Genomic DNA, 72089 nt, shown 5'->3' on the forward strand with positions numbered 1-72089 from the left:
ACATGAACTGTATACCGTTGCTCTGGACATGTCTCCAAGACAAGCAGCCTCGTGCTGTAGGGCAGCCACTGCATATCAGGGAGAATCCCTGCCAGTATCCTGGAGCCAAATGTACTCTGGCATGTGCTGGGAACTATAAATGGCAACGCCCCTGATCGAGATCAACACACCATGGGCACACACCTCCTGGCTGGCTCGCTATAATTGGTAACCAAAGGCCAGGATGTGTGCGCGACGCACAGTGAGGCCAAACAACAGCAAAACATTGGACTTTGGAGCCGAGAAATATTTGTTGTTGAGACATTCAAGGAAATGGGTGGCTTATGCTGGGTAATCCCCAACCTTGAAAGCTTTTAGCAAAGCCCTCTTAGAGGTAAGGTGATGGAGGGGTGTGGCTTTTCATTGAAAACTTCTCCCTGTCCGATCCATTGTTCCTGAGGACAGGTCATAGTCAGGTCTCAATGTTCCTATCAATCTCCAGCAAACAAATGTCACTCTCTGGGTGACAAGAAAGGGCAAGGTCCCAAGGCACAAGACTCACCCTCTGAGGTCCAGACCCACCTAAGAGAAAGGGGTCCCTGGGAGGGGTGGTGGTCCTCCTGCCATGGAGGGTTTGTCCAGGAGCTGGTCTGGGTCCTCCCACCAGTGCCCACGCCTCACAGAGAAGGCAGCTGTGCCTTGGTGGCTCCCTCAGGGCCAGGTCCCAGACCCTTGCTAGCTCTCATCACTGAGGGAGCCGGGTGCACATGACCCAACAGGTCTTAATGCTCCTCAGGCCACCCAAACAGTGGCGGTCAGGTACCCCGGACTGTGAGCCATACCCTAAGGGTCACAGTGGCAGTGTGTGGTAGAGGTTCAACACTGCCTCAAGGCCTGGTCTGGGCCAATGGTCATTCATGGCCTTGGCTCTGGAGCCCTGCAGGACACACCCCCAGCCTGTTCTCTGGGCCCCCCATCACACCAGCTGGCCCAAGGCCGTGTGAGCAGAAGAATGCTGGGGAGAAGGCTGGCACTTGCCTCTTACCTCATGCTCCAGGTCTGAAGGGGCAGCACTCCACTGACTGCTGCCTAACAAAGGGCCCCCACTAAAGATGGCTGACAGACAGTGGCTTGCTTGGGGCAGGGGCCCACTACACTGCCCACCAATGGCTGAGCAGGGTGGTCACAGTGGCATTAGTGGTCTCCTGGTAACCATTGCCTGGTAACGGGGCAGTGGGTCACAGTGCACAGCAAGGGCTGCCTGGGAAGGGCTGCATTCAGCTGGCTATGGTACAATTCCCCCTTTTCTTTGGTCCTCTGCAACCCTGAGGAGAATATGTGGGTATGATTTGGATAGAGTGGTTAATCATAAACTCAGCAGCGGATCTCTGTTTTAGGGGACTTGCTTTCCACCTCGATTCCTGGTTCATCTTTTCCCACGTCTTTCAGGGAATGGGGTGACGACCACTCTAGCTACGTGCTGCTGGAGGAAAGCAAAGCCCTACAGTGCATTCTGAGTTGGAAGCAATGCCACGTTGCAAGTCTTGATCCAAGTCTTATATAAACTTGTATAAGGAATCCAGGAGAATAAGCCTGAAAAGCAGCGTGAGGGTGGCACTCTGGGGCAGACGTTCTGGCAGGCAATCCAGACACGCAGAAGCAGAAGGGAAGAAATTGTTGTAAGTTGTTAGGAAGTTGAGGGGAAGAGCTTCCCGTAACGGGAGAACACAGATCAAAATCAGCATTATTGCGAAGCAAATCCACAAACGTTAGTAGCATATGCATCTGTTTACTCAGTTTGTCAAAACTGCATTGGTAAGAGTCTTCTTGAAGTTGAAGCACTTTGGGAAAGCCTCAGCCTAACTATCTGTTAGACACTTAAAGAGGCAAGGTTAAAGATCGCATGACAAGGGGTTGAGAAGGAAGCTTAATCAAGTGGCTCTCATGTAACCGTCAGCATGGCTGACCGATTATCCCAAGGCATACCTGCATTTCAGAAACTTTGTACCCTTTCTAGAATATCGACAGGTGTGCCATGTATCCATCCTGTGTAATTGGAGAAGCTTCTCCCCCATTTCACAATGTTTTCTCTGTAATTTCCATACCAGATATACGACTGAAATAGTCCTCCTTGAGTTGCCTTAAGGGCCCCGCAACTAATCCAAAGTTAACAAACTATTTCAAAACACCTGGTCCAATAAGCTCATCAGTCCTTTGAAGAGAATTCTTCTTTCTTCTCCAAAGTGAGAAGAGATCTTAAAAGCAAATCGAGATCCCTTAAAGGCAGGACAGTTCACATACCATGTTATTGAAAGCAGCATTCCAAGTAAACGTGTTCTCTTGGCAGAGGGGAACCCAATCCAGCCTTGAAAAAAACGTATTTTTAATAACAGTATCCATTTCCCGAAGTGGAGTTTCATTTCAGCCCAATGATGCATCAAATGTTGGTTTTTGGCTCAACACATTTATCCCACCTTCCTACTCTATCCTGAAATGTGTTCCTTTCATGAGTTTCTTAGCTTTAATTACATATTTTGATTACAATCCTCAAGTCCTTAACACCTTCACTTAGTGAAAACCAAGAAGCAAGCAATTGTCAGCTGGATGCCATACCAGCATTTCTGATTGCAAACGGATGCTTTTGAGACCTTCTGCTAAGTAGGCAAAGGTAGGGAATCTTAGATGTGCCCAGCATCCAATGTCCCAATCCTCTATCCTCTTTGAAATGACCCGGAGAGTTAAGGAATGCTTGTCACTTACCTTGGTGAAGTTTGATGCTACCCAAATCTAGAGAGGCCATTTAGAAAGACTTCAAGTGTCATCATTTCAACTTATGGTCCTTGCTGTCAAATTGGCAACAGATATAAGGTCTTTTTGGATCTCTAAGAAACCTAGGGACCACAGAAGGTTTATACTTCAGAATGCAAGAAGCTTAAGGCAGCTTCCATACCAGATATCAGTTCAGTACTAGCTATTTGCCAGATCATCAGGACCTGAAATCCATGGAGGCCAATTCTCTCCAGAGGAGGAAGTATTGAATTGGTAAGCACTTCCCTTTTAGTGAAATAGAGCTCATTTACACATCAACTCGGCAGTTGATGTCAATTGCCTTATCCCAAAAAGTGGCCCAAATCTGGAGAATGCACCTGAAAGGGGTGCGTTGGGGAAGCACATTTGAGTTTCCCAGAGCCACAACACTTTCACACAAAACAAACGCAAAAGTACATGCAAAAAAGAAACTCTCAGTCCTGAGGACCAAAGCAAAGGGTGAGGATGAACAATATCCTCAGTGTTTTTGAAGTACGTTCCCTCATTTTAACAAGAAAACGACAAACAACATGCAAATTGAAAGATAGGGAATCAGGACCACAGTTGTCATGCCTACTGACCTGGGAAGCAGAAAGAGCCAAAAAGGAAAAAGCAAAGAAATTAGGAAAAGTTCAATTTGCTTCATGAACTTCCACATGTCTCCTGGAAATATGCTCGTTTTCTCAGGGTCACAATGATGAAAACCAAAAGGATTTCACTGAGCAAACTTTCTCTAACTGAATATTTTACATAGACTGGTTTTGGAGATATGAAAATGATTCATTTGATGCCATGTTTCACCAGAATCTGTAGAATATGCTGGCCATGCAATGTAAAAAAAAAAAAAAAAAATACTTGCTTGTCCCTTAGCGGACTACAAGATGGACTAGAGCTCTGCTGATCACAGCAGGTGTTATCCAATAGCAGAGAGACAAATGCAATGCCAAAAGGTCTCTCAGGATCGCAGTTCCCAGGCACCAAAGGGCAGATTCCTACCCATTGGAAAGGGAATATGTCAACCAATGTTCCACCACAGCTGAAACACAACGCAGGAGGGAATGATACCTAGTGTGATCATATGCAAGCTCCGTTACTGTCCAAAGACGTCTCAAGTACTCAATGCAAGTGCTGTTTCACACACCTACAATGTACGAATCACAAACAGGATCCCACAAAGCACAGCACAGACTGCCGTGATTAACACCACATTGACACACACAAACACATGAAGAACAAATAAACACTCCAATCACAAAGACAGAAAGCCAGAGAAGGCATTTTGTCAACTTCCACTTCCACTCCCACATGGAGGCCCCCAGTTCTCAAGAGGGAATGGACTCTGAGGGGCTCACATCCGCTAAGGGGAGCAGCCCAGTTGGAGTAGACCTATTTCCCAGCCTGTGCAAGCTGGAGCGACTTACGCCCAAATGACATGAACTGTATACCGTTGCTCTGGACATGTCTCCAAGACAAGCAGCCTCGTGCTGTAGGGCAGCCACTGCATATCAGGGAGAATCCCTGCCAGTATCCTGGAGCCAAATGTACTCTGGCATGTGCTGGGAACTATAAATGTCAACGCCCCTGATCGAGATCAACACACCATGGGCACACACCTCCTGGCTGGCTCACTATAATTGGTAACCAAAGGCCAGGATGTGTGCGCGACGCACAGTGAGGCCAAACAACAGCAAAACATTGGACTTTGGAGCCGAGAAATATTTGTTGTTGAGACATTCAAGGAAATGGGTGGCTTATGCTGGGTAATCCCCAACCTTGAAAGCTTTTAGCAAAGCCCTCTTAGAGGTAAGGTGATGGAGGGGTGTGGCTTTTCATTGAAAACTTCTCCCTGTCCGATCCATTGTTCCTGAGGACAGGTCATAGTCAGGTCTCAATGTTCCTATCAATCTCCAGCAAACAAATGTCACTCTCTGGGTGACAAGAAAGGGCAAGGTCCCAAGGCACAAGACTCACCCTCTGAGGTCCAGACCCACCTAAGAGAAAGGGGTCCCTGGGAGGGGTGGTGGTCCTCCTGCCATGGAGGGTTTGTCCAGGAGCTGGTCTGGGTCCTCCCACCAGTGACCATGCCTCACAGAGAAGGCAGCTGTGCCTTGGTGGCTCCCTCAGGGCCAGGTCCCAGACCCTTGCTAGCTCTCATCACTGAGGGAGCCGGGTGCACATGACCCAACAGGTCTTAATGCTCCTCAGGCCACCCAAACAGTGGCGGTCAGGTACCCCGGACTGTGAGCCATACCCTAAGGGTCACAGTGGCAGTGTGTGGTAGAGGTTCAACACTGCCTCAAGGCCTGGTCTGGGCCAATGGTCATTCATGGCCTTGGCTCTGGAGCCCTGCAGGACACACCCCCAGCCTGTTCTCTGGGCCCCCCATCACACCAGCTGGCCCAAGGCCGTGTGAGCAGAAGAATGCTGGGGAGAAGGCTGGCACTTGCCTCTTACCTCATGCTCCAGGTCTGAAGGGGCAGCACTCCACTGACTGCTGCCTAACAAAGGGCCCCCACTAAAGATGGCTGACAGACAGTGGCTTGCTTGGGGCAGGGGCCCACTACACTGCCCACCAATGGCTGAGCAGGGTGGTCACAGTGGCATTAGTGGTCTCCTGGTAACCATTGCCTGGTAACGGGGCAGTGGGTCACAGTGCACAGCAAGGGCTGCCTGGGAAGGGCTGCATTCAGCTGGCTATGGTACAATTCCCGCTTTTCTTTGGTCCTCTGCAACCCTGAGGAGAATATGTGGGTATGATTTGGATAGAGTGGTTAATCATAAACTCCGCAGCGGATCTCTGTTTTAGGGGACTTGCTTTCCACCTCGATTCCTGGTTCATCTTTTCCCAAGTCTTTCAGGGAATGGGGTGACGACCACTCTAGCTACGTCCTGCTGGAGGAAAGCAAAGCCCTACAGTGCATTCTGAGTTGGAAGGAATGCCACGTTGCAAGTCGTGATCCAAGTCTTATATAAACTTGTATAAGGAATCCAGGAGAATAAGCCTGAAAAGCAGCGTGAGGGTGGCACTCTGGGGGAGACGCTCTGGCAGGTAATCCAGACACGCAGAAGCAGAAGGGAAGAAATTGTTGTAAGTTGTTAGGAAGTTGAGGGGAAGAGCGTCCCTTAACGGGAGAACACAGTTCAAAATCAGCATTATTGCGAAGCAAATCCACAAACGTTAGTAGCATATGCATCTGTTTACTCAGTTTGTCAAAACTGCATTGGTAAGAGTCTTCTTGAAGTTGAAGCACTTTGGGAAAGCCTCAGCCTAACTATCTGTTAGACACTTAAAGAGGCATGGTTAAAGATCGGATGACAAGGGGTTGAGAAGGAAGCTTAATCAAGTGGCTCTCATGTAACCGTCAGCATAGCTGACCGATTATCCCAAGGCATACCTGCATTTCAGAAACTTTGTACCCTTTCTAGAATATCGACAGGTGTGCCATGTATCCATCCTGTGTAATTGGAGAAGCTTCTCCCCCATTTCACAATGTTTTCTCTGTAATTTCCATACCAGATATACGACTGAAATAGTCCTCCTTGAGTTGCCTTAAGGGCCCCGCAACTAATCCAAAGTTCAAAAAATATTTCAAAACACCTGGTCCAATAAGCTCATCAGTCCTTTGAAGAGAATTCTTCTTTCTTCTCCAAAGTGAGAAGAGATCTTAAAAGCAAATCGAGATCCCTTAAAGGCAGGACAGTTCACATACCATGTTATTGAAAGCAGCATTCCAAGTAAACGTGTTCTCTTGGCAGAGGGGAACCCAATCCAGCCTTGAAAAAAACGTATTTTTAATAACAGTATCCATTTCCCGAAGTGGAGTTTCGTTTCAGCCCAATGATGCATCAAATGTTGGTTTTTGGCTCAACACATTTATCCCACCTTCCTACTCTATCCTGAAATGTGTTCCTTTTCATGAGTTTCTTAGCTTTAATTACATATTTCGATTACAATCCTCAAGTCCTTAACACCTTCACTTAGTGAAAACCAAGAAGCAAGCAATTGTCAGCTGGATGCCATACCAGCATTTCTGATTGCAAACGGATGCTTTTGAGACCTTCTGCTAAGTAGGCAAAGGTAGGGAATCTTAGATGTGCCCAGCATCCAATGTCCCAATCCTCTATCCTCTTTGAAATGACCCGGAGAGTCAAGGAATGCTTGCCACTTACCTTGGTGAAGTTTCATGCTACCCAAATCTAGAGAGGCCATTTAGAAAGACTTCAAGTGTCATCATTTCAACTTATGGTCCTTGCTGTCAAATTGGCAACAGATATAAGGTCTTTTTGGATCTCTAAGAAACCTAGGGACCGCAGAAGGTTTATACCTCAGAATGCAAGAAGCTTAAGGCAGCTTCCATACCAGATATCAGTTCAGTACTAGCTATTTGCCAGATCATCAGGACCTGAAATCCATGGAGGCCAATTCTCTCAAGAGGAGGAAGTATTGAATTGGTAAGTGCTTCCCTTTCAGTGAAATAGAGCTCATTTACACATCAACTCGGCAGTTGATGTCAATTGCCTTATCCCTAAAAGTGGCCCAAATCTGGAGAATGCACCTGAAAGGGGTGCGTTGGGGAAGCACATTTGAGTTTCCCAGAGCCACAACACTTTCACACAAAACAAACGCAAAAGTACATGCAAAAAAGAAACTCTCAGTCCTGAGGACCAAAGCAAAGGGTGAGGATGAACAACATCCTCAGTGTTTTTGAAGTACGTTCCCTCATTTTAACAACAAAATGACAAACAACATGCAAATTGAAAGATAGGGAATCAGGACCACAGTTGTCATGCCTACTGACCTGGGAAGCAGAAAGAGCCAAAAAGGAAAAAGCAAAGAAATTAGGAAAAGTTCAATTTGCTTCATGAACTTCCACATGTCTCCTGGAAATATGCTCGTTTTCTCAGGGTCACAATGGTGAAAACCAAAAGGATTTCACTGAGCAAACTTTCTCTAACTGAATATTTTACATAGACTGGTTTTGGAGATATGAAAATGATTCATTTGATGCCATGTTTCACCAGAATCTGTAGAATATGCTGGCCATGCAATGTAAAAAAAAAAAAAAAAATACTTGCTTGTCCCTTAGCGGACTACAAGATGGACTAGAGCTCTGCTGATCACAGCAGGTGTTATCCAATAGCAGAGAGACAAATGCAATGCCAAAAGGTCTCTCAGGATCGCAGTTCCCAGGCACCAAAGGGGAGATTCCTACCCATTGGAAAGGGAATATGTCAACCAATGTTCCACCACAGCTGAAACACAACGCAGGAGGGAACGATACCTAGTGTGATCATATGCAAGCTCCGTTACTGTCCAAAGACGTCTCAAGTACTCAATGCAAGTGCTGTTTCACACACCTACAATGTACGAATCACAAACAGGATCCCACAAACCACAGCACAGACTGCCGTGATTAACACCACATTGACACACACAAACACATGAAGAACAAATAAACACTCCAATCACAAAGACAGAAAGCCAGAGAAGGCATTTTGTCAACTTCCACTTCCACTCCCACATGGAGGCCCCCAGTTCTCAAGAGGGAATGGACTCAGAGGGGCTCACATCCGCTAAGGGGAGCAGCCCAGTTGGAGTAGACCTATTTCCCAGCCTGTGCAAGCTGGAGCGACTTACCCCCAAATGACATGAACTGTATACCACTGCTCTGGACATGTCTCCAAGACAAGCAGCCTCGTGCTGTAGGGCAGCCACTGCATATCAGGGAGAATCCCTGCCAGTATCCTGGAGCCAAATGTACTCTGGCATGTGCTGGGAACTATAAATGGCGACGCCCCTGATTGAGATCAACACACTATGGGCACAGACCTCCTGGCTGGCTCGCTATAATTGGTAACCAAAGGCCAGGATGTGTGCGCGACGCACAGTGAGGCCAAACAACAGCAAAACATTGGACTTTGGAGCCGAGAAATATTTGTTGTTGAGACATTCAAGGAAATGGGTGGCTTATGCTGGGTAATCCCCAACCTTGAAAGCTTTTAGCAAAGCCCTCTTAGAGGTAAGGTGATGGAGGGGTGTGGCTTTTCGTTGAAAACTTCTCCCTGTCCGATCCATTGTTCTTGAGGACAGGTCATAGTCAGGTCTCAATGTTCCTATCAATCTCCAGCAAACAAATGTCACTCTCTGGGTGACAAGAAAGGGCAAGGTCCCAAGGCACAAGACTCACCCTCTGAGGTCCAGACGCACCTAAGAGAAAGGGGTCCCTGGGAGGGGTGGTGGTCCTCCTGCCATGGAGGGTTTGTCCAGGAGCTGGTCTGGGTCCTCCCACCAGTGCCCATGCCTCACAGAGGAGGCAGCTCTGCCTTGGTGGCTCCCTCAGGGCCAGGTCCCAGACCCTTGCTAGCTCTCATCACTGAGGGAGACGGGTGCACATGACCCAACAGGTCTTAATGCTCCTCAGGCCACCCAAACAGTGGCGGTCGGGTACCCCGGACTGTGAGCCATACCCTTAGGGTCACAGTGGCGTTGTGTGGTAGAGGTTCAACACTGCCTCAAGGCCTGGTCTGGGCCAATGGTCATTCATGGCCTTGGCTCTGGAGCCCTGCAGGACACACCCCCAGCCTGTTCTCTGGGCCCCCCATCACACCAGCTGGCCCAAGGCCGTGTGAGCAGAAGAATGCTGGGGAGAAGGCTGGCACTTGCCTCTTACCTCATGCTCCAGGTCTGAAGGGGCAGCACTCCACTGACTGCTGCCTAACAAAGGGCCCCCACTAAAGATGGCTGACAGACAGTGGCTTGCTTGGGGCAGGGGCCCACTACACTGCCCACCAATGGCTGAGCAGGGTGGTCACAGTGGCATTAGTGGTCTCCTGGTAACCATTGCCTGGTAACGGGGCAGTGGGTCACAGTGCACAGCAAGGGCTGCCTGAGAAGGGCTGCATTCAGCTGGCTATGGTACAATTCCCCCTTTTCTTTGGTCCTCTGCAACCCTGAGGAGAATATGTGGGTATGATTTGGATAGAGTGGTTAATCATAAACTCAGCAGCGAATCTCTGTTTTAGGGGACTTGCTTTCCACCTCGATTCCTGGTTCATCTTTTCCCAAGTCTTTCAGGGAATGGGGTGACGACCACTCTAGCTACGTCCTGCTGGAGGAAAGCAAAGCCCTACAGTGCATTCTGAGTTGGAAGGAATGCCACGTTGCAAGTCTTGATCCAAGTCTTATATAAACTTGTATAAGGAATCCAGGAGAATAAGCCTGAAAAGCAGCGTGAGGGTGGCACTCTGGTAGAGACGCTCTGGCAGGTAATCCAGACACGCAGAAGCAGAAGGGAAGAAATTGTTGTAAGTTGTTAGGAAGTTGAGGGGAAGAGCTTCCCTTAACGGGAGAACACAGATCAAAATCAGCATTATTGCGAAGCAAATCCACAAACGTTAGTAGCATATGCATCTGTTTACTCAGTTTGTCAAAACTGCATTGGTAAGAGTCTTCTTGAAGTTGAAGCACTTTGGGAAAGCCTCAGCCTAACTATCTGTTAGACACTTAGAGAGGCATGGTTAAAGATCGGATGACAAGGGGTTGAGAAGGAAGCTTAATCAAGTGGCTCTCATGTAACCGTCAGCATAGCTGACCGATTATCCCAAGGCATACCTGCATTTCAGAAACTTTGTACCCTTTCTAGAATATCGACAGGTGTGCCATGTATCCATCCTGTGTAATTGGAGAAGCTTCTCCCCCATTTTACAATGTTTTCTCTGTAATTTCCATACCAGATATACGACTGAAATAGTCCTCCTTGAGTTGCCTTAAGGGCCCCGCAACTAATCCAAAGTTCAAAAAATATTTCAAAACACCTGGTCCAATAAGCTCATCAGTCCTTTGAAGAGAATTCTTCTTTCTTCTCCAAAGTGAGAAGAGATCTTAAAAGCAAATCGAGATCCCTTAAAGGCAGGACAGTTCACATACCATGTTATTGAAAGCAGCATTCCAAGTAAACGTGTTCTCTTGGCAGAGGGGAACCCAATCCAGCCTTGAAAAAAACGTATTTGTAATAACAGTATCCATTTCCCGAAGTGGAGTTTCGTTTCAGCCCAATGATGCATCAAATGTTGGTTTTTGGCTCAACACATTTATCCCACCTTCCTACTCTATCCTGAAATGTGTTCCTTTTCATGAGTTTCTTAGCTTTAATTACATATTTCGATTACAATCCTCAAGTCCTTAACACCTTCACTTAGTGAAAACCAAGAAGCAAGCAATTGTCAGCTGGATGCCATACCAGCATTTCTGATTGCAAACGGATGCTTTTGAGACCTTCTGCTAAGTAGGCAAAGGTAGGGAATCTTAGATGTGCCCAGCATCCAATGTCCCAATCCTCTATCCTCTTTGAAATGACCCGGAGAGTCAAGGAATGCTTGCCACTTACCTTGGTGAAGTTTCATGCTACCCAAATCTAGAGAGGCCATTTAGAAAGACTTCAAGTGTCATCATTTCAACTTATGGTCCTTGCTGTCAAATTGGCAACAGATATAAGGTCTTTTTGGATCTCTAAGAAACCTAGGGACCGCAGAAGGTTTATACCTCAGAATGCAAGAAGCTTAAGGCAGCTTCCATACCAGATATCAGTTCAGTACTAGCTATTTGCCAGATCATCAGGACCTGAAATCCATGGAGGCCAATTCTCTCCAGAGGAGGAAGTATTGAATTGGTAAGTGCTTCCCTTTCAGTGAAATAGAGCTCATTTACACATCAACTCGGCAGTTGATGTCAATTGCCTTATCCCTAAAAGTGGCCCAAATCTGGAGAATGCACCTGAAAGGGGTGCGTTGGGGAAGCACATTTGAGTTTCCCAGAGCCACAACACTTTCACACAAAACAAACGCAAAAGTACATGCAAAAAAGAAACTCTCAGTCCTGAGGACCAAAGCAAAGGGTGAGGATGAACAACATCCTCAGTGTTTTCGAACTACGTTCCCTCATTTTAACAACAAAATGACAAACAACATGCAAATTGAAAGATAGGGAATCAGGACCACAGTTGTCATGCCTACTGACCTGGGAAGCAGAAAGAGCCAAAAAGGAAAAAGCAAAGAAATTAGGAAAAGTTCAATTTGCTTCATTAACTTCCAAATGTCTCCTGGAAATATGCTCGTTTTCTCAGGGTCACAATGATGAAAACCAAAAGGATTTCACTGAGCAAACTTTCTCTAACTGAATATTTTACATAGACTGGTTTTGGAGATATGAAAATGATTCATTTGATGCCATGTTTCACCAGAATCTGTAGAATATGCTGGCCATGCAATGTTAAAAAAAAAAAAAAAACACTTGCTTGTCCCTTAGCGGACTACAAGATGGACTAGAGCTCTGCTGATCACAGCAGGTGTTATCCAATAGCAGAGAGACAAATGCAATGCCAAAAGGTCTCTCAGGATCGCAGTTCCCATGCACCAAAGGGGAGATTCCTACCCATTGGAAAGGGAATATGTCAACCAATGTTCCACCACAGCTGAAACACAACGCAGGAGGGAACGATACCTAGTGTGATCATATGCAAGCTCCGTTACTGACCAAAGACGTCTCAAGTACTCAATGCAAGTGCTGTTTCACACACCTACAATGTACGAATCACAAACTGGATCCCACAAACCACAGCACAGACTGCCGTGATTAACACCACATTGACACACACAAACACATGAAGAACAAACAAACACTCCAATCACAAAGACAGAAAGCCAGAGAAGGCATTTTGTCAACTTCCACTTCCACTCCCACATGGAGGCCCCCAGTTCTCAAGAGGGAATGGACTCAGAGGGGCTCACATCCGCTAAGGGGAGCAGCCCAGTTGGAGGAGACCTATTTCCCAGCCTGTGCAAGCTGGAGCGACTTACCCCCAAATGACATGAACTGTATACCGTTGCTCTGGACATGTCTCCAAGACAAGCAGCCTCGTGCTGTAGGGCAGGGACTGCATATCAGGGAGAATCCCTGCCAGTATCCTGGAGACAAATGTACTCTGGCATGTGCTGGGAACTATAAATGGCGACGACCCTGATCGAGATCAACACACCATGGGCACAGACCTCCTGGCTGGCTCGCTATAATTGGTAACCAAAGGCCAGGATGTGTGCGCGACGCACAGTGAGGCCAAACAAGAGCAAAACATTGGACTTTGGAGCCGAGAAATATTTGTTGTTGAGACATTCAAGGAAATGGGTGGCTTATGCTGGGTAATCCCCAACCTTGAAAGCTTTTAGCAAAGCCCTCTTAGAGGTAAGGTGATGGAGGGGTGTGGCTTTTCGTTGAAAACTTCTCCCTGTCCGATCCATTGTTCTTGAGGACAGGTCATAGTCAGGTCTCAATGTTCCTATCAATCTCCAGCAAACAAATGTCACTCTCTGGGTGACAAGAAAGGGCAAGGTCCCAAGGCACAAGACTCACCCTCTGAGGTCCAGACGCACCTAAGAGAAAGGGGTCCCTGGGAGGGGTGGTGGTCCTCCTGCCATGGAGGGTTTGTCCAGGAGCTGGTCTGGGTCCTCCCACCAGTGCCCATGCCTCACAGAGGAGGCAGCTCTGCCTTGGTGGCTCCCTCAGGGCCAGGTCCCAGACCCTTGCTAGCTCTCATCACTGAGGGAGACGGGTGCACATGACCCAACAGGTCTTAATGCTCCTCAGGCCACCCAAACAGTGGCGGTCGGGTACCCCGGACTGTGAGCCATACCCTTAGGGTCACAGTGGCGTTGTGTGGTAGAGGTTCAACACTGCCTCAAGGCCTGGTCTGGGCCAATGGTCATTCATGTCCTTGGCTCTGGAGCCCTGCAGGTCACACCACCAGCCTGTTCTCTGGGCCCCCCATCACACCAGCTGGCCCAATGCCGTGTGAGCAGAAGAATGCTGGGGAGAAGGCTGGCACTTGCCTCTTACCTCATGCTCCAGGTCTGAAGGGGCAGCACTCCACTGACTGCTGCCTAACAAAGGGCCCCCACTAAAGATGGCTGACAGACAGTGGCTTGCTTGGGGCAGGGGCCCACTACACTGCCCACCAATGGCTGAGCAGGGTGGTCACAGTGGCATTAGTGGTCTCCTGGTAACCATTGCCTGGTAACGGGGCAGTGGGTCACAGTGCACAGCAAGGGCTGCCTGGGAAGGGCTGCATTCAGCTGGCTATGGTACAATTCCCCCTTTTCTTTGGTCCTCTGCAACCCTGAGGAGAATATGTGGGTATGATTTGGATAGAGTGGTTAATCATAAACTCAGCAGCGGATCTCTGTTTTAGGGGACTTGCTTTCCACCTCGATACCTGGTTCATCTTTTCCCACGTCTTTCAGGGAATGGGGTGACGACCACTCTAGCTACGTGCTGCTGGAGGAAAGCAAAGCCCTACAGTGCATTCTGAGTTGGAAGCAATGCCACGTTGCAAGTCTTGATCCAAGTCTTATATAAACTTGTATAAGGAATCAAGGAGAATAAGCCTGAAAAGCAGCGTGAGGGTGGCACTCTGGGGCAGACGTTCTGGCAGGCAATCCAGACACGCAGAAGCAGAAGGGAAGAAATTGTTGTAAGTTGTTAGGAAGTTGAGGGGAAGAGCTTCCCTTAACGGGAGAACACAGATCAAAATCAGCATTATTGCGAAGAAAATCCACAAACGTTAGTAGCATATGCATCTGTTTACTCAGTTTGTCAAAACTGCATTGGTAAGAGTCTTCTTGAAGTTGAAGCACTTTGGGAAAGCCTCAGCCTAACTATCTGTTAGACACTTAAAGAGGCAAGGTTAAAGATCGCATGACAAGGGGTTGAGAAGGAAGCTTAATCAAGTGGCTCTCATGTAACCGTCAGCATGGCTGACCGATTATCCCAAGGCATACCTGCATTTCAGAAACTTTGTACCCTTTCTAGAATATCGACAGGTGTGCCATGTATCCATCCTGTGTAATTGGAGAAGCTTCTCCCCCATTTCACAATGTTTTCTCTGTAATTTCCATACCAGATATACGACTGAAATAGTCCTCCTTGAGTTGCCTTAAGGGCCCCGCAACTAATCCAAAGGTAACAAACTATTTCAAAACACCTGGTCCAATAAGCTCATCAGTCCTTTGAAGAGAATTCTTCTTTCTTCTCCAAAGTGAGAAGAGATCTTAAAAGCAAATCGAGATCCCTTAAAGGCAGGACAGTTCACATACCATGTTATTGAAAGCAGCATTCCAAGTAAACGTGTTCTCTTGGCAGAGGGGAACCCAATCCAGCCTTGAAAAAAACGTATTTTTAATAACAGTATCCATTTCCCAAAGTGGGTTTCGTTTCAGCCCAATGATGCATCAAATGTTGGTTTTTGGCTCAACACATTTATCCCACCTTCCTACTCTATCCTGAAATGTGATCCTTTTCATGAGTTTCTTAGCTTTAATTACATATTTCGATTACAATCCTCAAGTCCTTAACACCTTCACTTAGTGAAAACCAAGAAGCAAGCAATTGTCAGCTGGATGCCATACCAGCATTTCTGATTGCAAACGGATGCTTTTGAGACCTTCTGCTAAGTAGGCAAAGGTAGCGAATCTTAGATGTGCCCAGCATCCAATGTCCCAATCCTCTATCCTCTTTGAAATGACCCGGAGAGTCAAGGAATGCTTGCCACTTACCTTGGTGAAGTTTCATGCTACCCAAATCTAGAGAGGCCATTTAGAAAGACTTCAAGTGTCATCATTTCAACTTATGGTCCTTGCTGTCAAATTGGCAACAGATATAAGGTCTTTTTGGATCTCTAAGAAACCTAGGGACCACAGAAGGTTTATACTTCAGAATGCAAGAAGCTTAAGGCAGCTTCCATACCAGATATCAGTTCAGTACTAGCTATTTGCCAGATCATCAGGACCTGAAATCCATGGAGGCCAATTCTCTCCAGAGGAGGAAGTATTGAATAGGTAAGTGCTTCCCTTTCAGTGAAATAGAGCTCATTTACACATCAACTCGGCAGTTGATGTCAATTGCCTTATCCCTAAAAGTGGCCCAAATCTGGAGAATGCACCTGAAAGGGGTGCGTTGGGGAAGCACATTTGAGTTTCCCAGAGCCACAACACTTTCACACAAAACAAACGCAAAAGTACATGCCAAAAAGAAACTCTCAGTCCTGAGGACCAAAGCAAAGGGTGAGGATGAACAACATCCTCAGTGTTTTTGAAGTACGTTCCCTCATTTTAACAACAAAACGACAAACAACATGCAAATTGAAAGATAGGGAATCAGGACCACAGTTGTCATGCCTACTGACCTGGGAAGCAGAAAGAGCCAAAAAGGAAAAAGCAAAGAAATTAGGAAAAGTTCAATTTGCTTCATTAACTTCCACATGTCTCCTGGAAATATGCTCGTTTTCTCAGGGTCACAATGATGGAAACCAAAAGGATTTCACTGAGCAAACTTTCTCTAACTGAATATTTTACATAGACTGGTTTTGGAGATATGAAAACGATTCATTTGATGCCATGTTTCACCAGAATCTGTAGAATATGCTGGCCATGCAATGTAAAAAAAAAAAAAAATACTTGCTTGTCCCTTAGCGGACTACAAGATGGACTAGAGCTCTGCTGATCACAGCAGGTGTTATCCAATAGCAGAGAGACAAATGCAATGCCAAAAGGTCTCTCAGGATCGCAGTTCCCAGGCACCAAAGGGCAGATTCCTACCCATTGGAAAGGGAATATGTCAACCAATGTTCCACCACAGCTGAAACACAACGCAGGAGGGAATGATACCTAGTGTGATCATATGCAAGCTCCGTTACTGACCAAAGACGTCTCAAGAACTCAATGCAAGTGCTGTTTCACACACCTACAATGTACGAATCACAAACAGGATCCCACAAACCACAGCACAGACTGCCGTGATTAACACCACATTGACACACACAAACACATGAAGAACAAATAAACACTCCAATCACAAAGACAGAAAGCCAGAGAAGGCATTTTGTCAACTTCCACTTCCACTCCCACATGGAGGCCCCCAGTTCTCAAGAGGGAATGGACTCAGAGGGGCTCCCATCCGCTAAGGGGAGCAGCCCAGTTGGAGTAGACCTATTTCCCAGCCTGTGCAAGCTGGAGCGACTTACCCCCAAATGACATGAACTGTATACCGTTGCTCTGGACATGTCTCCAAGACAAGCAGCCTCATGCTGTAGGGCAGCCACTGCATATCAGGGAGAATCCCTGCCAGTATCCTGGAGACAAATGTACTCTGGCATGTGCTGGGAACTATAAATGGCGACGCCCCTGATCGAGATCAACACACCATGGGCACAGACCTCCTGGCTGGCTCGCTATAATTGGTAACCAAAGGCCAGGATGTGTGCGCGACGCACAGTGAGGCCAAACAAGAGCAAAACATTGGACTTTGGAGCCGAGAAATATTTGTTGTTGAGACATTCAAGGAAATGGGAGGCTTATGCTGGGTAATCCCCAACCTTGAAAGCTTTTAGCAAAGCCCTCTTAGAGGTAAGGTGATGGAGGGGTGTGGCTTTTCGTTGAAAACTTCTCCCTGTCCGATCCATTGTTCTTGAGGACAGGTCATAGTCAGGTCTCAATGTTCCTATCAATCTCCAGCAAACAAATGTCACTCTCTGGGTGACAAGAAAGGGCAAGGTCCCAAGGCACAAGACTCACCCTCTGAGGTCCAGACCCACCTAAGACAAAGGGGTCCCTGGGAGGGGTGGTGGTCCTCCTGCCATGGAGGGTTTGTCCAGGAGCTGGTCTGGGTCCTCCCACCCATGCCCATGCCTCACAGAGGAGGCAGCTCTGCCTTGGTGGCTCCCTCAGGGCCAGGTCCCAGACCCTTGCTAGCTGTCATCACTGAGGGAGACGGGTGCACATGACCCAACAGGTCTTAATGCACCTCAGGCCACCCAAACCGTGGCGGTCGGGCACCCCGGACTGTGAGCCATACCCTTAGGGTCACAGTGGCGGTGTGTGGTAGAGGTTCAACACTGCCTCAAGGCCTGGTCTGGGCCAATGGTCATTCATGGCCTTGGCTCTGGAGCCCTGCAGGACACACCCCCAGCCTGTTCTCTGGGCCCCCCATCACACCAGCTGGCCCAAGGCCGTGTGAGCAGAAGAATGCTGGGGAGAAGGCTGGCACTTGCCTCTTACCTCATGCTCCAGGTCTGAAGGGGCAGCACTCCACTGACTGCTGCCTAACAAAGGGCCCCCACTAAAGATGGCTGACAGACAGTGGCTTGCTTGGGGCAGGGGCCCACTACACTGCCCACCAATGGCTGAGCAGGGTGGTCACAGTGGCATTAGTGGTCTCCTGGTAACCATTGCCTGGTAACGGGGCAGTGGGTCACAGTGCACAGCAAGGGCTGCCTGGGAAGGGCTGCATTCAGCTGGCTATGGTACAATTCCCCCTTTTCTTTGGTCCTCTGCAACCTTGAGGAGAATATGTGGGTATGATTTGGATAGAGTGGTTAATCATAAACTCAGCAGCGGTTCTCTGTTTTAGGGGACTTGCTTTCCACCTCGATTCCTGGTTCATCTTTTCCCAAGTCTTTCAGGGAATGGGGTGACGACCACTCTAGCTACGTGCTGCTGGAGGAAAGCAAAGCCCTACAGTGCATTCTGAGTTGGAAGCAATGCCACGTTGCAAGTCTTGATCCAAGTCTTATATAAACTTGTATAAGGAATCCAGGAGAATAAGCCTGAAAAGCAGCGTGAGGGTGGCACTCTGGGGCAGACGTTCTGGCAGGCAATCCAGACACGCAGAAGCAGAAGGGAAGAAATTGTTGTAAGTTGTTAGGAAGTTGAGGGGAAGAGCTTCCCGTAACGGGAGAACACAGATCAAAATCAGCATTATTGTGAAGCAAATCCACAAACGTTAGTAGCATATGCATCTGTTTACTCAGTTTGTCAAAACTGCATTGGTAAGAGTCTTCTTGAAGTTGAAGCACTTTGGGAAAGCCTCAGCCTATCTATCTGTTAGACACTTAAAGAGGCAAGGTTAAAGATCGCATGACAAGGGGTTGAGAAGGAAGCTTAATCAAGTGGCTCTCATGTAACCGTCAGCATGGCTGACCGATTATCCCAAGGCATACCTGCATTTCAGAAACTTTGTACCCTTTCTAGAATATCGACAGGTGTGCCATGTATCCATCCTGTGTAATTGGAGAAGCTTCTCCCCCATTTCACAATGTTTTCTCTGTAATTTCCATACCAGATATACGACTGAAATAGTCCTCCTTGAGTTGCCTTAAGGGCCCTGCAACTAATCCAAAGTTCACAAACTATTTCAAAACACCTGGTCCAATAAGCTCATCAGTCCTTTGAAGAGAATTCTTCTTTCTTCTCCAAAGTGAGAAGAGATCTTAAAAGCAAATCGAGATCCCTTAAAGGCAGGACAGGTCACATACCATGTTATTGAAAGCAGCATTCCAAGTAAACGTGTTCTCTTGGCAGAGGGGAACCCAATCCAGCCTTGAAAAAAACGTATTTTTAATAACAGTATCCATTTCCCGAAGTGGAGTTTCGTTTCAGCCCAATGATGCATCAAATGTTGGTTTTTGGCTCAACACATTTATCCCACCTTCCTACTCTATCCTGAAATGTGATCCTTTTCATGAGTTTCTTAGGTTTAATTACATATTTCGATTACAATCCTCAAGTCCTTAACACCTTCACTTAGTGAAAACCAAGAAGCAAGCAATTGTCAGCTGGATGCCATACCAGCATTTCTGATTGCAAACGGATGCTTTTGAGACCTTCTGCTAAGTAGGCAAAGGTAGCGAATCTTAGATGTGCCCAGCATCCAATGTTCCAATCCTCTATCCTCTTTGAAATGACCCGGAGAGTCAAGGAATGCTTGCCACTTACCTTGGTGAAGTTTCATGCTACCCAAATCTAGAGAGGCCATTTAGAAAGACTTCAAGTGTCATCATTTCAACTTATGGTCCTTGCTGTCAAATTGGCAACAGATATAAGGTCTTTTTGGATCTCTAAGAAACCTAGGGACCGCAGAAGGTTTATACTTCAGAATGCAAGAAGCTTAAGGCAGCTTCCATACCAGATATCAGTTCAGTACTAGCTATTTGCCAGATCATCAGGACCTGAAATCCATGGAGGCCAATTCTCTCCAGAGGAGGAAGTATTGAATAGGTAAGTGCTTCCCTTTCAGTGAAATAGAGCTCATTTACACATCAACTCGGCAGTTGATGTCAATTGCCTTATCCCTAAAAGTGGCCCAAATCTGGAGAATGCACCTGAAAGGGGTGCGTTGGGGAAGCACATTTGAGTTTCCCAGAGCCACAACACTTTCACACAAAACAAACGCAAAAGTACATGCCAAAAAGAAACTCTCAGTCCTGAGGACCAAAGCAAAGGGTGAGGATGAACAACATCCTCAGTGTTTTTGAAGTACGTTCCCTCATTTTAACAAGAAAACGACAAACAACATGCAAATTGAAAGATAGGGAATCAGGACCACAGTTGTCATGCCTACTGACCTGGGAAGCAGAAAGAGCCAAAAAGGAAAAAGCAAAGAAATTAGGAAAAGTTCAATTTGCTTCATTAACTTCCACATGTCTCCTGGAAATATGCTCGTTTTCTCAGGGTCACAATGATGAAAACCAAAAGGATTTCACTGAGCAAACTTTCTCTAACTGAATATTTTACATAGACTGGTTTTGGAGATATGAAAATGATTCATTTGATGCCATGTTTCACCAGAATCTGTAGAATATGCTGGCCATGCAATGTAAAAAAAAAAAAAAAATACTTGCTTGTCCCTTAGCGGACTACAAGATGGACTAGAGCTCTGCTGATCACAGCAGGTGTTATCCAATAGCAGAGAGACAAATGCAATGCCAAAAGGTCTCTCAGGATCGCAGTTCCCAGGCACCAAAGGGCAGATTCCTACCCATTGGAAAGGGAATATGTCAACCAATGTTCCACCACAGCTGAAACACAATGCAGGAGGGAACGATACCTAGTGTGATCATATGCAAGCTCCGTTACTGACCAAAGACGTCTCAAGTACTCAATGCAAGTGCTGTTTCACACACCTACAATGTACGAATCACAAACAGGATCCCACAAACCACAGCACAGACTGCCGTGATTAACACCACATTGACACACACAAACACATGAAGAACAAATAAACACTCCAATCACAAAGACAGAAAGCCAGAGAAGGCATTTTGTCAACTTCCACTTCCACTCCCACATGGAGGCCCCCAGTTCTCAAGAGGGAATGGACTCAGAGGGGCTCCCATCCGCTAAGGGGAGCAGCCCAGTTGGAGTAGACCTATTTCCCAGCCTGTGCAAGCTGGAGCGACTTACCCCCAAATGACATGAACTGTATACCGTTGCTCTGGACATGTCTCCAAGACAAGCAGCCTCGTGCTGTAGGGCAGCCACTGCATATCAGGGAGAATCCCTGCCAGTATCCTGGAGCCAAATGTACTCTGGCATGTGCTGGGAACTATAAATGGCGACGCCCCTGATCGAGATCAACACACCATGGGCACAGACCTCCTGGCTGGCTCGCTATAATTGGTAACCAAAGGCCAGGATGTGTGCCCGACGCACAGTGAGGCCAAACAACAGCAAAACATTGGACTTTGGAGCCGAGAAATATTTCTTGTTGAGACATTCAAGGAAATGGGTGGCTTATGCTGGGTAATCCCCAACCTTGAAAGCTTTTAGCAAAGCCCTCTTAGAGGTAAGGTGATGGAGGGGTGTGGCTGTTCGTTGAAAACTTCTCCCTGTCCGATCCATTGTTCTTGAGGACAGGTCATAGTCAGGTCTCAATGTTCCTATCAATCTCCAGCAAACAAATGTCACTCTCTGGGTGACAAGAAAGGGCAAGGTCCCAAGGCACAAGACTCACCCTCTGACGTCCAGACGCACCTAAGAGAAAGGGGTCCCTGGGAGGGGTGGTGGTCCTCCTGCCATGGAGGGTTTGTCCAGGAGCTGGTCTGGGTCCTCCCACCAGTGCCCACGCCTCACAGAGGAGGCAGCTCTGCCTTGGTGGCTCCCTCAGGGCCAGGTCCCAGACCCTTGCTAGCTGTCATCACTGAGGGAGCCGGGTGCACATGACCCAACAGGTCTTAATGCTCCTCAGGCCACCCAAACAGTGGCGGTCGGGTACCCCGGACTGTGAGCCATACCCTTAGGGTCACAGTGGCGGTGTGTGGTAGAGGTTCAACACTGCCTCAAGGCCTGGTCTGGGCCAATGGTCATTCATGGCCTTGTCTCTGGAGCCCTGCAGGACACACCACCAGCCTTTTCTCTGGGCCACCCATCACACCAGCTGGCCCAAGGCCGTGTGAGCAGAAGAATGCTGGGGAGAAGGCTGGCACTTGCCTCTTACCTCATGCTCCAGGTCTGAAGGGGCAGCACTCCACTGACTGCTGCCTAACAAAGGGCCCCCACTAAAGATGGCTGACAGACAGTGGCTTGCTTGGGGCAGGGGCCCACTACACTGCCCACCAATGGCTGAGCAGGGTGGTCACAGTGGCATTAGTGGTCTCCTGGTAACCATTGCCTGGTAACGGGGCAGTGGGTCACAGTGCACAGCAAGGGCTGCCTGGGAAGGGCTGCATTCAGCTGGCTATGGTACAATTCCCCCTTTTCTTTGGTCCTCTGCAACCCTGAGGAGAATATGTGGGTATGATTTGGATAGAGTGGTTAATCATAAACTCAGCAGCGGATCTCTGTTTTAGGGGACTTGCTTTCCACCTCGATTCCTGGTTCATCTTTTCCCAAGTCTTTCAGGGAATGGGGTGACGACCACTCTAGCTACGTGCTGCTGGAGGAAAGCAAAGCCCTACAGTGCATTCTGAGTTGGAAGCAATGCCACGTTGCAAGTCTTGATCCAAGTCTTATATAAACTTGTATAAGGAATCCAGGAGAATAAGCCTGAAAAGCAGCGTGAGGGTGGCACTCTGGGGGAGACGTTCTGGCAGGTAATCCAGACACGCAGAAGCAGAAGGGAAGAAATTGTTGTAAGTTGTTAGGAAGTTGAGGGGAAGAGCTTCCCTTAACGGGAGAACACAGATCAAAATCAGCATTATTGCAAAGCAAATCCACAAACGTTAGTAGCATATGCATCTGTTTACTCAGTTTGTCAAAACTGCATTGGTAAGAGTCTTCTTGAAGTTGAAGCACTTTGGGAAAGCCTCAGCCTATCTATCTGTTAGACACTTAAAGAGGCAAGGTTAAAGATCGGATGACAAGGGGTTGCGAAGGATGCTTAATCAAGTGGCTCTCATGTAACCGTCAGCATGGCTGACCGATTACCCCAAGACATACCTGCATTTCAGAAACTTTGTACCCTTTCTAGAATATCGACAGGTGTGCCATGTATCCATCCTGTGTAATTGGAGAAGCTTCTCCCCCATTTCACAATGTTTTCTCTGTAATTTCCATACCAGATATACGACTGAAATAGTCCTCCTTGAGTTGCCTTAAGGGCCCCGCAACTAATCCAAAGTTAAACTATTTCAAAACACCTGGTCCAATAAGCTCATCAGTCCTTTGAAGAGAATTCTTCTTTCTTCTCCAAAGTGAGAAGAGATCTTAAAAGCAAATCGAGATCCCTTAAAGGCAGGACAGTTCACATACCATGTTATTGAAAGCAGCATTCCAAGCAAACGTGTTCTCTTGGCAGAGGGGAACCCAATCCAGCCTTGAAAAAACCGTATTTTTAATAACAGTATCCATTTCCCGAAGTGGAGTTTCGTTTCAGCCCAATGATGCATCAAATGTTGGTTTTTGGCTCAACACATTTATCCCACCTTCCTACTCTATCCTGAAATGTGTTCCTTTTCATGAGTTTCTTAGCTTTAATTACATATTTCGATTACAATCCTCAAGTCCTTAACACCTTCACTTAGTGAAAACCAAGAAGCAAGCAATTGTCAGCTGGATGCCATACCAGCATTTCTGATTGCAAACGGATGCTTTTGAGACCTTCTGCTAAGTAGGCAAAGGTAGGGAATCTTAGATGTGCCCAGCATCCAATGTCCCAATCCTCTATCCTCTTTGAAATGACCCGGAGAGTCAAGGAATGCTTGCCACTTACCTTGGTGAAGTTTCATGCTACCCAAATCTAGAGAGGCCATTTAGAAAGACTTCAAGTGTCATCATTTCAACTTATGGTCCTTGCTGTCAAATTGGCAACAGATATAAGGTCTTTTTGGATCTCTAAGAAACCTAGGGACCGCAGAAGGTTTATACCTCAGAATGCAAGAAGCTTAAGGCAGCTTCCATACCAGATATCAGTTCAGTACTAGCTATTTGCCAGATCATCAGGACCTGAAATCCATGGAGGCCAATTCTCTCCAGAGGAGGAAGTATTGAATTGGTAAGTGCTTCCCTTTCAGTGAAATAGAGCTCATTTACACATCAACTCGGCAGTTGATGTCAATTGCCTTATCCCTAAAAGTTGCCCCAATCTGGAGTATGCACCTGAAAGGGGTGAGTTGGGGAAGCACTTTTGAGTTTTCCAGAGCCACAACACTTTCACACAAAACAAACGCAAAAGTACATGCAAAAAAGAAACTCTCAGTCCTGAGGACCAAAGCAAAGGGTGAGGATGAACAACATCCTCAGTGTTTTCGAACTACGTTCCCTCATTTTAACAACAAAACGACAAACAACATGCAAATTGAAAGATAGGGAATCAGGACCACAGTTGTCATGCCTACTGACCTGGGAAGCAGAAAGAGCCAAAAAGGAAAAAGCAAAGAAATTAGGAAAAGTTCAATTTGCTTCATGAACTTCCACATGTCTCCTGGAAATATGCTCGTTTTCTCAGGGTCACAATGATGAAAACCAAAAGGATTTCACTGAGCAAACTTTCTCTAACTGAATATTTTACATAGACTGGTTTTGGAGGTATGAAAATGATTCATTTGATGCCATGTTTCACCAGAATCTGTAGAATATGCTGGCCATGCAATGTAAAAAAAAAAAAAAAATACTTGCTTGTCCCTTAGCGGACTACAAGATGGACTAGAGCTCTGCTGATCACAGCAGGTGTTATCCAATAGCAGAGAGACAAATGCAATGCCAAAAGGTCTCTCAGGATCGCAGTTCCCAGGCACCAAAGGGCAGATTCCTACCCATTGGAAAGGGAATATGTCAACCAATGTTCCACCACAGCTGAAACACAACGCAGGAGGGAACGATACCTAGTGTGATCATATGCAAGCTCCGTTACTGACCAAAGACGTCTCAAGTACTCAATGCAAGTGCTGTTTCACACACCTACAATGTACCAATCACAAACAGGATCCCACAAACCACAGCACAGACTGCCGTGATTAACACCACATTGACACACACAAACACATGAAGAACAAATAAACACTCCAATCACAAAGACAGAAAGCCAGAGAAGGCATTTTGTCAACTTCCACTTCCACTCCCACATGGAGGCCCCCAGTTCTCAAGAGGGAATGGACTCAGAGGGGCTCACATCCGCTAAGGGGAGCAGCCCAGTTGGAGTAGACCTATTTCCCAGCCTGTGCTAGCTGGAGCGACTTACCCCCAAATGACATGAACTGTATACCGTTGCTCTGGACATGTCTCCAAGACAAGCAGCCTCGTGCTGTAGGGCAGCCACTGCATATCAGGGAGAATCCCTGCCAATATCCTGGAGCCAAATGTACTCTGGCATGTGCTGGGAACTATAAATGGCGACGCCCCTGATCGAGATCAACACACCATGGGCACACACCTCCTGGCTGGCTCGCTATAATTGGTAACCAAAGGCCAGGATGTGTGCGCGACGCACAGTGAGGCCAAACAACAGCAAAACATTGGACTTTGGAGCCGAGAAATATTTGTTGTTGAGACATTCAAGGAAATGGGTGGCTTATGCTGGGTAATCCCCAACCTTGAAAGCTTTTAGCAAAGCCCTCTTAGAGGTAAGGTGATGGAGGGGTGTGGCTTTTCGTTGAAAACTTCTCCCTGTCCGATCCATTGTTCTTGAGGACAGGTCATAGTCAGGTCTCAATGTTCCTATCAATCTCCAGCAAACAAATGTCACTCTCTGGGTGACAAGAAAGGGCAAGGTCCCAAGGCACAAGACTCACCCTCTGAGGTCCAGACCCACCTAAGAGAAAGGGGTCCCTGGGAGGGGTGGTGGTCCTCCTGCCATGGAGGTTTTGTCCAGGAGCTGGTCTGGGTCCTCCCACCAGTGCCCACGCCTCACAGAGGAGGCATCTCTGCCTTGGTGGCTCCCTCAGGGCCAGGTCCCAGACCCTTGCTAGCTCTCATCACTGAGGGAGCCAGGTGCACATGACCCAACAGGTCTTAATGCTCCTCAGGCCACCCAAACAGTGGCGGTCAGGTACCCCAGACTGTGAGCCATACCCTTAGCGTCACAGTGGCGGTGTGTGGTAGAGGTTCAACACTGCCTCAAGGCCTGGTCTGGGCCAATGGTCATTCATGGCCTTGGCTCTGGAGCCTTGCAGGACACACCCCCAGCCTGTTCTCTGGGCCCCCCATCACACCAGCTGGCCCAAGGCCGTGTGAGCAGAAGAATGCTGGGGAGAAGGCTGGCACTTGCCTCTTACCTCACGCTCAAGGTCTGAAGGGGCAGCACTCCACTGACTGCTGCCTAAAAAAGGGCCCCCACTAAAGATGGCTGACAGACAGTGGCTTGCTTGGGGCAGGGGCCCACTACACTGCCCACCAATGGCTGAGCAGGGTGGTCACAGTGGCATTAGTGGTCTCCTGGTAACCATTGCCTGGTAACGGGGCAGTGGGTCACAGTGCACAGCAAGGGCTGCCTGGGAAGGGCTGCATTCAGCTGGCTATGGTACAATTCCCCCTTTTCTTTGGTCCTCTGCAACCCTGAGGAGAATATGTGGGTATGATTTGGATAGAGTGGTTAATCATAAACTCAGCAGCGGATCTCTGTTTTAGGGGACTTGCTTTCCACCTCGATTCCTGGTTCATCTTTTCCCAAGTCTTTCAGGGAATGGGGTGACGACCACTCTAGCTACGTGCTGCTGGAGGAAAGCAAAGCCCTACAGTGCATTCTGAGTTGGAAGCAATGCCACGTTGCAAGTCTTGATGCAAGTCTTATATAAACTTGTATAAGGAATCCAGGAGAATAAGCCTGAAAAGCAGCGTGAGGGTGGCACTCTGGGGGAGACGTTCTGGCAGGTAATCCAGACACGCAGAAGCAGAAGGGAAGAAATTGTTGTAAGTTGTTAGGAAGTTGAGGGGAAGAGCTTCCCTTAACGGGAGAACACAGATCAAAATCAGCATTATTGCGAAGCAAATCCACAAACGTTAGTAGCATATGCATCTGTTTACTCAGTTTGTCAAAACTGCATTGGTAAGCGTCTTCTTGAAGTTGAAGCACTTTGGGAAAGCCTCAGCCTATCTATCTGTTAGACACTTAAAGAGGCAAGGTTAAAGATCGCATGACAAGGGGTTGCGAAGGAAGCTTAATCAAGTGGCTCTCATGTAACCGTCAGCATGGCTGACCGATTACCCCAAGACATACCTGCATTTCAGAAACTTTGTACCCTTTCTAGAATATCGACAGGTGTGCCATGTATCCATCCTGTGTAATTGGAGAAGCTTCTCCCCCATTTCACAATGTTTTCTCTGTAATTTCCATACCAGATATACGACTGAAATAGTCCTCCTTGAGTTGCCTTAAGGGCCCCGCAACTAATCCAAAGTTAACAAACTATTTCAAAACACCTGGTCCAATAAGCTCATCAGTCCTTTGAAGAGAATTCTTCTTTCTTCTCCAAAGTGAGAAGAGATCTTAAAAGCAAATCGAGATCCCTTAAAGGCAGGACAGTTCACATACCATGTTATTGAAAGCAGCATTCCAAGCAAACGTGTTCTCTTGGCAGAGGGGAACCCAATCCAGCCTTGAAAAAACCGTATTTTTAATAACAGTATCCATTTCCCGAAGTGGAGTTTCGTTTCAGCCCAATGATGCATCAAATGTTGGTTTTTGGCTCAACACATTTATCCCACCTTCCTACTCTATCCTGAAATGTGTTCCTTTTCATGAGTTTCTTAGCTTTAATTATATATTACGATTACAATCCTCAAGTCCTTAACACCTTCACTTAGTGAAAACCAAGAAGCAAGCAATTGTCAGCTGGATGCCATACCAGCATTTCTGATTGCAAACGGATGCTTTTGAGACCTTCTGCTAAGTAGGCAAAGGTAGGGAATCTTAGATGTGCCCAGCATCCAATGTCCCAATCCTCTATCCTCTTTGAAATGACCCGGAGAGTCAAGGAATGCTTGCCACTTACCTTGGTGAAGTTTCATGCTACCCAAATCTAGAGAGGCCATTTAGAAAGACTTCAAGTGTCATCATTTCAACTTATGGTCCTTGCTGTCAAATTGGCAACAGATATAAGGTCTTTTTGGATCTCTAAGAAACCTAGGGACCGCAGAAGGTTTATACCTCAGAATGCAAGAAGCTTAAGGCAGCTTCCATACCAGATATCAGTTCAGTACTAGCTATTTGCCAGATCATCAGGACCTGAAATCCATGGAGGCCAATTCTCTCCAGAGGAGGAAGTATTGAATTGGTAAGTGCTTCCCTTTCAGTGAAATAGAGCTCATTTACACATCAACTCGGCAGTTGATGTCAATTGCCTTATCCCTAAAAGTGGCCCAAATCTGGAGAATGCACCTGAAAGGGGTGAGTTGGGGAAGCACTTTTGAGTTTTCCAGAGCCACAACACTTTCACACAAAACAAACGCAAAAGTACATGCAAAAAAGAAACTCTCAGTCCTGAGGACCAAAGCAAAGGGTGAGGATGAACAACATCCTCAGTGTTTTCGAACTACGTTCCCTCATTTTAACAACAAAACGACAAACAACATGCAAATTGAAAGATAGGGAATCAGGACCACAGTTGTCATGCCTACTGACCTGGGAAGCAGAAAGAGCCAAAAAGGAAAAAGCAAAGAAATTAGGAAAAGTTCAATTTGCTTCATGAACTTCCACATGTCTCCTGGAAATATGCTCGTTTTCTCAGGGTCACAATGATGAAAACCAAAAGGATTTCACTGAGCAAACTTTCTCTAACTGAATATTTTACATAGACTGGTTTTGGAGATATGAAAATGATTCATTTGATGCCATGTTTCACCAGAATCTGTAGAATATGCTGGCCATGCAATGTAAAAAAAAAAAAAAATACTTGCTTGTCCCTTAGCGGACTACAAGATGGACTAGAGCTCTGCTGATCACAGCAGGTGTTATCCAATAGCAGAGAGACAAATGCAATGCCAAAAGGTCTCTCAGGATCGCAGTTCCCAGGCACCAAAGGGCAGATTCCTACCCATTGGAAAGGGAATATGTCAACCAATGTTCCACCACAGCTGAAACACAACGCAGGAGGGAACGATACCTAGTGTGATCATATGCAAGCTCCGTTACTGACCAAAGACGTCTCAAGTACTCAATGCAAGTGCTGTTTCACACACCTACAATGTACCAATCACAAACAGGATCCCACAAACCACAGCACAGACTGCCGTGATTAACACCACATTGACACACACAAACACATGAAGAACAAATAAACACTCCAATCACAAAGACAGAAAGCCAGAGAAGGCATTTTGTCAACTTCCACTTCCACTCCCACATGGAGGCCCCCAGTTCTCAAGAGGGAATGGACTCAGAGGGGCTCACATCCGTTAAGGGGAGCAGCCCAGTTGGAGTAGACCTATTTCCCAGCCTGTGCTAGCTGGAGCGACTTACCCCCAAATGACATGAACTGTATACCGTTGCTCTGGACATGTCTCCAAGACAAGCAGCCTCGTGCTGTAGGGCAGCCACTGCATATCAGGGAGAATCCCTGCCAGTATCCTGGAGCCAAATGTACTCTGGCATGTGCTGGGAACTATAAATGGCGATGCCCCTGATCGAGATCAACACACCATGGGCACACACCTCCTGGCTGGCTCGCTATAATTGGTAACCAAAGGCCAGGATGTGTGCGCGACGCACAGTGAGGCCAAACAACAGCAAAACATTGGACTTTGGAGCCGAGAAATATTTGTTGTTGAGACATTCAAGGAAATGGGTGGCTTATGCTGGGTAATGCCCAACCTTGAAAGCTTTTAGCAAAGCCCTCTTAGAGGTAAGGTGATGCAGGGGTGTGGCTTTTCGTTGAAAACTTCTCCCTGTCCGATCCATTGTTCTTGAGGACAGGTCATAGTCAGGTCTCAATGTTCCTATCAATCTCCAGCAAACAAATGTCACTCTCTGGGTGACAAGAAAGGGCAAGGTCCCAAGGCACAAGACTCACCCTCTGAGGTCCAGACCCACCTAAGAGAAAGGGGTCCCTGGGAGGGGTGGTGGTCCTCCTGCCATGGAGGGTTTGTCCAGGAGCTGGTCTGGGTCCTCCCACCAGTGCCCACGCCTCACAGAGGAGGCAGCTCTGCCTTGGTGGCTCCCTCAGGGCCAGGTCCCAGACCCTTGCTAGCTGTCATCACTGAGGGAGACGGGTGCACATGACCCAACAGGTCTTAATGCTCCTCAGGCCACCCAAACAGTGGCGGTCAGGTACCCCAGACTGTGAGCCATACCCTTAGCGTCACAGTGGCGGTGTGTGGTAGAGGTTCAACACTGCCTCAAGGCCTGGTCTGGGCCAATGGTCATTCATGGCCTTGGCTCTGGAGCCCTGCAGGACACACCACCAGCCTGTTCTCTGGGCCCCCCATCACACCAGCTGGCCCAAGGCCGTGTGAGCAGAAGAATGCTGGGGAGAAGGCTGGCACTTGCCTCTTACCTCACGCTCCAGGTCTGAAGGGGCAGCACTCCACTGACTGCTGCCTAGAAAAAGGGCCCCCACTAAAGATGGCTGACAGACAGTGGCTTGCTTGGGGCAGGGGCCCACTACACTGCCCACCAATGGCTGAGCAGGGTGGTCACAGTGGCATTAGTGGTCTCCTGGTAACCATTGCCTGGTAACGGGGCAGTGGGTCACAGTGCACAGCAAGGGCTGCCTGGGAAGGGCTGCATTCAGCTGGCTATGGTACAATTCCCCCTTTTCTTTGGTCCTCTTCAACCCTGAGGAGAATATGTGGGTATGATATGGATAGAGTGGTTAATCATAAACTCAGCAGCGGATCTCTGTTTTAGGGGACTTGCTTTCCACCTCGATTCCTGGTTCATCTTTTCCCAAGTCTTTCAGGGAATGGGGTGACGACCACTCTAGCTACGTGCTGCTGGAGGAAAGCAAAGCCCTACAGTGCATTCTGAGTTGGAAGCAATGCCACGTTGCAAGTCTTGATCCAAGTCTTATATAAACTTGTATAAGGAATCCAGGAGAATAAGCCTGAAAAGCAGCGTGAGGGTGGCACTCTGGGGCAGACGTTCTGGCAGGCAATCCAGACACGCAGAAGCAGAAGGGAAGAAATTGTTGTAAGTTGTTAGGAAGTTGAGGGGAAGAGCTTCCCGTAACGGGAGAACACAGATCAAAATCAGCATTATTGCGAAGCAAATCCACAAACGTTAGTAGCATATGCATCTGTTTACTCAGTTTGTCAAAACTGCATTGGTAAGAGTCTTCTTGAAGTTGAAGCACTTTGGGAAAGCCTCAGCCTAACTATCTGTTAGACACTTAAAGAGGCAAGGTTAAAGATCGCATGACAAGGGGTTGAGAAGGAAGCTTAATCAAGTGGCTCTCATGTAACCGTCAGCATGGCTGACCGATTATCCCAAGGCATACCTGCATTTCAGAAACTTTGTACCCTTTCTAGAATATCGACAGGTGTGCCATGTATCCATCCTGTGTAATTGGAGAAGCTTCTCCCCCATTTCACAATGTTTTCTCTGTAATTTCCATACCAGATATACGACTGAAATAGTCCTCCTTGAGTTGCCTTAAGGGCCCTGCAACTAATCCAAAGTTCACAAACTATTTCAAAACACCTGGTCCAATAAGCTCATCAGTCCTTTGAAGAGAATTCTTCTTTCTTCTCCAAAGTGAGAAGAGATCTTAAAAGCAAATCGAGATCCCTTAAAGGCAGGACAGGTCACATACCATGTTATTGAAAGCAGCATTCCAAGTAAACGTGTTCTCTTGGCAGAGGGGAACCCAATCCAGCCTTGAAAAAAACGTATTTTTAATAACAGTATCCATTTCCCGAAGTGGAGTTTCGTTTCAGCCCAATGATGCATCAAATGTTGGTTTTTGGCTCAACACATTTATCCCACCTTCCTACTCTATCCTGAAATGTGATCCTTTTCATGAGTTTCTTAGGTTTAATTACATATTTCGATTACAATCCTCAAGTCCTTAACACCTTCACTTAGTGAAAACCAAGAAGCAAGCAATTGTCAGCTGGATGCCATACCAGCATTTCTGATTGCAAACGGATGCTTTTGAGACCTTCTGCTAAGTAGGCAAAGGTAGCGAATCTTAGATGTGCCCAGCATCCAATGTTCCAATCCTCTATCCTCTTTGAAATGACCCGGAGAGTCAAGGAATGCTTGCCACTTACCTTGGTGAAGTTTCATGCTACCCAAATCTAGAGAGGCCATTTAGAAAGACTTCAAGTGTCATCATTTCAACTTATGGTCCTTGCTGTCAAATTGGCAACAGATATAAGGTCTTTTTGGATCTCTAAGAAACCTAGGGACCGCAGAAGGTTTATACTTCAGAATGCAAGAAGCTTAAGGCAGCTTCCATACCAGATATCAGTTCAGTACTAGCTATTTGCCAGATCATCAGGACCTGAAATCCATGGAGGCCAATTCTCTCCAGAGGAGGAAGTATTGAATAGGTAAGTGCTTCCCTTTCAGTGAAATAGAGCTCATTTACACATCAACTCGGCAGTTGATGTCAATTGCCTTATCCCTAAAAGTGGCCCAAATCTGGAGAATGCACCTGAAAGGGGTGCGTTGGGGAAGCACATTTGAGTTTCCCAGAGCCACAACACTTTCACACAAAACAAACGCAAAAGTACATGCCAAAAAGAAACTCTCAGTCCTGAGGACCAAAGCAAAGGGTGAGGATGAACAACATCCTCAGTGTTTTTGAAGTACGTTCCCTCATTTTAACAAGAAAACGACAAACAACATGCAAATTGAAAGATAGGGAATCAGGACCACAGTTGTCATGCCTACTGACCTGGGAAGCAGAAAGAGCCAAAAAGGAAAAAGCAAAGAAATTAGGAAAAGTTCAATTTGCTTCATTAACTTCCACATGTCTCCTGGAAATATGCTCGTTTTCTCAGGGTCACAATGATGAAAACCAAAAGGATTTCACTGAGCAAACTTTCTCTAACTGAATATTTTACATAGACTGGTTTTGGAGATATGAAAATGATTCATTTGATGCCATGTTTCACCAGAATCTGTAGAATATGCTGGCCATGCAATGTAAAAAAAAAAAAAAAATACTTGCTTGTCCCTTAGCGGACTACAAGATGGACTAGAGCTCTGCTGATCACAGCAGGTGTTATCCAATAGCAGAGAGACAAATGCAATGCCAAAAGGTCTCTCAGGATCGCAGTTCCCAGGCACCAAAGGGCAGATTCCTACCCATTGGAAAGGGAATATGTCAACCAATGTTCCACCACAGCTGAAACACAATGCAGGAGGGAACGATACCTAGTGTGATCATATGCAAGCTCCGTTACTGACCAAAGACGTCTCAAGTACTCAATGCAAGTGCTGTTTCACACACCTACAATGTACGAATCACAAACAGGATCCCACAAACCACAGCACAGACTGCCGTGATTAACACCACATTGACACACACAAACACATGAAGAACAAATAAACACTCCAATCACAAAGACAGAAAGCCAGAGAAGGCATTTTGTCAACTTCCACTTCCACTCCCACATGGAGGCCCCCAGTTCTCAAGAGGGAATGGACTCAGAGGGGCTCCCATCCGCTAAGGGGAGCAGCCCAGTTGGAGTAGACCTATTTCCCAGCCTGTGCAAGCTGGAGCGACTTACCCCCAAATGACATGAACTGTATACCGTTGCTCTGGACATGTCTCCAAGACAAGCAGCCTCGTGCTGTAGGGCAGCCACTGCATATCAGGGAGAATCCCTGCCAGTATCCTGGAGCCAAATGTACTCTGGCATGTGCTGGGAACTATAAATGGCGACGCCCCTGATCGAGATCAACACACCATGGGCACAGACCTCCTGGCTGGCTCGCTATAATTGGTAACCAAAGGCCAGGATGTGTGCCCGACGCACAGTGAGGCCAAACAACAGCAAAACATTGGACTTTGGAGCCGAGAAATATTTCTTGTTGAGACATTCAAGGAAATGGGTGGCTTATGCTGGGTAATCCCCAACCTTGAAAGCTTTTAGCAAAGCCCTCTTAGAGGTAAGGTGATGGAGGGGTGTGGCTGTTCGTTGAAAACTTCTCCCTGTCCGATCCATTGTTCTTGAGGACAGGTCATAGTCAGGTCTCAATGTTCCTATCAATCTCCAGCAAACAAATGTCACTCTCTGGGTGACAAGAAAGGGCAAGGTCCCAAGGCACAAGACTCACCCTCTGACGTCCAGACGCACCTAAGAGAAAGGGGTCCCTGGGAGGGGTGGTGGTCCTCCTGCCATGGAGGGTTTGTCCAGGAGCTGGTCTGGGTCCTCCCACCAGTGCCCACGCCTCACAGAGGAGGCAGCTCTGCCTTGGTGGCTCCCTCAGGGCCAGGTCCCAGACCCTTGCTAGCTGTCATCACTGAGGGAGCCGGGTGCACATGACCCAACAGGTCTTAATGCTCCTCAGGCCACCCAAACAGTGGCGGTCGGGTACCCCGGACTGTGAGCCATACCCTTAGGGTCACAGTGGCGGTGTGTGGTAGAGGTTCAACACTGCCTCAAGGCCTGGTCTGGGCCAATGGTCATTCATGGCCTTGTCTCTGGAGCCCTGCAGGACACACCACCAGCCTTTTCTCTGGGCCACCCATCACACCAGCTGGCCCAAGGCCGTGTGAGCAGAAGAATGCTGGGGAGAAGGCTGGCACTTGCCTCTTACCTCATGCTCCAGGTCTGAAGGGGCAGCACTCCACTGACTGCTGCCTAACAAAGGGCCCCCACTAAAGATGGCTGACAGACAGTGGCTTGCTTGGGGCAGGGGCCCACTACACTGCCCACCAATGGCTGAGCAGGGTGGTCACAGTGGCATTAGTGGTCTCCTGGTAACCATTGCCTGGTAACGGGGCAGTGGGTCACAGTGCACAGCAAGGGCTGCCTGGGAAGGGCTGCATTCAGCTGGCTATGGTACAATTCCCCCTTTTCTTTGGTCCTCTGCAACCCTGAGGAGAATATGTGGGTATGATTTGGATAGAGTGGTTAATCATAAACTCAGCAGCGGATCTCTGTTTTAGGGGACTTGCTTTCCACCTCGATTCCTGGTTCATCTTTTCCCAAGTCTTTCAGGGAATGGGGTGACGACCACTCTAGCTACGTGCTGCTGGAGGAAAGCAAAGCCCTACAGTGCATTCTGAGTTGGAAGCAATGCCACGTTGCAAGTCTTGATCCAAGTCTTATATAAACTTGTATAAGGAATCCAGGAGAATAAGCCTGAAAAGCAGCGTGAGGGTGGCACTCTGGGGCAGACGTTCTGGCAGGCAATCCAGACACGCAGAAGCAGAAGGGAAGAAATTGTTGTAAGTTGTTAGGAAGTTGAGGGGAAGAGCTTCCCGTAACGGGAGAACACAGATCAAAATCAGCATTATTGCGAAGCAAATCCACAAACGTTAGTAGCATATGCATCTGTTTACTCAGTTTGTCAAAACTGCATTGGTAAGAGTCTTCTTGAAGTTGAAGCACTTTGGGAAAGCCTCAGCCTAACTATCTGTTAGACACTTAAAGAGGCAAGGTTAAAGATCGCATGACAAGGGGTTGAGAAGGAAGCTTAATCAAGTGGCTCTCATGTAACCGTCAGCATGGCTGACCGATTATCCCAAGGCATACCTGCATTTCAGAAACTTTGTACCCTTTCTAGAATATTGACAGGTGTGCCATGTATCCATCCTGTGTAATTGGAGAAGCTTCTCCCCCATTTCACAATGTTTTCTCTGTAATTTCCATACCAGATATACGACTGAAATAGTCCTCCTTGAGTTGCCTTAAGGGCCCCGCAACTAATCCAAAGTTAACAAACTATTTCAAAACACCTGGTCCAATAAGCTCATCAGTGCTTTGAAGAGAATTCTTCTTTCTTCTCCAAAGTGAGAAGAGATCTTAAAAGCAAATCGAGATCCCTTAAAGGCAGGACAGTTCACATACCATGTTATTGAAAGCAGCATTCCAAGTAAACGTGTTCTCTTGGCAGAGGGGAACCCAATCCAGCCTTGAAAAAAACGTATTTTTAATAACAGTATCCATTTCCCGAAGTGGAGTTTCGTTTCAGCCCAATGATGCATCAAATATTGGTTTTCGGCTCAACACATTTATCCCACCTTCCTACTCTATCCTGAAATGTGTTCCTTTTCATGAGTTTCTTAGCTTTAATTACATATTTCGATTACAATCCTCAAGTCCTTAACACCTTCACTTAGTGAAAACCAAGAAGCAAGCAATTGTCAGCTGGATGCCATACCAGCATTTCTGATTGCAAACGGATGTTTTGAGACCTTCTGCTAAGTAGGCAAAGGTAGGGAATCTTAGCTGTGCCCAGCATCCAATGTCCCAATCCTCTATCCTCTTTGAAATGATCCGGAGAGTCAAGGAATGCTTGCCACTTACCTTGGTGAAGTTTCATGCTACCCAAATCTAGAGAGGCCATTTAGAAAGACTTCAAGTGTCATCATTTCAACTTATGGTCCATGCTGTCAAATTGGCAACAAATATAAGGACTTTTTGGATCTCTAAGAAACCTAGGGACCGCAGAAGGTTTATACTTCAGAATGCAAGAAGCTTAAGACAGCTTCCATACCAGATATCAGTTCAGTACTAGCTATTTGCCAGATCATCAGGACCTGAAATCCATGGAGGCCAATTCTCTCAAGAGGAGGAAGTATTGAATAGGTAAGCGCTTCCCTTTCAGTGAAATAGAGCTCATTTACACATCAACTCGGCAGTTGATGTCAATTGCCTTATCCCTAAAAGTGGCCCAAATCTGGAGAATGCACCTGAAAGGGGTGCGTTGGGGAAGCACATTTGAGTTTCCCAGAGCCACAACACATTCACACAAAACAAACGCAAAAGTACATGCAGAAAACAAACTCTCAGTCCTGAGGACCAAAGCAAAGGGTGAGGATGAACAACATCCTCAGTGTTTTCGAACTACGTTCCCTCATTTTAACAACAAAACGACAAACAGCATGCAAATTGAAAGATAGGGAATCAGGACCAGAATTGTCATGTCTACTGACCTGGGAAGCAGAAAGAGCCAAAAAGTAAAAAGCAAACAAATTAGGAGAAGTTCAATTTGCTTCATTAACTTCCACATGTCTCCTGGAAATATGCTCGTTTTCTCAGGGTCACAATGATGAAAACCAAAAGGATTTCACTGAGCAAACTTTCTCTAACTGAATATTTTACATAGACTGGTTTTGGAGATATGAAAATGATTCATTTGATGCCATGTTTCACCAGAATCTGTAGAATATGCTGGCCATGCAATGTAAAAAAAAATATATATTTCCTTGTCCCTTAGCGGACTACAAGATGGACTAGAGCTCTGCTGATCACAGCAGGTGTTATCCAATAGCAGAGAGACAAATGCAATGCCAAAAGGTCTCTCAGGATCGCAGTTCCCAGGCACCAAAGGGCAGATTCCTACCCATTGGAAAGGGAATATGTCAACCAATGTTCCACCACAGCTGAAACACAACGCAGGAGGGAACGATACCTAGTGTGATCATATGCAAGCTCCGTTACTGACCAAAGACGTCTCAAGTACTCAATGCAAGTGCTGTTTCACACACCTACAATGTACCAATCACAAACAGGATCCCACAAACCACAGCACAGACTGCCGTGATTAACACCACATTGACACACACAAACACATGAAGAACAAATAAACACTCCAATCACAAAGACAGAAAGCCAGAGAAGGCATTTAGTCAACTTCCACTTCCACCCCCCCATGCATGCCCCCAGTTCTCAAGAGGGAATGGACTCAGAGGGGCTCACATCCGCTAAGGGGAGCAGCCCAGTTGGAGTAGACCTATTTCCCAGCCTGTGCAAGCTGGAGCGACTTACCCCCAAATGACATGAACTGTATACCGTTGCTCTGGACATGTCTCCAAGACAAGCAGCCTCGTGCTGTAGGGCAGCCACTGCATATCAGGGAGAATCCCTGCCAGTATCCTGGAGCCAAATGTACTCTGGCATATGCTGGGAACTATAAATGGCGACGCCCCAGATCGAGATCAACACACCATGGGCACAGACCTCCTGGCTGGCTCGCTATAATTGGTAACCAAAGGCCAGGATGTGTGCCCGACTCACAGTGAGGCCAAGCAACAGCAAAACATTGGACTTTGGAGCCGAGAAATATTTGTTGTTGAGACATTCAAGGAAATGGGTGGCTTATGCCGGGTAATCCCCAACCTTGAAAGCTTTTAGCAAAGCCCTCTTAGAGGTAAGGTGATGGAGGGGTGTGGCTGTTCGTTGAAAACTTCTCCCTGTCCGATGCTTTGTTGTTGAGGACAGGTCATAGTCAGGTTTCAATGTTCCTATCAATCTCCAGCCAACAAATGTCACTCTCTGGGTGACAAGAAAGGGCAAGTTCCCAAGGCACAAGACTCACCCTCTGAGGTCCAGACCCACCTAAGAGAAAGGGGTCCCTGGGAGGGGTGGTGGTCCCCCTGCCATGGAGGGTTTGTCCAGGAGCTGGTCTGAGGCCTCCCACCAGTGCGCACGCCTCACAGAGGAGGCAGCTCTGCCTTGGTGGCTCCCTCAGGGCCAGGTCCCAGACCCTTGCTAGCTCTCATCACTGAGGGAGCCGGTTGCACATGACCCAACAGGTCTAAATGCTCCTCAGGCCACCCAAACAGTGGCGGTCAGGTACCCCAGACTATGAGCCATACCCTTAGGGTCACAGTGGCGGTGTGTGGTAGAGGTTCAACACTGCCTCAAGGCCTGGTCTGGGCCAATGGTCATTCATGGCCTTGGCTCTGGAGCCCTGCAGGGCACACCCCCAGCCTGTTCTCTGGGCTCCCCATCACACCAGCTGGCCCAAGGCCGTGTGAGCAGAAGAATGCTGGGGAGAAGGCTGGCACTTGCCTCTTACCTCATGCTCCAGGTCTGAAGGGGCAGCACTCCACTGACAGCTGCCTAGAAAAAGGGCCCCCACTAAAGATGGCTGACAGACAGTGGCTTGCTTGGGGCAGGGGCCCACTACACTGCCCACCAATGGCTGAGCAGGGTGGTCACAGTGGCATTAGTGGTCTCCTGGTAACCATTGCCTGGTAACGGGGCAGTGGGTCACAGTGCACAGCAAGGGCTGCCTGGGAAGGGCTGCATTCAGCTGGCTATGGTACAATTCCCCCTTTTCTTTGGTCCTCTGCAACCCTGAGGAGAATATGTGGGTATGATTTGGATAGAGTGGTTAATCATAAACTCCGCAGCGGATCTCTGTTTTAGGGGACCTGCTTTCAACCTAGATTCCTGGTTCATCTTTTCCCAAGTCTTTCAGGGAATGGGGTGACCACCACTCTAGCTACGTGCTACTGGAGGAAAGCAAAGCCCTACAGTGCATTCTGAGTTGGAAGCAATGCCACGTTGCAAGGCTTGATCCAAATCTTATATAAACTTGTATAAGGAATCCAGGAGAATAAGCCTGAAAAGCAGCGTGAGGGTGGCACTCTGGGGGAGACGTTCTGGCAGGGAATCCAGACACGCAGAAGCAGAAGGGAAGAAATTGTTGTAAGTTGTTAGGAAGTTGAGGGGAAGAGCTTCCCTTAACGGGAGAACACAGATCAAAATCAGCATTATTGCGAAGCAAATCCACAAACGTTAGTAGCATATGCATCTGTTTACTCAGTTTGTCAAAACTGCATTGGTAAGAGTCTTCTTGAAGTTGAAGCACTTTGGGAAAGCCTCAGCCTATCTATCTGTTAGACACTTAAAGAGGCAAGGTTAAAGATCGCATGACAAGGGGTTGAGAAGGAAGCTTAATCAAGTGGCTCTCATGTAACCGTCAGCATGGCTGACCGATTACCCCAAGACATACCTGCATTTCAGAAACTTTGTACCCTTTCTAGAATATCGACAGGTGTGCCATGTATTCATCCTGTGTAATTGGAGAAGCTTCTCCCCCATTTCACAATGTTTTCTCTGTAATTTCCATACCAGATATACGACTGAAATAGTCCTCCTTGAGTTGCCTTAAGGGCCCCGCAACTAATCCAAAGTTAACAAACTATTTCAAAACACCTGGTCCAATAAGCTCATCAGTCCTTTGAAGAGAATTCTTCTTTCTTCTCCAAAGTGAGAAGAGATCTTAAAAGCAAATCGAGATCCCTTAAAGGCAGGACAGTTCACATACCATGTTATTGAAAGCAGCATTCCAAGCAAACGTGTTCTCTTGGCAGAGGGGAACCCAATCCAGCCTTGAAAAAACCGTATTTTTAATAACAGTATCCATTTCCCGAAGTGGAGTTTCGTTTCAGCCCAATGATGCATCAAATGTTGGTTTTTGGCTCAACACATTTATCCCACCTTCCTACTCTATCCTGAAATGTGTTCCTTTTCATGAGTTTCTTAGCTTTAATTACATATTTCGATTACAATCCTCAAGTCCTTAACACCTCCACTTAGTGAAAACCAAGAAGCAAGCAATTGTCAGCTGGATGCCATACCAGCATTTCTGATTGCAAACGGATGCTTTTGAGACCTTCTGCTAAGTAGGCAAAGGTAGGGAATCTTAGATGTGCCCAGCATCCAATGTTCCAATCCTCTATCCTCTTTGAAATGACCCAGAGAGTCAAGGAATGCTTGCCACTTACCTTGGTGAAGTTTCATGCTACCCAAATCTAGAGAGGCCATTTAGAAAGACTTCAAGTGTCATCATTTCAACTTATGGTCCTTGCTGTCAAATTTGCAACAGATATAATGTCTTTTTGGATCTCTAAGAAACCTAGGGACCGCAGAAGGTTTATACTTCAGAATGCAAGAAGCTTAAGGCAGCTTCCATACCAGATATCAGTTCAGTACTAGCTATTTGCCAGATCATCAGGACCTGAAATCCATGGAGGCCAATTCTCTCCAGAGGAGGAAGTATTGAATAGGTAAAGGCTTCCCTTTCAGTGAAATAGAGCTCATTTACACAACAACTCGGCAGTTGATGTCAATTGCCTTATCCCTAAAAGTGGCCCAAATCTGGAGAATGCACCTGAAAGGGGTGCGTTGGGGAAGCACATTTGAGTTTCCCAGAGCCACAACACTTTCACACAAAACAAACGCAAAAGTACATGCAAAAAAGAAACTCTCAGTCCAGAGGACCAAAGCAAAGGGTGAGGATGAGCAACATCCTCAGTGTTTTTGAAGTACGTTCCCTCATTTGAATAACAAAAAGACAAACAACATGCAAATTGAAAGATAGGGAATCAGGACCACAGTTGTCATACCTACTGACCTGGGAAGCAGAAAGAGCCAAAAAGGAAAAAGCAAAGAAATTAGGAAAAGTTCAATTTGCTTCATTAACTTCCACATGTCTCCTGGAAATATGCTCATTTCCTCAGGGTCACAATGATGAAAACCAAAAGGATTTCACTGAGCAAACTTTCTCTAACTGAATATTTTACACAGACTGGTTTTGGAGATATGAAAATGATTCATTTGATGCCATGTTTCACCAGAATCTGTAGAATATGCTGGCCATGCAATGTAAAAAAAAAAAAAAAAATACTTGCTTGTCCCTTAGCGGACTACAAGATGGACTAGAGCTCTGCTGATCACAGCAGGTGTTATCCAATAGCAGAGAGACAAATGCAATGCCAAAAGGTCTCTCAGGATCGCAGTTCCCAGGCACCGAAAGGCAGATTCCTACCCATTGGAAAGGGAATATGTCAACCAATGTTCCACCACAGCTGAAACACAACGCAGGAGGGAACGATACCTAGTGTGATCATATGCAAGCTCCGTTACTGACCAAAGACGTCTCAAGTACTCAATGCAAGTGCTGTTTCACACACCTACAATGTACGAATCACAAACTGGATCCCACAAACCAAAGCACAGACTGCCGTGATTAACACCACATTGACACACACAAACACATGAAGAACAAATAAACACTCCAATCACAAAGACAGAAAGCCAGAGAAGGCATTTTGTCAACTTCCACTTCCACTCCCACATGGAGGCCCCCAGTTCTCAAGAGGGAATGGACTCAGAGGGGCTCACATCCGCTAAGGGGAGCAGCCCAGTTGGAGTAGACCTATTTCCCAGCCTGTGCAAGCTGGAGCGACTTACGCCCAAATGACATGAACTGTATACCGTTGCTCTGGACATGTCTCCAAGACAAGCAGCCTCGTGCTGTACGGCAGCCACTGCATATCAGGGAGAATCCCTGCCAGTATCCTGGAGCCAAATGTACTCTGGCATGTGCTGGGAACTATAAATGGCGACGCCCCTGATCGAGATCAATACACCATGGGCACAGACCTCCTGGCTGGCTCGCTATAATTGGTAACCAAAGGCCAATATGTGTGCCCGACGCACAGTGAGGCCAAACAACAGCAAAACATTGGACTTTGGAGCCGAGAAATATTTGTTGTTGAGACATTCAAGGAAATGGGTGGCTTATGCTGGGTAATCCCCAACCTTGAAAGCTTTTAGCAAAGCCCTCTTAGAGGTAAGGTGATGGAGGGGTGTGGCTGTTCGTTGAAAACTTCTCCCTGTCCGATGCTTTGTTGTTGAGGACAGGTCATAGTCAGGTTTCAATGTTCCTATCAATCTCCAGCCAACAAATGTCACTCTCTGGGTGACAAGAAAGGGCAAGTTCCCAAGGCACAAGACTCACCCTCTGAGGTCCAGACCCACCTAAGAGAAAGGGGTCCCTGGGAGGGGTGGTGGTCCCCCTGCCATGGAGGGTTTGTCCAGGAGCTGGTCTGAGGCCTCCCACCAGTGCGCACGCCTCCCAGAGGAGGCAGCTCTGCCTTGGTGGCTCCCTCAGGGCCAGGTCCCAGACCCTTGCTAGCTCTCATCACTGAGGGAGCCGGTTGCACGTGACCCAACAGGTCTTAATGCTCCTCAGGCCACCCAAACAGTGGAGGTCAGGTACCCCAGACTATGAGCCAAACCGTTAGGGTCACAGTGGCGGTGTGTGGTAGAGGTTCAACACTGCCTCAAGGCCTGGTCTGGGCCAATGGTCATTCATGGCCTTGGCTCTGGAGCCCTGCAGGACACACCCCCAGCCTGTTCTCTGGGCCCCCCATCACACCAGCTGGCCCAAGGCCGTGTGAGCAGAAGAATGCTGGGGAGAAGGCTGGCACTTGCCTCTTACCTCATGCTCCAGGTCTGAAGGGGCAGCACTCCACTGACAGCTGCCTAGAAAAAGGGCCCCCACTAAAGATGGCTGACAGACAGTGGCTTGCTTGGGGCAGGGGCCCACTACACTGCCCACCAATGGCTAAGCAGGGTGGTCACAGTGGCATTAGTGGTCTCCTGGTAACCATTGCCTGGTAACGGGGCAGTGGGTCACAGTGCACAGCAAGGGCTGCCTGGGAAGGGCTGCATTCAGCTGGCTATGGTACAATTCCCCCTTTTCTTTGGTCCTCTGCAACCCTGAGGAGAATATGTGGGTATGATTTGGATAGAGTGGTTAATCATAAACTCCGCAGCGGATCTCTGTTTTAGGGGACCTGCTTTCAACCTAGATTCCTGGTTCATCTTTTCCCAAGTCTTTCAGGGAATGGGGTGACCACCACTCTAGCTACGTGCTACTGGAGGAAAGCAAAGCCCTACAGTGCATTCTGAGTTGGAAGCAATGCCACGTTGCAAGGCTTGATCCAAATCTTATATAAACTTGTATAAGGAATCCAGGAGAATAAGCCTGAAAAGCAGCGTGAGGGTGGCACTCTGGGGGAGACGTTCTGGCAGGGAATCCAGACACGCAGAAGCAGAAGGGAAGAAATTGTTGTAAGTTGTTAGGAAGTTGAGGGGAAGAGCTTCCCTTAACGGGAGAACACAGATCAAAATCAGCATTATTGCGAAGCAAATCCACAAACGTTAGTAGCATATGCATCTGTTTACTCAGTTTGTCAAAACTGCATTGGTAAGAGTCTTCTTGAAGTTGAAGCACTTTGGGAAAGCCTCAGCCTATCTATCTGTTAGACACTTAAAGAGGCAAGGTTAAAGATCGCATGACAAGGGGTTGAGAAGGAAGCTTAATCAAGTGGCTCTCATGTAACCGTCAGCATGGCTGACCGATTACCCCAAGACATACCTGCATTTCAGAAACTTTGTACCCTTTCTAGAATATCGACAGGTGTGCCATGTATTCATCCTGTGTAATTGGAGAAGCTTCTCCCCCATTTCACAATGTTTTCTCTGTAATTTCCATACCAGATATACGACTGAAATAGTCCTCCTTGAGTTGCCTTAAGGGCCCCGCAACTAATCCAAAGTTAACAAACTATTTCAAAACACCTGGTCCAATAAGCTCATCAGTCCTTTGAAGAGAATTCTTCTTTCTTCTCCAAAGTGAGAAGAGATCTTAAAAGCAAATCGAGATCCCTTAAAGGCAGGACAGTTCACATACCATGTTATTGAAAGCAGCATTCCAAGCAAACGTGTTCTCTTGGCAGAGGGGAACCCAATCCAGCCTTGAAAAAACCGTATTTTTAATAACAGTATCCATTTCCCGAAGTGGAGTTTCGTTTCAGCCCAATGATGCATCAAATGTTGGTTTTTGGCTCAACACATTTATCCCACCTTCCTACTCTATCCTGAAATGTGTTCCTTTTCATGAGTTTCTTAGCTTTAATTACATATTTCAATTACAATCCTCAAGTCCTTAACACCTTCACTTAGTGAAAACCAAGAAGCAAGCAATTGTCAGCTGGATGCCATACCAGCATTTCTGATTGCAAACGGATGCTTTTGAGACCTTCTGCTAAGTAGGCAAAGGTAGGGAATCTTAGATGTGCCCAGCATCCAATGTTCCAATCCTCTATCCTCTTTGAAATGACCCAGAGAGTCAAGGAATGCTTGCCACTTACCTTGGTGAAGTTTCATGCTACCCAAATCTAGAGAGGCCATTTAGAAAGACTTCAAGTGTCATCATTTCAACTTATGGTCCTTGCTGTCAAATTTACAACAGATATAAGGTCTTTTTGGATCTCTAAGAAACCTAGGGACCGCAGAAGGTTTATACTTCAGAATGCAAGAAGCTTAAGGCAGCTTCCATACCAGATATCAGTTCAGTACTAGCTATTTGCCAGATCATCAGGACCTGAAATCCATGGAGGCCAATTCTCTCCAGAGGAGGAAGTATTGAATAGGTAAATGCTTCCCTTTCAGTGAAATAGAGCTCATTTACACATCAACTCGGCAGTTGATGTCAATTGCCTTATCCCTAAAAGTGGCCCAAATCTGGAGAATGCACCTGAAAGGGGTGCGTTGGGGAAGCACATTTGAGTTTCCCAGAGCCACAACACTTTCACACAAAACAAACGCAAAAGTACATGCAAAAAAGAAACTCTCAGTCCGGAGGACCAAAGCAAAGGGTGAGGATGAGCAACATCCTCAGTGTTTTTGAAGTACGTTCCCTCATTTTAATAACAAAAAGACAAACAACATGCAAATTGAAAGATAGGGAATCAGGACCACAGTTGTCATACCTACTGACCTGGGAAGCAGAAAGAGCCAAAAAGGAAAAAGCAAAGAAATTAGGAAAAGTTCAATTTGCTTCATTAACTTCCACATGTCTCCTGGAAATATGCTCGTTTCCTCAGGGTCACAATGATGAAAACCAAAAGGATTTCACTGAGCAAACTTTCTCTAACTGAATATTTTACATAGACTGGTTTTGGAGATATGAAAATGATTCATTTGATGCCATGTTTCACCAGAATCTGTAGAATATGCTGGCCATGCAATGTAAAAAAAAAAAAAAAAAATACTTGCTTGTCCCTTAGCGGACTACAAGATGGACTAGAGCTCTGCTGATCACAGCAGGTGTTATCCAATAGCAGAGAGACAAATGCAATGCCAAAAGGTCTCTCAGGATCGCAGTTCCCAGGCACCAGAGGGCAGATTCCTACCCATTGGAAAGGGAATATGTCAACCAATGTTCCACCACAGCTGAAACACAACGCAGGAGGGAACGATACCTAGTGTGATCATATGCAAGCTCCGTTACTGACCAAAGACGTCTCAAGTACTCAATGCAAGTGCTGTTTCACACACCTACAATGTACGAATCACAAACAGGATCCCACAAACCACAGCACAGACTGCCGTGATTAACACCACATTGACACACACAAACACATGAAGAACAAATAAACACTCCAATCACAAAGACAGAAAGCCAGAGAAGGCATTTTGTCAACTTCCACTTCCACTCCCACATGGAGGCCCCCAGTTCTCAAGAGGGAATGGACTCAGAGGGGCTCACATCCGCTAAGGGGAGCAGCCCAGTTGGAGTAGACCTATTTCCCAGCCTGTGCAAGCTGGAGCGACTTACACCCAAATGACATGAAATGTATACCGTTGCTCTGGACATGTCTCCAAGACAAGCAGCCTCGTGCTGTAGGGCAGCCAGTGCATATCAGGGAGAATCCCTGCCAGTATCCTGGAGCCAAATGTACTCTGGCATGTGCTGGGAACTATAAATGGCGACGCCCCTGATCAAGATCAACACAGCATGGGCACACACCTCCTGGCTGGCTCGCTATAATTGGTAACCAAAGGCCAGGATGTGTGCGCGACGCACAGTGAGGCCAAACAACAGCAAAACATTGGACTTTGGAGCCGAGAAATATTTGTTGTTGAGACATTCAAGGAAATGGGTGGCTTATGCTGGGTAATCCCCAACCTTGAAAGCTTTTAGCAATGCCCTCTTAGAGGTAAGGTGATGGAGGGGTGTGGCTTTTCGTTGAAAACTTCTCCCTGTCCGATCCATTGTTCTTGAGGACAGGTCATAGTCAGGTCTCAATGTTCCTATCAATCTCCAGCAAACAAATGTCACTCTCTGGGTGATAAGAAAGGGCAAGGTCCCAAGGCACAAGACTCACCCTCTGAGGTCCAGACCCACCTAAGAGAAAGGGGTCCCTGGGAGGGGTGGTGGTCCTCCTGCCATGGAGGGTTTGTCCAGGAGCTGGTCTGGGTCCTCCCACCAGTGCCCATGCCTCACAGAGGAGGCAGCTCTGCCTTGGTGGCTCCCTCAGGGCCAGGTCTCAGACCCTTACTAGCTGTCATCACTGAGGGAGCCGGGAGCACATGACCCAACAGGTTTTAATGCTCCTCAGGCCACCCAAACAGTGGCGGTCGGGTACCCCAGACTGTGAGCCATCCTCTTAGGGTCACAGTGGCGGTGTGTGGTAGAGGTTCAACACTGCCTCAAGGCCTGGTCTGGGCCAATGGTCATTCATGGCCTTGGCTCTGGAGCCCTGCAGGACACACCCCCAGCCTGTTCTCTGGGCCCCCCATCGCACCAGCTGGCCCAAGGCTGTGTGAGCAGAAGAATGCTGGGGAGAAGGCTTGCACTTGCCTCTTACCTCACGCTCCAGGTCTGAAGGGGCAGCACTCCACTGACTGCTGCCTAACAAAGGGCCCCCACTAAAGATGGCTGACAGACAGTGGCTTGCTTGGGGCAGGGGCCCACTACACTGGCAACCAATGGCTGAGCAGGGTGGTCACAGTGGCATTAGTGGTCTCCTGGTAACCATTGCCTGGTAACGGGGCAGTGGGTCACAGTGCACAGCAAGGGCTGCCTGGGAAGGGCTGCATTCAGCTGGCTATGGTACAATTCCCCCTTTTCTTTGGTCCTCTGCAACCCTGAGGAGAATATGTGGGTATGATTTGGCTAGAGTGGTTAATCATAAACTCAGCAGCGGATCTCTGTTTTAGGGGACTTGCTTTCAACCTCGATTCCTGGTTCATCTTTTCCCAAGTCTTTCAGAGAATGGGGTGATGACCACTCTAGCTACGTGCTGCTGGAGGAAAGCAAAGCCCTACAGTGCATTCTGAGTTGGAAGCAATGCCACGTTGCAAGTCTTGATCCAAGTCTTATATAAACTTGTATAAGGAATCCAGGAGAATAAGCCTGAAAAGCAGCATGAGGGTGGCACTCTGGGGCAGACGTTCTGGCAGGCAATCCAGACACGCAGAAGCAGAAGGGAAGAAATTGTTGTTAGTTGTTAGGAAGTTGAGGGGAAGAGCTTCCCGTAACGGGAGAACACAGATCAAAATCAGCATTATTGCGAAGCAAATCCATAAACGTTAGTAGCATATGCATCCGTTTACTCAGCTTGTCAAAACTGCATTGGAAAAAGTCTTCTTGAAGTTGAAGCACTTTGGGAAAGCCTCAGCCTAACTATCTGTTAGACACTTAAAGAGGCAAGGTTAAAGATCGCATGACAAGGGGTTGAGAAGGAAGCTTAATCAAGTGGCTCTCATGTAACCGTCAGCATGGCTGACCGATTATCCCAAGGCATACCTGCATTTCAGAAACTTTGTACCCTTTCTAGAATATCGACAGGTGTGCCATGTATCCATCCTGTGTAATTGGAGAAGCTTCTCCCCCATTTCACAATGTTTTCTCTGTAATTTCCATACCAGATATACGACTGAAATAGTCCTCCTTGAGTTGCCTTAAGGGCCCCACAACTAATCCAAAGTTAACAAACTATTTCAAAACACCTGGTCCAATAAGCTCATCAGTCCTTTGAAGAGAATTCTTCTTTCTTCTCCAAAGTGAGAAGAGATCTTAAAAGCAAATCGAGATCCCTTAAAGGCAGGACAGTTCACATACCATGGTATTGAAAGCAGCATTCCAAGTAAACGTGTTCTCTTGGCCGAGGGGAACCCAATCCAGCCTTGAAAAAAACGTATTTTTAATAACAGTATCCATTTCCCAAAGTGGGTTTCGTTTCAGCCCAATGATGCATCAAATGTTGGTTTTTGGCTCAACACATTTATCCCACCTTCCTACTCTATCCTGAAATGTGTTCCTTTTCATGAGTTTCTTAGCTTTAATTACATATTTCGATTACAATCCTCAAGTCCTTAACACCTTCACTTAGTGAAAACCAAGAAGCAAGCAATTGTCAGCTGGATGCCATACCAGCATTTCTGATTGCAAACGGATGCTTTTGAGACCTTCCGCTAAGTAGGCAAAGGTAGGGAATCTTAGATGTGCCCAGCATCCAATGTTCCAATCCTCTATCCTCTTTGAAATGACCCAGAGAGTCAAGGAATGCTTGCCACTTACCTTGGTGAAGTTTCATGCTACCCAAATCTAGAGAGGCCATTTAGAAAGACTTCAAGTGTCATCATTTCAACTTATGGTCCTTGCTGTCAAATTGGCAACAGATATAAGGTCTTTTTGGATCTCTAAGAAACCTAGGGACCGCAGAAGGTTTATACTTCAGAATGCAAGAAGCTTAAGGCAGCTTCCATACCAGATATCAGTTCAGTACTAGCTATTTGCCAGATCATCAGGACCTGCAATCCATGGAGGCCAATTCTCTCCAGAGGAGGAAGTATTGAATTGGTAAGTGCTTCCCTTTCAGTGAAATAGAGCTCATTTACACATCAACTCGGCAGTTGATGTCAATTGCCTTATCCCTAAAAGTGGCCCAAATCTGGAGAATGCACCTGAAAGGGGTGCGTTGGGGAAGCACATTTGAGTTTCCCAGAGCCACAACACTTTCACACAAAACAAACGCAAAAGTACATGCAAGAAAGAAACTCTCAGTCCTGAGGACCAAAGCAAAGGGTGAGGATGAACAACATCCTCAGTGTTTTTGAAGTACGTTCCCTCATTTTAACAAGAAAACGACAAACAACATGCAAATTGAAAGATAGGGAATCAGGACCACAGTTGTCATGCCTACTGACCTGGGAAGCAGAAAGAGCCAAAAAGGAAAAAGCAAAGAAATTAGGAAAAGTTCAATTTGCTTCATTAACTTCCACATGTCTCCTGGAAATATGCTCGTTTTCTCAGGGTCACAATGATGAAAACCAAAAGGATTTCACTGAGCAAACTTTCTCTAACTGAATATTTTACATAGACTGGTTTTGGAGATATCAAAATGATTCATTTGATGCCATGTTTCACAAGAATCTGTAGAATATGCTGGCCATGCAATGTAAAAAAAAAAAAAAAATACTTGCTTGTCCCTTAGCGGACTACAAGATGGACTAGAGCTCTGCTGATCACAGCAGGTGTTATCCAATAGCAGAGAGACAAATGCAATGCCAAAAGGTCTCTCAGGATCGCAGTTCCCAGGCACCAGAGGGCAGATTCCTACCCATTGGAAAGGGAATATGTCAACCAATGTTCCACCACAGCTGAAACACAACGCAGGAGGGAACGATACCTAGTGTGATCATATGCAAGCTCCGTTACTGACCAAAGACGTCTCAAGTACTCAATGCAAGTGCTGTTTCACACACCTACAATGTACGAATCACAAACAGGATCCCACAAACCACAGCACAGACTGCCGTGATTAACACCACATTGACACACACAAACACATGAAGAACAAATAAACACTCCAATCACAAAGACAGAAAGCCAGAGAAGGCATTTTGTCAACTTCCACTTCCACTCCCACATGGAGGCCCCCAGTTCTCAAGAGGGAATGGACTCAGAGGGGCTCACATCCGCTAAGGGGAGCAGCCCAGTTGGAGTAGACCTATTTCCCAGCCTGTGCAAGCTGGAGCGACTTACCCCCAAATGACATGAACTGTATACCGTTGCTCTGGACATGTCTCCAAGACAAGCAGCCTCGTGCTGTAGGGCAGCCACTGCATATCAGGGAGAATCCCTGCCAGTATCCTGGAGCCAAATGTACTCTGGCATGTGCTGGGAACTATAAATGGCGACGCCCCTGATCGAGATCAACATACCATGGGCACAGACCTCCTGGCTGGCTCGCTATAATTGATAACCAAAGGCCAGGATGTGTGCGCGACGCACAGTGAGGCCAAACAACAGCAAAACATTGGACTTTGGAGCCGAGAAATATTTGTTGTTGAGACATTCAAGGAAATGGGTGGCTTATGCTGGGTAATCAACAAACTTGAAAGCTTTTAGCAAAGCCCTCTTAGAGGTAAGGTGATGGAGGGGTGTGGCTGTTCGTTGAAAACTTCTCCCTGTCCGATCCATTGTTCTTGAGGACAGGTCATAGTCAGGTCTCAATGTTCCTATCAATCTCCAGCAAACAAATGTCACTCTCTGGGTGACAAGAAAGGGCAAGGTCCCAAGGCACAAGACTCACCCTCTGAGGTCCAGACCCACCTAAGAGAAAGGGGTCCCTGAGAGGGGTGGTGGTCCTCCTGCCATGGAGGGTTTGTCCAGGAGCTGGTCTGGGTCCTCCCACCAGTGCCCACGCCTCACAGAGGAGGCAGCTCTGCCTTGGTGGCTCCCTCAGGGCCCGGTCCCAGACCCTTGCTAGCTCTCATCACTGAGGGAGCCGGGTGCACATGACCCAACTGGTCTTAATGCTCCTCAGGCCACCCAAACAGTAGTGTTCAGGTGCCCCAGACTGTGAGCCATACCCTTAGGGTCACAGGGGCGGTGTGTGGTAGAGGTTCAACACTGCCTCAAGGCCTGGTCTGGGCCAATGGTCATTCATGGCCTTGGCTCTGGAGCCCTGCAGGACACACCACCAGCCTGTTCTCTGCGCCCCCCATCACACCAGCTGGCCCAAGGCCGTGTGAGCAGAAGAATGCTGGGGAGAAGGCTGGCACTTGCCTCTTACCTCATGCTCCAGGTCTGAAGGGGCAGCACTCCACTGACTGCTGCTTAACAAAGGGCCCCCACTAAAGATGGCTGACAGACAGTGGCTTGCTTGGGGCAGGGGCCCACTACACTGCCCACCAATGGCTGAGCAGGGTGGTCACAGTGGCATTAGTGGTCTCCTGGTAACCATTGCCTGGTAACGGGGCAGCGGGTCACAGTGCACAGCAAGGGCTGCCTGGGAAGGGCTGCATTCAGCTGGCTATGGTACAATTCCCCCTTTTCTTTGGTCCTCTGCAACCCTGAGGAGAATATGTGGGTATGATTTGGATAGAGTGGTTAATCATAAACTCAGCAGCGGATTTCTGTTTTAGGGGACTTGCTTTCAACCTAGATTCCTGGTTCATCTTTTCCCAAGTCTTTCAGGGAATGGGGTGACGACCACTCTAGCTACGTCCTGCTGGAGGAAAGCAAAGCCCTACAGTGCATTCTGAGTTGGAAGCAATGCCACGTTGCAAGTCTTGATCCAAGTCTTATATAAACTTGTATAAGGAATCCAGGAGAATAAGCCTGAAAAGCAGCGTGAGGGTGGCACTCTGGGGGAGACGTTCTGGCAGGTAATCCAGACACGCAGAAGCAGAAGGGAAGAAATTGTTGTAAGTTGTTAGGAAGTTGAGGGGAAGAGCTTCCCTTAACGGGAGAACACAGATCAAAATCAGCATTATTGTGAAGCAAATCCATAAACGTTAGTAGCATATGCATCTGTTTACTCAGTTTGTCAAAACTGCATTGGTAAGAGTCTTCTTGAAGTTGAAGCACTTTGGGAAAGCCTCAGCCTAACTATCTGTTAGACACTTAAAGAGGCAAGGTTAAAGATCGCATGACAAGGGGTTGCGAAGGAAGCTTAATCAAGTGGCTCTCATGTAACCGTCATCATGGCTGACCAATTATCCCAAGGCATACCTGCATTTCAGAAACTTTGTACCCTTTCTAGAATATCGACAGGTGTGCCATGTATCCATCCTGTGTAATTTAAGAAGCTTCTCCCCCATTTCACAATGTTTTCTCTGTAATTTCCATACCAGATATATGACTGAAATAGTCCTCCTTGAGTTGCCTTAAGGGCCCCGCAACTAATCCAAAGTTAACAAAATGTTTCAAAACACCTGGTCCAATAAGCTCATCAGTCCTTTGAAGAGAATTCTTCTTTCTTCTCCAAAGTGAGAAGAGATCTTAAAAGCAAATCGAGATCCCTTAAAGGCAGGACAGTTCACATACCATGTTATTGAAAGCAGCATTCCAAGTAAACGTGTTCTCTTGGCAGAGGGGAACCCAATCCAGCCTTGAAAAAAACGTATTTTTAATAACAGTATCCATTTCCTGAAGTGGAGTTTCGTTTCAGCCCAGTGATGCATCAAATGTTGGTTTTTGGCTCAACACATTTATCCCACCTTCCTACTCTATCCTGAAATGTGTTCCTTTTCATGAGTTTCTTAGCTTTAATTACATATTTCGATTACAATCCTCAAGTCCTTAACACCTTCACTTAGTGAAAACCAAGAAGCAAGCAATTGTCAGCTGGATGCCATACCAGCATTTCTGATTGCAAACGGATGCTTTTGAGACCTTCTGCTAAGTAGGCAAAGGTAGGGAATCTTAGATGTGCCCAGCATCCAATGTTCCAATCCTCTATCCTCTTTGAAATGACCCGGAGAGTCAAGGAATGCTTGCCACTTACCTTGGTGAAGTTTCATGCTACCCAAATCTAGAGAGGCCATTTAGAAAGATTTCAAGTGTCATCATTTCAACTTATGGTCCTTGCTGTCAAATTGGCAACAGATATAAGGTCTTTTTGGATCTCTAAGAAACCTAGGGACCGCAGAAGGTTTATACTTCAGAATGCAAGAAGCTTAAGGCAGCTTCCATACCAGATATCAGTTCAGTACTAGCTATTTGCCAGATCATCAGGACCTGAAATCCATGGAGGCCAATTCTCTCAAGAGGAGGAAGTATTGAATAGGTAAGTGCTTCCCTTTCAGTGAAATAGAGCTCATTTACACATCAACTCGGCAGTTGATGTCAATTGCCTTATCCCTAAAAGTGGCCCAAATCTGGAGAATGCACCTGAAAGGGGTGCGTTGGGGAAGCACATTTGAGTTTCCCAGAGCCACAACACTTTCACACAAAACAAACGCAAAAGTACATGCAAAAAAGAAACTCTCAGTCCGGAGGACCAAAGCAAAAGGTGAGGATGAGCAACATCCTCAGTGTTTTTGAAGTACGTTCCCTCATTTTAACAACAAAACGACAAACAACATGCAAATTGAAAGATAGGGAATCAGGACCACAGTTGTCATGCCTACTGACCTGGGAAGCAGAAAGAGCCAAAAAGGAAAAAGCAAAGAAATTAGGAAAAGTTCAATTTGCTTCATTAACTTCCACATGTCTCCTGGAAATATGCTCGTTTCCTCAGGGTCACAATGATGAAAACCAAAAGGATTTCACTGAGCAAACTTTCTCTAACTGAATATTTTACATAGACTGCTTTTGGAGATATGAAAATGATTCATTTGATGCCATGTTTCACCAGAATCTGTAGAATATGCTGGCCATGCAATGTAAAAAAAAAAAAAAAAATACTTGCTTGTCCCTTAGCGGACTACAAGATGGACTAGAGCTCTGCTGATCACAGCAGGTGTTATCCAATAGCAGAGAGACAAATGCAATGCCAAAAGGTCTCTCAGGATCGCAGTTCCCAGGCACCAGAGGGCAGATTCCTACCCATTGGAAAGGGAATATGTCAACCAATGTTCCACCACAGCTGAAACACAACGCAGGAGGGAACGATACCTAGTGTGATCATATGCAAGCTCCGTTACTGACCAAAGACGTCTCAAGTACTCAATGCAAGTGCTGTTTCACACACCTACAATGTACGAATCACAAACAGGATCCCACAAACCACAGCACAGACTGCCGTGATTAACACCACATTGACACACACAAACACATGAAGAACAAATAAACACTCCAATCACAAAGACAGAAAGCCAGAGAAGGCATTTTGTCAACTTCCACTTCCACTCCCACATGGAGGCCCCCAGTTCTCAAGAGGGAATGGACTCAGAGGGGCTCACATCCGCTAAGGGGAGCAGCCCAGTTGGAGTAGACCTATTTCCCAGCCTGTGCAAGCTGGAGCGACTTACCCCCAAATGACATGAACTGTATACCGTTGCTCTGGACATGTCTCCAAGACAAGCAGCCTCGTGCTGTAGGGCAGCCACTGCATATCAGGGAGAATCCCTGCCAGTATCCTGGAGCCAAATGTACTCTGGCATGTGCTGGGAACTATAAATGGCGACGCCCCTGATCGAGAAAAACACACCATGGGCACAGACCTCCTGGCTGGCTCGCTATAATTGGTAACCAAAGGCCAGGATGTGTGCCCGACGCACAGTGAGGCCAAGCAACAGCAAAACATTGGACTTTGGAGCCGAGAAATATTTGTTGTTGAGACATTCAAGGAAATGGGTGGCTTATGCCGGGTAATCCCCAACCTTGAAAGCTTTTAGCAAAGCCCTCTTAGAGGTAAGGTGATGGAGGGGTGTGGCTGTTCATTGAAAACTTCTCCCTGTCAGATCCTTTGTTCTTGAGGACAGGTCATAGTCAGGTCTCAATGTTCCTAACAATCTCCAGCAAACAAAGGTCACTCTCTGGGTGATGAGAAAGGGCAAGGTCCCAAGGCACAAGACTCACCCTCTGAGGTCCAGACCCACCTAAGAGAAAGGGGTCCCTGGGAGGGGTGGTGGTCCTCCTGCCATGGAGGGTTTGTCCAGGAGCTGGTCTGAGGCCTCCCACCAGTGCCCATGCCTCACAGAGGAGGCAGCTCTGCCTTGGTGGCTCCCTCAGGGCCAGGTCCCAGACCCTTGCTAGCTCTCATCACTGAGGGAGCCGGGTGCACATAACCCAACAGGTCTTAATGCTCCTCAGGCCACCCAAACAGTGGCGGTCAGGTACCCCAGACTATGAGCCATACCCTTAGGGTCACAGTGGCGGTGTGTGGTAGAGGTTCAACACTGCCTCAAGGCCTGGTCTGGGCCAATGGTCATTCATGGCCTTGGCTCTGGAGCCCTGCAGGACACACCCCCAGCCTGTTCTCTGGGCCCCCCATCACACCAGCTGGCCCAAGGCCGTGTGAGCAGAAGAATGCTGGGGAGAAGGCTGGCACTTGCCTCTTACCTCATGCTCCAGGTCTGAAGGGGCAGCACTCCACTGACTGCTGCCTAGAAAAAGGGCCCCCACTAAAGATGGCTGACAGACAGTGGCTTGCTTGGGGCAGGGGCCCACTACACTGCCCACCAATGGCTGAGCAGGGTGGTCACAGTGGCATTAGTGGTCTCCTGGTAACCATTGCCTGGTAACGGGGCAGTGGGTCACAGTGCACAGCAAGGGCTGCCTGGGAAGGGCTGCATTCAGCTGGCTATGGTACAATTCCCCCTTTTCTTTGGTCCTCTGCAACCCTGAGGAGAATATGTGGGTATGATTTGGATAGAGTGGTTAATCATAAACTCCGCAGCGGATCTCTGTTTTAGGGGACTTGCTTTCAACCTATATTCCTGGTTCATCTTTTCCCAAGTCTTTCAGGGAATGGGGTGACCACCACTCTAGCTACGTCCTGCTGCAGGAAAGCAAAGCCCTAGAGTGCATTCTGAGTTGGAAGCAATGCCACGTTGCAAGTCTTGATCCAAGTCTTATATAAACTTGTATAAGTAATCCAGGAGAATAAGCTTGAAAAGCAGCGTGAGGGTGGCACTCTGGGGGAGACGTTCTGGCAGGGAATCCAGACACGCAGAAGCAGAAGGGAAGAAATTGTTGTAAGTTGTTAGGAAGTTGAGGGGAAGAGCGTCCCTTAACGGGAGAACACAGATCAAAATCAGCATTATTGCGAAGCAAATCCATAAACGTTAGTAGCATATGCATCTGTTTACTCAGTTTGTCAAAACTGCATTGGTAAGAGTCTTCTTGAAGTTGAAGCACTTTGGGAAAGCCTCAGCCTAACTATCTGTTAGACACTTAAAGAGGCAAGGTTAAAGATCGCATGACAAGGGGTTGCGAAGGAAGCTTAATCAAGTGGCTCTCATGTAACCGTCAGCATGGCTGACCAATTATCCCAAGGCATACCTGCATTTCAGAAACTTTGTACCCTTTCTAGAATATCGACAGGTGTGCCATGTATCCATCCTGTGTAATTGGAGAAGCTTCTCCCCCATTTCACAATGTTTTCTCTGTAATTTCCATACCAGATATACGACTGAAATAGTCCTCCTTGAGTTGCCTTAAGGGCCCCGCAACTAATCCAAAGTTAACAAAATGTTTCAAAACACCTGGTCCAATAAGCTCATCAGTCCTTTGAAGAGAATTCTTCTTTCTTCTCCAAAGTGAGAAGAGATCTTAAAAGCAAATCGAGATCCCTTAAAGGCAGGACAGTTCACATACCATGGTATTGAAAGCAGCATTCCAAGTAAACGTGTTCTCTTGGCAGAGGGGAACCCAATCCAGCCTTGAAAAAAACGTATTTTTAATAACAGTATCCATTTCCCGAAGTGGAGTTTCGTTTCAGCCCAATGATGCATCAAATGTTGGTTTTTGGCTCAACACATTTATCCCACCTTCCTACTCTATCCTGAAATGTGTTCCTTTTCATGAGTTTCTTAGCTTTAATTACATATTTCGATTACAATCCTCAAGTCCTTAACACCTTCACTTAGTGAAAACCAAGAAGCAAGCAATTGTCAGCTGGATGCCATACCAGCATTTCTGATTGCAAACGGATGCTTTTGAGACCTTCTGCTAAGTAGGCAAAGGTAGGGAATCTTAGATGTGCCCAGCATCCAATGTTCCAATCCTCTATCCTCTTTGAAATGACCCGGAGAGTCAAGGAATGCTTGCCACTTACCTTGGTGAAGTTTCATGCTACCCAAATCTAGAGAGGCCATGTAGAAAGACTTCAAGTGTCATCATTTCAACTTATGGTCCTTGCTGTCAAATTGGCAACAGATATAAGGTCTTTTTGGATCTCTAAGAAACCTAGGGACCGCAGAAGGTTTATACTTCAGAATGCAAGAAGCTTAAGGCAGCTTCCATACCAGATATCAGTTCAGTACTAGCTATTTGCCAGATCATCAGGACCTGAAATCCATGGAGGCCAATTCTCTCCAGAGGAGGAAGTATTGAATAGGTAAGTGCTTCCCTTTCAGTGAAATAGAGCTCATTTACACATCAACTCGGCAGTTGATGTCAATTGCCTTAACCCTAAAAGTGGCCCAAATCTGGAGAATGCACCTGAAAGGGGTGCGTTGGGGAAGCACATTTGAGTTTCCCAGAGCCACAACACTTTCACACAAAACAAACGCAAAAGCACATGCAAAAAAGAAACTCTCAGTCCTGAGGACCAAAGCAAGGGGTGAGGATGAGCAACATCCTCAGTGTTTTTGAAGTACGTTCCCTCATTTTAACAACAAAATGACAAACAACATGCAAATTGAAAGATAGGGAATCAGGACCACAGTTGTCATGCCTACTGACCTGGGAAGCAGAAAGAGCCAAAAAGGAAAAAGCAAAGAAATTAGGAAAAGTTCAATTTGCTTCATTAACTTCCACATGTCTCCTGGAAATATGGTCGTTTCCTCAGGGTCACAATGATGAAAACCAAAAGGATTTCACTGAGCAAACTTTCTCTAACTGAATATTTTACATAGACTGGTTTTGGAGATATGAAAACGATTCATTTGATGCCATGTTTCACCAGAATCTGTAGAATATGCTGGCCATGCAATGTAAAAAAAAAAAAAAATACTTGCTTGTCCCTTAGCGGACTACAAGATGGACTAGAGCTCTGCTGATCACAGCAGGTGTTATCCAATAGCAGAGAGACAAATGCAATGCCAAAAGGTCTCTCAGGATCGCAGTTCCCAGGCACCAGAGGGCAGATTCCTACCCATTGGAAAGGGAATATGTCAACCAATGTTCCACCACAGCTGAAACACAACGCAGGAGGGAACGATACCTAGTGTGATCATATGCAAGCTCCGTTACTGACCAAAGACGTCTCAAGTACTCAATGCAAGTACTGTTTCACACACCTACAATGTATGAATCACAAACAGGATCCCACAAACCACAGCACAGACTGCCGTGATTAACACCACATTGACACACACAAACACATGAAGAACAAATAAACACTCCAATCACAAAGACAGAAAGCCAGAGAAGGCATTTTGTCAACTTCCACTTCCACTCCCACATGGAGGCCCCCAGTTCTCAAGAGGGAATGGACTCAGAGGGGCTCACATCCGCTAAGGGGAGCAGCCCAGTTGGAGTAGACCTATTTCCCAGCCTGTGCAAGCTGGAGCGACTTACCCCCAAATGACATGAACTGTATACCGTTGCTCTGGACATGTCTCCAAGACAAGCAGCCTCGTGCTGTAGGGCAGCCACTGCATATCAGGGAGAATCCCTGCCAGTATCCTGGAGCCAAATGTACTCTGGCATGTGCTGGGAACTATAAATGGCGACGCCCCTGATCGAGATCAATACACCATGGGCACAGACCTCCTGGCTGGCTCGCTATAATTGGTAACCAAAGGCCAGGATGTGTGCGCGACGCACAGTGAGGCCAAACAACAGCAAAACATTGGACTTTGGAGCCGAGAAATATTTGTTGTTGAGACATTCAAGGAAATGGGTGGCTTATGCTGGGTAATGCCCAACCTTGAAAGCTTTTAGCAAAGCCCTCTTAGAGGTAAGGTGATGGAGGGGTGTGGCTTTTCGTTGAAAACTTCTCCCTGTCCGATCCATTGTTCTTGAGGACAGGTCATAGTCAGGTCTCAATGTTCCTATCAATCTCCAGCCAACAAATGTCACTCTCTGGGTGACAAGAAAGGGCAAGGTCCCAAGGCACAAGACTCACCCTCTGAGGTCCAGACCCACCTAAGAGAAAGGGGTCCCTGGGAGGGGTGGTGGTCCTCCTGCCATGGAGGGTTTGTCCAGGAGGTGGTCTGAGGCCTCCCACCAGTGCCCATGCCTCACAGAGGAGGCAGCTCTGCCTTGGTGGCTCCCTCAGGGCCAGGTCCCAGACCCTTGCTAGCTCTCATCACTGAGGGAGCCGGGTGCACATAACCCAACAGGTCTTAATGCTCCTCAGGCCACCCAAACAGTGGCGGTCAGGTACCCCAGACTGTGAGCCATACCCTTAGGGTCACAGTGGCGGTGTGTGGTAGAGGTTCAACACTGCCTCAAGGCCTGGTCTGGGCCAATGGTCATTCATGGCCTTGGCTCTGGAGCCCTGCAGGACACACCCACAGCCTGTTCTCTGGGCCCCCCATCACACCAGCTGGCCCAAGGCCGTGTGAGCAGAAGAATGCTGGGGAGAAGGCTGGCACTTGCCTCTTACCTCATGCTCCAGGTCTGAAGGGGCAGCACTCCACTGACTGCTGCCTAACAAAGGGCCCCCACTAAAGATGGCTGACAGACAGTGGCTTGCTTGGGGCAGGGGCCCACTACACTGCCCACCAATGGCTGAGCAGGGTGGTCACAGTGGCATCAGTGGTCTCCTGGTAACCATTGCCTGGTAACGGGGCAGTGGGTCACAGTGCACAGCAAGGACTGTCTGGGAAGGGCTGCATTCAGCTGGCTATGGTACAATTCCCCCTTTTCTTTGGTCCTCTGCAACCCTGAGGAGAATATGTGGGTATGATTTGGATAGAGTGGTTAATCATAAACTCCGCAGCGGATCTCTGTTTTAGGGGACTTGCTTTCAACCTCCATTCCTGGTTCATCTTTTCCCAAGTCTTTCAGGGAATGGGGTGACCACCACTCTAGCTACGTCCTGCTGAAGGACAGCAGAGCCCTACAGTGCATTCTGAGTTGGAAGCAATGCCACGTTGCAAGGCTTGATCCAAGTCTTATATAAACTTGTATAAGGAATCCAGGAGAATAAGCCTGAAAAGCAGCGTGAGGGTGGCACTCTGGGGGAGACGTTCTGGCAGGTAATCCAGACACGCAGAAGCAGAAGGGAAGAAATTGTTGTAAGTTGTTAGGAAGTTGAGGGGAAGAGCTTCCCGTAACGGGAGAACACAGATCAAAATCAGCATTATTGCGAAGCAAATCCACCAACGTTAGTAGCATATGCATCTGTTTACTCAGTTTGTCAAAACTGCATTGGTAAGAGTCTTCTTGAAGTTGAAGCACTTTGGGAAAGCCTCAGCCTAACTATCTGTTAGACACTTAAAGAGGCAAGGTTAAAGATCGCATGACAATGGGTTGAGAAGGAAGCTTAATCAAGTGGCTCTCATGTAACCGTCAGCATGGCTGACCGATTATCCCAAGGCATACCTGCATTTCAGAAACTTTGTACCCTTTCTAGAATATCGACAGGTGTGCCATGTATCCATCCTGTGTAATTGGAGAAGCTTCTCCCCCATTTCACAATGTTTTCTCAGTTATTTCCATACCAGATATACGGCTGAAATAGTCCTCCTTGAATTGCCTTAAGGGCCCCGCAACTAATCCAAAGTTAACAAAATATTTCAAAACACCTGGTCCAATAAGCTCATCAGTCCTTTGAAGAGAATTCTTCTTCCTTCTCCAAAGTGAGAAGAGATCTTAAAAGCAAATCGAGATCCCTTAAAGGCAGGTCAGTTCATATACCATGGTATTGAAAGCAGCATTCCAAGTAAACGTGTTCTCTTGGCAGAGGGGAACCCAATCCAGCCTTGAAAAAAACGTATTTTTAATAACAGTATCCATTTCCCGAAGTGGAGTTTCGTTTCAGCCCAATGATGCATCAAATGTTGGTTTTTGGCTCAACACATTTATCCCACCTTCCTACTCTATCCTGAAATGTGTTCCTTTTCATGAGTTTCTTAGCTTTAATTACATATTTCGATTACAATCCTCAAGTCCTTAACACCTTCACTTAGTGAAAACCAAGAAGCAAGCAATTGTCAGCTGGATGCCATACCAGCATTTCTGATTGCAAACGGATGCTTTTGAGACCTTCTGCTAAGTAGGCAAAGGTAGGGAATCTTAGATGTGCCCAGCATCCAATGTTCCAATCCTCTATCCTCTTTGAAATGAGCCAGTGAGTCAAGGAATGCTTGCCACTTACCTTGGTGAAGTTTCATGCTACCCAAATCTAGAGAGGCCATTTAGAAAGACTTCAAGTGTCATCATTTCAACTTATGGTCCTTGCTGTCAAATTGGCAACAGATATAAGGTCTTTTTGGATCTCTAAGAAACCTAGGGACCGCAGAAGGTTTATACTTCAGAATGCAAGAAGCTTAAGGCAGCTTCCATACCAGATATCAGTTCAGTACTAGCTATTTGCCAGATCATCAGGACCTGAAATCCATGGAGGCCAATTCTCTCCAGAGGAGGAAGTATTGAATTGGTAAGTGCTTCCCTTTCAGTGAAATAGAGCTCATTTACACATCAACTCGGCAGTTGATGTCAATTGCCTTATCCCTATAAGTGGCCCAATTCTGGAGAATGCACCTGAAGGGGGTGCGTTGGGGAAGCACATTTGAGTTTCCCAGAGCCACAACACTTTCACACAAAACAAACGCAAAAGTACATGCAAAAAAGAAACTCTCAGTCCTGAGGACCAAAGCAAAGGGTGAGGATGAACAACATCCTCAGTGTTTTTGAAGTACTTTCCCTCATTTTAACAACAAAACGACAAACAACATGCAAATTGAAAGATAGGGAATCAGGACCACAGTTGTCATGCCTACTGACCTGGGAAGCAGAAAGAGCCAAAAAGGAAAAAGCAAAGAAATTAGGAAAAGTTCAATTTGCTTCATTAACTTCCACATGTCTCCTGGAAATATGCTCGTTTTCTCAGGGTCACAATGATGAAAACCAAAAGGATTTCACTGAGCAAACTTTCTCTAACTGAATATTTTACATAGACTGGTTTTGGAGGTATGAAAATGATTCATTTGATGCCATGTTTCACCAGAATCTGTAGAATATGCTGGCCATGCAATGTAAAAAAAAAAAAAATACTTGCTTGTACCTTAGTGGACTACAAGATGGACTAGAGCTCTGCTGATCACAGCAGGTGTTATCCAATAGCAGAGAGACAAATGCAATGCCAAAAGGTCTCTCAGGATCGCAGTTCCCAGGCACCAAAGGGCAGATTCCTACCCATTGGAAAGGGAATATGTCAACCAATGTTCCACCACAGCTGAAACACAACGCAGGAGGGAACGATACCTAGTGTGATCATATGCAAGCTCCGTTACTGACCAATGACGTCTCAAGTACTCAATGCAAGTGCTGTTTCACACACCTACAATGGACGAATCACAAACAGGATCCCACAAACCAAAGCACAGACTGCCGTGATTAACACCACATTGACACACACAAACACATGAAGAACAAATAAACACTCCAATCACAAAGATAGAAAGCCAGAGAAAGCATTTTGTCAACTTCCACTTCCACTCCCACATGGAGGCCCCAAGTTCGCAAGAGGGAATGGACTCAGAGGGGCTCACATCCGCTAAGGGAAGCAGCCCAGTTGGAGTAGACCTATTTCCCAGCCTGTGCAAGCTGGGGCGACTTACCCCCAAATGACATGAACTGTATACCGTTGCTCTGGACATGTCTCCAAGACAAGCAGCCTCGTGCTGAAAGGCAGCCACTGCATATCAGGGAGAATCCCTGCCAGTATCCTGGAGCCAAATGTACTCTGGCATGTGCTGGGAACTATAAATGGCGACGCCCCTGATCGAGATCAATACACCATGGGCACAGACCTCCTGGCTGGCTCGCTATAATTGGTAACTAAAGGCCAGGATGTGTGCGCGACGCACAGTGAGGCCAAACAACAGCAAAACATTGGACTTTGGAGCCGAGAAATATTTGTTGTTGAGACATTCAAGGAAATGGGTGGCTTATGCTGGGTAATGCCCAACCTTGAAAGCTTTTAGCAAAGCCCTCTTAGAGGTAAGGTGATGGAGGGGTGTGGCTTTTCGTTGAAAACTTCTCCCTGTCCGATCCATTGTTCTTGAGGACAGGTCATAGTCAGGTCTCAATGTTCCTATCAATCTCCAGCCAACAAATGTCACTCTCTGGGTGACAAGAAAGGGCAAGGTCCCAAGGCACAAGACTCACCCTCTGAGGTCCAGACCCACCTAAGAGAAAGGGGTCCCTGGGAGGGGTGGTGGTCCTCCTGCCATGGAGGGTTTGTCCAGGAGCTGGTCTGAGGCCTCCCACCAGTGCCCATGCCTCACAGAGGAGGCAGCTCTGCCTTGGTGGCTCCCTCAGGGCCAGGTCCCAGACCCTTGCTAGCTCTCATCACTGAGGGAGCCGGGTGCACATAACCCAACAGGTCTTAATGCTCCTCAGGCCACCCAAACAGTGGCGGTCAGGTACCCCAGACTGTGAGCCATACCCTTAGGGTCACAGTGGCGGTGTGTGGTAGAGGTTCAACACTGCCTCAAGGCCTGGTCTGGGCCAATGGTCATTCATGGCCTTGGCTCTGGAGCCCTGCAGGACACACCCCCAGCCTGTTCTCTGGGCCCCCCATCACACCAGCTGGCCCAAGGCCGTGTGAGCAGAAGAATGCTGGGGAGAAGGCTGGCACTTGCCTCTTACCTCATGCTCCAGGTCTGAAGGGGCAGCACTCCACTGACTGCTGCCTAACAAAGGGCCCCCACTAAAGATGGCTGACAGACAGTGGCTTGCTTGGGGCAGGGGCCCACTACACTGCCCACCAATGGCTGAGCAGGGTGGTCACAGTGGCATCAGTGGTCTCCTGGTAACCATTGCCTGGTAACGGGTCAGTGGGTCACAGTGCACAGCAAGGGCTGTCTGGGAAGGGCTGCATTCAGCTGGCTATGGTACAATTCCCCCTTTTCTTTGGTCCTCTGCAACCCTGAGGAGAATATGTGGGTATGATTTGGATAGAGTGGTTAATCATAAACTCCGCAGCGGATCTCTGTTTTAGGGGACTTGCTTTCAACCTCCATTCCTGGTTCATCTTTTCCCAAGTCTTTCAGGGAATGGGGTGACCACCACTCTAGCTACGTCCTGCTGGAGGACAGCAGAGCCCTACAGTGCATTCTGAGTTGGAAGCAATGCCACGTTGCAAGTCTTGATCCAAGTCTTATATAAACTTGTATAAGGAATCCAGGAGAATAAGCCTGAAAAGCAGCGTGAGGGTGGCACTCTGGGGGAGACGTTCTGGCAGGTAATCCAGACACGCAGAAGCAGAAGGGAAGAAATTGTTGTAAGTTGTTAGGAAGTTGAGGGGAAGAGCTTCCCGTAACGGGAGAACACAGATCAAAATCAGCATTATTGCGAAGCAAATCCACCAACGTTAGTAGCATATGCATCTGTTTACTCAGTTTGTCAAAACTGCATTGCTAAGAGTCTTCTTGAAGTTGAAGCACTTTGGGAAAGCCTCAGCCTAACTATCTGTTAGACACTTAAAGAGGCAAGGTTAAAGATCGCATGACAATGGGTTGAGAAGGAAGCTTAATCAAGTGGCTCTCATGTAACCGTCAGCATGGCTGACCGATTATCCCAAGGCATACCTGCATTTCAGAAACTTTGTACCCTTTCTAGAATATCGACAGGTGTGCCATGTATCCATCCTGTGTAATTGGAGAAGCTTCTCCCCCATTTCACAATGTTTTCTCAGTTATTTCCATACCAGATATACGGCTGAAATAGTCCTCCTTGAATTGCCTTAAGGGCCCCGCAACTAATCCAAAGTTAACAAAATATTTCAAAACACCTGGTCCAATTAGCTCATCAGTCCTTTGAAGAGAATTCTTCTTTCTTCTCCAAAGTGAGAAGAGATCTTAAAAGCAAATCGAGATCCCTTAAAGGCAGGTCAGTTCATATACCATGGTATTGAAAGCAGCATTCCAAGTAAACGTGTTCTCTTGGCAGAGGGGAACCCAATCCAGCCTTGAAAAAAACGTATTTTTAATAACAGTATCCATTTCCCGAAGTGGAGTTTCGTTTCAGCCCAATGATGCATCAAATGTTGGTTTTTGGCTCAACACATTTATCCCACCTTCCTACTCTATCCTGAAATGTGTTCCTTTTCATGAGTTTCTTAGCTTTAATTACATATTTCGATTACAATCCTCAAGTCCTTAACACCTTCACTTAGTGAAAACCAAGAAGCAAGCAATTGTCAGCTGGATGCCATACCAGCATTTCTGATTGCAAACGGATGCTTTTGAGACCTTCTGCTAAGTAGGCAAAGGTAGGGAATCTTAGATGTGCCCAGCATCCAATGTTCCAATCCTCTATCCTCTTTGAAATGAGCCAGTGAGTCAAGGAATGCTTGCCACTTACCTTGGTGAAGTTTCATGCTACCCAAATCTAGAGAGGCCATTTAGAAAGACTTCAAGTGTCATCATTTCAACTTATGGTCCTTGCTGTCAAATTTGCAACAGATATAAGGTCTTTTTGGATCTCTAAGAAACCTAGGGACCGCAGAAGGTTTATACTTCAGAATGCAAGAAGCTTAAGGCAGCTTCCATACCAGATATCAGTTCAGTACTAGCTATTTGCCAGATCATCAGGACCTGAAATCCATGGAGGCCAATTCTCTCCAGAGGAGGAAGTATTGAATAGGTAAGTGCTTCCCTTTCAGTGAAATAGAGCTCATTTACACAACAACTCGGCAGTTGATGTCAATTGCCTTATCCCTAAAAGTGGCCCAAATCTGGAGAAGGCACCTGAAAGGGGTGCGTTGGGGAAGCACATTTGAGTTTCCCAGAGCCACAACACTTTCACACAAAACAAACGCAAAAGTACATGCAAAAAAGAAACTCTCAGTCCTGAGGACCAAAGCAAAGGGTGAGGATGAGCAACATCCTCAGTGTTTTTGAAGTACGTTCCCTCATTTTAATAACAAAAAGACAAACAACATGCAAATTGAAAGATAGGGAATCAGGACCACAATTGTCATGCCTACTGACCTGGGAAGCAGAAAGAGCCAAAAAGGAAAAAGCAAAGAAATTAGGAAAACTTCAATTTGCTTCATGAACTTCCACATGTCTCCTGGAAATATGCTCGTTTCCTCAGGGTCACAATGATGAAAACCAAAAGGATTTCACTGAGCAAACTTTCTCTACCTGAATATTTTACATAGACTGGTTTTGGAGATATGAAAATGATTCATTTGATGCCATGTTTCACCAGAATCTGTAGAATATGCTGGCCATGCAATGTAAAAAAAAAAAAAAAAAATACTTGCTTGTCCCTTAGCGGACTACAAGATGGACTAGAGCTCTGCTGATCACAGCAGGTGTTATCCAATAGCAGAGAGACAAATGCAATGCTAAAAGGTCTCTCAGGATCGCAGTTCCCAGGCACCAAAGGGCAGATTCCTACCCATTGGAAAGGGAATATGTCAACCAATGTTCCACCACAGCTGAAACACAACGCAGGAGGGAACGATACCTAGTGTGATCATATGCAAGCTCCGTTACTGACCAAAGACGTCTCAAGTACTCAATGCAAGTGCTGTTTCACACACCTACAATGTACGAATCACAAACTGGATCCCACAAACCAAAGCACAGACTGCCGTGATTAACACCACATTGACACACACAAACACATGAAGAACAAATAAACACTCCAATCACAAAGACAGAAAGCCAGAGAAGGCATTTTGTCAACTTCCACTTCCACTCCCACATGGAGGCCCCCAGTTCTCAAGAGGGAATGGACTCAGAGGGGCTCACATCCGCTAAGGGGAGCAGCCCAGTTGGAGTAGACCTATTTCCCAGCCTGTGCAAGCTGGAGCGACTTACCCCCAAATGACATGAACTGTATACCGTTGCTCTGGACATGTCTCCAAGACAAGCAGCCTCGTGCTGTAGGGCAGCCACTGCATATCAGGGAGAATCCCTGCCAGTATCCTGGAGCCAAATGTACTCTGGCATGTGTTGGAACTATAAATGGCGACGCCCCTGATCGAGATCAATACACCATGGGCACAGACCTCCTGGCTGGCTCGCTATAATTGGTAACCAAAGGCCAATATGTGTGCCCGACGCACAGTGAGGCCAAACAACAGCAAAACATTGGACTTTGGTGCCGAGAAATATTTGTTGTTGAGACATTCAAGGAAATGGGTGGCTTATGCTGGGTAATCCCCAACCTTGAAAGCTTTTAGCAAAGCCCTCTTAGAGGTAAGGTGATGGAGGGGTGTGGCTGTTCGTTGAAAACTTCTCCCTGTCCGATGCTTTGTTGTTGAGGACAGGTCATAGTCAGGTTTCAATGTTCCTATCAATCTCCAGCCAACAAATGTCACTCTCTGGGTGACAAGAAAGGGCAAGTTCCCAAGGCACAAGACTCACCCTCTGAGGTCCAGACCCACCTAAGAGAAAGGGGTCCCTGGGAGGGGTGGTGGTCCCCCTGCCATGGAGGGTTTGTCCAGGAGCTGGTCTGAGGCCTCCCACCAGTGCGCACGCCTCACAGAGGAGGCAGCTCTGCCTTGGTGGCTCCCTCAGGGCCAGGTCCCAGACCCTTGCTAGCTCTCATCACTGAGGGAGCCGGGTGCACATGACCCAACAGGTCTTAATGCTCCTCAGGCCACCCAAACAGTGGCGGTCAGGTACCCCAGACTATGAGCCATTCCCTTAGGGTCACAGTGGCGGTGTGGTAGAGGTTCAACACTGCCTCAAGGCCTGGTCTGGGCCAATGGTCATTCATGGCCTTGGCTCTGGAGCCCTGCAGGACACACCCCCAGCCTGTTCTCTGGGCCCCCCATCACACCAGCTGGCCCAAGGCCGTGTGAGCAGAAGAATGCTGGGAAAAGGCTGGCACTTGCCTCTTACCTCATGCTCCAGGTCTGAAGGGGCAGCACTCCACTGACTGCTGCCTAACAAAGGGCCCCCACTAAAGATGGCTGACAGACAGTGGCTTGCTTGGGGCAGGGGCCCACTACACTGCCCACCAATGTCTGAGCAGGGTGGTCACAGTGGCATTAGTGGTCTCCTGGTAACCATTGCCTGGTAACGGGGCAGTGGGTCACAGTGCACAGCAAGGGCTGCCTGGGAAGGGCTGCATTCAGCTGGCTATGGTACAATTCCCCCTTTTCTTTGGTCCTCTGCAACCCTGAGGAGAATATGTGGGTATGATTTGGATAGAGTGGTTAATCATAAACTCAGCAGCGGATCTCTGTTTTAGGGGACTTGCTTTCAACCTAGATTCCTGGTTCATCTTTTCCCAAGTCTTTCAGGGAATGGGGTGACCACCACTCTAGCTACGTCCTGCTGCAGGAAAGCAAAGCCCTACAGTGCATTCTGCGTTGGAAGCAATGCCACGTTGCAAGGCTTGATCCAAGTCTTATATAAACTTGTATAAGGAATCCAGGAGAATAAGCCTGAAAAGCAGCGTGAGGGTGGCACTCTGGGGGAGACGTTCTGGCAGGTAATCCAGACACGCAGAAGCAGAAGGGAAGAAATTGTTGTAAGTTGTTAGGAAGTTGAGGGGAAGAGCTTCCCGTAACGGGAGAACACAGATCAAAATCAGCATTATTGCGAAGCAAATCCATAAAAGTTAGTAGCATATGCATCTGTTTACTCAGCTTGTCAAAACTGCATTGGTAAGAGTCTTCTTGAAGTTGAAGCACTTTGGGAAAGCCTCAGCCTAACTATCTGTTAGACACTTAAAGAGGCAAGGTTAAAGATCGCATGACAAGGGGTTGCGAAGGAAGCTTAATCAAGTGGCTCTCATGTAACCGTCAGCATGGCTGACCAATTATCCCAAGGCATACCTGCATTTCAGAAACTTTGTACCCTTTCTAGAATATCGACAGGTGTGCCATGTATCCATCCTGTGTAATTGGAGAAGCTTCTCCCCCATTTCACAATGTTTTCTCTGTAATTTCCATACCAGATATACGACTGAAATAGTCCTCCTTGAGTTGCCTTAAGGGCCCCGCAACTAATCCAAAGTTAACAAACTATTTCAAAACACCTGGTCCAATAAGCTCATCAGTCCTTTGAAGAGAATTCTTCTTTCTTCTCCAAAGTGAGAAGAGATCTTAAAAGCAAATCGAGATCCCTTAAAGGCAGGACAGTTCACATACCATGGTATTGAAAGCAGCATTCCAAGCAAACGTCTTCTCTTGGCAGAGGGGAACCCAATCCAGCCTTGAAAAAGACGTATTTTTAAAAACAGTATCCATTTCCCGAAGTGGAGTTTCGTTTCAGCCCAATGATGCATCAAATGTTGGTTTTTGGCTCAACACATTTATCCCACCTTCCTACTCTATCCTGAAATGTGTTCCTTTTCATGAGTTTCTTAGCTTTAATTACATATTTCGATTACAATCCTCAAGTCCTTAACACCTTCACTTAGTGAAAACCAAGAAGCAAGCAATTGTCAGCTGGATGCCATACCAGCATTTCTGATTGCAAACGGATGCTTTTGAGACCTTCTGCTAAGTAGGCAAAGGTAGGGAATCTTAGATGTGCCCAGCATCCAATGTTCCAATCCTCTATCCTCTTTGAAATGACCCGGAGAGTCAAGGAATGCTTGCCACTTACCTTGGTGAAGTTTCATGCTACCCAAATCTAGAGAGGCCATTTAGAAAGACTTCAAGTGTCATCATTTCAACTTATGGTCCTTGCTGTCAAATTTACAACAGATATAAGGTCTTTTTGGATCTCTAAGAAACCTAGGGACCGCAGAAGGTTTATACTTCAGAATGCAAGAAGCTTAAGGCAGCTTCCATACCAGATATCAGTTCAGTACTAGCTATTTGCCAGATCATCAGGACCTGAAATCCATGGAGGCCAATTCTCTCCAGAGGAGGAAGTATTGAATAGGTAAATGCTTCCCTTTCAGTGAAATAGAGCTCATTTACACATCAACTCGGCAGTTGATGTCAATTGCCTTATCCCTAAAAGTGGCCCAAATCTGGAGAATGCACCTGAAAGGGGTGCGTTGGGGAAGCACATTTGAGTTTCCCAGAGCCACAACACTTTCACACAAAACAAACGCAAAAGTACATGCAAAAAAGAAACTCTCAGTCCGGAGGACCAAAGCAAAGGGTGAGGATGAGCAACATCCTCAGTGTTTTTGAAGTACGTTCCCTCATTTTAATAACAAAAAGACAAACAACATGCAAATTGAAAGATAGGGAATCAGGACCACAGTTGTCATACCTACTGACCTGGGAAGCAGAAAGAGCCAAGAAGGAAAAAGCAAAGAAATTAGGAAAAGTTCAATTTGCTTCATTAACTTCCACATGTCTCCTGGAAATATGCTCGTTTCCTCAGGGTCACAATGATGAAAACCAAAAGGATTTCACTGAGCAAACTTTCTCTAACTAAATATTTTACATAGACTGGTTTTGGAGATATGAAAACGATTCATTTGATGCCATGTTTCACCAGAATCTGTAGAATATGCTGGCCATGCAATGTAAAAAAAAAAAAAATACTTGCTTGTCCCTTAGCGGACTACAAGATGGACTAGAGCTCTGCTGATCACAGCAGGTGTTATCCAATAGCAGAGAGACAAATGCAATGCCAAAAGGTCTCTCAGGATCGCAGTTCCCAGGCACCAGAGGGCAGATTCCTACCCATTGGAAAGGGAATATGTCAACCAATGTTCCACCACAGCTGAAACACAACGCAGGAGGGAACGATACCTAGTGTGATCATATGCAAGCTCCGTTACTGACCAAAGACGTCTCAAGTGCTCAATGCAAGTGCTTTTTCACACACCTACAATGTACGAATCACAAACAGGATCCCACAAACCACAGCACAGACTGCCGTGATTAACACCACATTGACACACACAAACACATGAAGAACAAATAAACACTCCAATCACAAAGACAGAAAGCCAGAGAAGGCATTTTGTCAACTTCCACTTCCACTCCCACATGGAGGCCCCCAGTTCTCAAGAGGGAATGGACTCAGAGGTGCTCACATCCGCTAAGGGGAGCAGCCCAGTTGGAGTAGACCTATTTCCCAGCCTGTGCAAGCTGGAGCGACTTACCCCCAAATGACATGAACTGTATACCGTTGCTCTGGACATGTCTCCAAGACAAGCAGCCTCGTGCTGTAGGGCAGCCACTGCATATCAGGGAGAATTCCTGCCACTATCCTGGAGCCAAATGTACTCTGGCATGTGCTGGGAACTTTAAATGGCGACGCCCCTGATCGAGATCAACACACCATGGGCACACACCTCCTGGCTGGCTCGCTATAATTGGTAACCAAAGGCCAGGATGTGTGCGCGACGCACAGTGAGGCCAAACAACAGCAAAATATTGGACTTTGGAGCTGAGAAATATTTGTTGTTGAGACATTCAAGGAAATGGGTGGCTTATGCTGGGTAATCCCCAACCTTGAAAGCTTTAAGCAAAGCCCTCTTAGAGGTAAGGTGATGGAGGGGTGTGGCTTTTCGTTGAAAACTTCTCGCTGTCCGA

The sequence above is a fragment of the Hippopotamus amphibius genome, chromosome 10 (genome assembly GCF_030028045.1).
Source record: "Hippopotamus amphibius kiboko isolate mHipAmp2 chromosome 10, mHipAmp2.hap2, whole genome shotgun sequence".
Lineage (NCBI taxonomy): Eukaryota > Metazoa > Chordata > Mammalia > Artiodactyla > Hippopotamidae > Hippopotamus > Hippopotamus amphibius.